Source organism: Furipterus horrens, unplaced genomic scaffold, assembly GCF_987537825.1.
Source record: "Furipterus horrens unplaced genomic scaffold, mFurHor1.1.pri manual_scaffold_4, whole genome shotgun sequence".
Taxonomy (NCBI): Eukaryota; Metazoa; Chordata; class Mammalia; order Chiroptera; family Furipteridae; genus Furipterus; species Furipterus horrens.
In genome coordinates this window covers 86,179,483-86,242,687 of record NW_028327174.1, presented here as the reverse complement: position 1 = coordinate 86,242,687, position 63,205 = coordinate 86,179,483, and the positions used below count along the sequence as shown (strand labels likewise).

At 42.8% G+C, this 63,205-nt stretch overlaps 1 protein-coding gene across 1 annotated transcript; it reads right to left on the bottom strand.

The window, feature by feature from the left end:
• Positions 1–4,825: 4,825 nt before the first annotated feature.
• On the bottom strand, positions 4,826–32,584 carry ATP12A (ATPase H+/K+ transporting non-gastric alpha2 subunit). Its single transcript, XM_090273709.1, has 23 exons — positions 32,471–32,584; positions 31,617–31,775; positions 28,803–28,862; positions 25,746–25,949; positions 24,861–24,974; positions 23,830–23,964; positions 23,583–23,700; positions 22,292–22,560; positions 20,908–21,106; positions 20,642–20,751; positions 18,477–18,611; positions 15,283–15,475; positions 13,199–13,374; positions 12,364–12,500; positions 10,150–10,300; positions 9,075–9,243; positions 8,831–8,985; positions 7,452–7,575; positions 7,147–7,292; positions 6,566–6,699; positions 6,330–6,431; positions 5,846–5,937; positions 4,826–5,763 (listed from the first exon to the last, which is right to left on the bottom strand). The coding sequence occupies exons 1-23, from the start codon at positions 32,495–32,497 to the stop codon at positions 5,735–5,737; spliced, it is 3,138 nt and encodes a 1,045-aa protein (XP_090129835.1). The 5' UTR covers positions 32,498–32,584; the 3' UTR covers positions 4,826–5,734.
• Positions 32,585–63,205: the final 30,621 nt, after the last annotated feature.

Sequence of the window (63,205 nt, the reverse complement as noted above, 5' to 3'; positions counted from 1 at the left end):
AATATATTTTTAGAGAGTGTACTCTCTTCAAGTAGGAGAGACTGAAATAAATAGCTTTGCATTTCATGAGTTTTTGTGAGAGATAGTATCACATAGTGGCTAAGAGCACAGACTTTGGAATCAGATGAATTGAGTCTAATTCTGGGCTCTGAGACTTGAAGCTAATTCTGTGTGCCTGGGCTATGTAGATTGCTCATGTAAAATACATCTTCTTTATCCACTGCAGCATCAATGAAGCAAAAGGGAGAACCAGAAGACAGGCCTGCAGATGCAGGGAGCTGGCTGGGTGAGCCAAGTGGGAGTTTAGCCAGTTTCATGTGTAGGCAACTGGAGCTGGCCAATGCCTAACTGTGACTAAGTGTGTGGCTTAAAGGAATGAATATTGGGTTTCTTTTCTTTTCATTGTAAAAGGAAAATTTTCAAAGAAAAGGTAAAATCATGACTCTCCTACATATGTAAAATGAACAAATGTTAAAGTATGTATTTAGCTCACAATTTAGGTGATGGAACTAGGCAGGTGTTAGATCCAGTTCAATGGATCAAAGCGGCATGCATTTATCTGGATTCCAGGAATATTAGGTTATTATGTAAAGGGAACAGGATTGACTTTTCTGGAGGAAGGAGGAGCAAACCTCACCAGGCAGATCGTTTGCTTATCTGTAGACAAGGACTTTTGTGGATTGCTGTTGGTTCTCAACAACCTTAAAGCTGGAAAGCACCCCTGAAGGGTGAGCTCTAGACGGTGTGTAGCTTTCCATGGAAATACAACTTCTCACCACACTGCCCTACAATTTTTTACAGTTGAGCCACTTAGTAGAAGAGAAGAAATCCACAATGCTGGGCTAGTTGCCTAACCTCTAAGCCTCGGTTTTTCTGTTTATAATAAAGGCTGAGGCTACTAACTGTTAGGGTTGTAAGTTTAACCTGAAAATAAAAGGCCAAAGGGAGAGGCAAAGAGGGTTTATTTGAGATTCAAAAGAACAGCTATTGGTGAAGTGCTGATTCAGATAGAAACCCAAACGGTGTTCTGATTACGGGTGAAGGCAAGGGTTTATATGAGCAAGGGAATAGAAGGAAGGAAATTCTATTGGCATTAATAAGTCAAGAGAGGAATTTCTACACATAAGCTAAATTGTTCGTTAGGTATACAATGTTGGTGCTAATTATAAATAATATCTTAAGTTTTTAGTCCTGTACTTAGAACGCCTGCTTTCCTGTTAGGTTTGCAAACACTGTTTGGAAGACAAATGTTGGTATAGGCGCAGCCCAAAGGTTATTCTGCCCAGTTTAAACATTTAAAAAATTTGTAGATTAAGACGTGTAAGGCAGTTCCTCTGGGGTGGCAACTCCGACTCCATTTTGAAATGGGTCCATTTGTGTTCTTTTTCACACAAGAATTAATGAGATGTTTTTACGAGGTTATCACACTGCCCAGGATATAATAGGTATTAAATATCAGCTATTGTTATTGTTCTGTTAAGAGACATTAAACTGCCCTGATTGGATTGACTCATTTTGTTGGGCATCATCCCACAAAGTAAAAGGTCACCAGTTTGATTCCTGGTCTGGGTATATGCCTGGGTTGCCAGTTCAGTTCCTGATTGGGGTGGGCACAGCCCTCATTTGGGGTGCATATGACAGGCAGATGATTGAGGTTTCCCTCCCTCTCTTTCTTCCTCCCTTCCCTTCTCTTTAAAAATAAATAAATACATTTTTTTAGAAAAGAGGCATTAGACTTCTAGTCAAGATGGAGGTGTAGGTAGACATGCTTTGCCTCTTCATGCAACCATAGAAAGAATTACAACCAGATCTCAAAACAAATAACATCCAGAACCATCAGAAAATCAAGCTGTATAAAAGTCTGACAACCAAAGATTTAAAGAAGCCACATTCATCTGATAGGTAGGAGGCGTGGAATCGCAGAGACAGGCAAAGAGATGCAGAGACATGGTATGGCATGGAGAGGTGGTGGCAGCAGTGGAACGGATAGTCCCACATTCCTCTATGGTGGATAAAAATCAAGACAGATACCTTGGGAGCCCCAGGCCAGACTGCACAACCCATGGTTCTAGCAATGGGAAGATAAATCCCCATAACTTCTGGCTGTAAAAACCAGTGGCGGTTGGGACAGCAGAAGAAACTGCTGGATTTTCATCACATAAAGGGCCTGCATGGACTTAGAGTGCATGCAAACCCACCCTTTCTGGGATTCACCACCAGGACAGCAGCTGGAAGGGTGTCAGTCACATATAGGAAGTGGGTGAAGTGACTGGAAATGGGGCAAGTGCCAGGCAAACCTCCAGAAGCCAGAGAGTGGTACTGTCCCCTCTTCAAGTCCTCCTCCCATACAGAGACCTAAATCAGTAAAGTGGCTTGGCCTACCCTGGTAACCACCTAAGGCTCTGCCCCCACACAATTTACAGGTGCTTTTTCTACAATAGGCCATGCTACTAAGTCAGGGAGTCAGAACAGCTCTACCTAATACACATAAACAAACACAAGCAGACTGCCAAATTGAGGAGAAAAAAGAAATATGGTCCAAATGAAAGAACAGAACAAACCCCCAGAAAAAGAACTAAATGAAATGGACATAGCCAAGCTACCAGATGCAGAGTTGAAAACACTGGTGATCAGGATGCTCAAAGTATTCATTGAGTACAGCAACAACATAAAGAAAGAAATGAAGCTCACAGTAAGTAAAATGAGGAAAAATCAACAGGGAACCAACAATGAAGGAAAGGAAGCTGGGGTTCAAATCAATGATTTGGAACATAAGGAAGAAATAAACATTCAACCATAACAGAAAGTAGAAACAAGAATTCAGAAAAGCGAGGATAGTATAAGCCTCTGGGACATCTCCACATGTGCCAACATCCAAATCACAGGGATGCCAGAAGGAGAAGAGTAAGAGCAAGAAATTGAAAACTTATTTGAAAAAAGTGATGGAAGAAAAGTTCCCTAATTTGGCAAAGGAAATATATATATACAAGTCTAGGAAGCACAGAGAGTCCCAAACAAGTTGGACCCAAAGAGGACCACGCTAAGACACATCATAAGTAAAATGCTGAAGTTTAAAGATAAAGAGAGTATCTTAAAAGCAGCTACAGAAAAGAAGAGAGTTACCTGCAAAGGAGTTCTCATAAGAATATCAGCTGATTTCTCAAAAGAAACTTTGCAGGCAAGAGGGACAGGCAAGAAGTATTCAAAGTAATGAAAAACAAGGACCTACAAGCTAGATTATTCTATCCAGCAAAACTGTCATTTAGAATGGAAGGGCAGATAAAGTGCTTCCCAGACAAGGTAAAGCTAAAGGAATTCATCACCACCAAGCCATTATTACAGGAAATGTTAAAGAGACTTACTTAAGAAAAAGAAGATCAAAACCATGAACATTAAAAAGCCAGCAAACTCACAACTGTCAACAACTGAGTCAAAAATAAAAACAAAAACAAAGAAAGAAAACAACCAGAACAGGAACAGAATCATAGGTATAGAGGGTTATCAACTGGGAGGGGAAAGAGGAAGAATGGGGGAAATTGTGCAGGGATTAAGAAGCATAATTGGTAAGAACAAAATAGGTAAGGAGCTATTAGAATAGTATAGGAAAGGCTGAAGCCAAAGAACTTAGCTGCACACCCCATGGACATGAACTAAGAGGGGAAGTCCTGGAGGAAGGGGGGTACCAGGTGGAGGCGGGCAAGGGGGAAAAATTGGGACAATTGTAATAGCATAATCAACAAAATATACTTTAAAAAAGAGGCATTAAATCCCACTAGTGGAATGATGGCAGAGTGAATGAATGTGGAGACCTGATAATCTTTGTAAATGCAGAGTCAGAGGAAGCAGCATGTATGCATTCCAATGAATATCATGCTGTTTTAAAAGTCCTTTCCTCAGTACCTTCTCTTTCCTTATCTTGATAATAATTGAGTTTATCAGGGAAGGGGGTGGTCTTTCCAGGGGCCTGATCTGAACACATCCTGGTTTGCGTCTCTGCAAGTAACCTCCCTCACAAATGCCTCCAATGAGACTGTTTATCCAGATAAAGGTACACACACACACACACACACACACACACACACATGTATGAGCCAAGTACTTCAGGCGCTGGCATTCGCTGCCTTGGCAAGACTGGAACATGAGGCTGTTCTGACACTACTTGAAAGGGTTTCCATTCAGTGGGACTACTGATAAGAGATTAGTTCCAGGATAACTGTGGCTAAAAACAGATTAAAAAACTCGAGGATGGCAACATTTTAACTTAAAGATATACATACAATATCATTGCACATTATAATCTATTTATATAAAGTTACCGTGCTGGCTCTCTGACTTCTTTCATGCTCCTAAATGTGACTCAGAGACTATGGTAGAGAACCGTGGCTCTAAGTTGCCCTTTTCCTGTCCAGAGATCTGACCTAGACACACCAGCAGAATGCCCTTGTCTAAATGAATAATGGAGGAGAGGTGATAGAATAGAAGCCACTGAATGGAAAAGAGGCTGTGTCCAGTTTGTGCTGGGTGTGCCATTGATGAGAAGGCTGTGAACATTCCCTTTCCTAGGGTACTGCTGATGAAAGCTGTATCTGCCCATAGAAATCCTGACTATAAAATGTGGGCCCATCAGAGACCCGGCATACAAGGCAGGGATGCTGGTGACGAAAGAGTTCAAAAGGAAAATCCTGTATTTTCAGACCTTCCATAGAAAAGTAAAATGACTGGAAGAAACAAACAAAAAAAATTGAAATCACATCTCATTTTTTATGACCTATGCTCTGCATTCCAGAAAAACTCGAATTAACAGGAAAACCACAATGAAACCTGGTTTTATAAAATACCTTTTACTTAAAAATGAGGACTCTTTGGGGTTGTCAACATGGATGTATGTGTCTCACATGAATAAATCTAATACATATTCTTATGAAATATAACAGACATATAATGAGTGCTGAAGGGTGCTTTGCAACTGTTTTACAAGAAATAAATATTACTTTTTAAACAACAACAGTTCTCTTCTGAGGCTAACTCCTGTGAAATGAAAATTCCTTTGGGTCAGGAGAGCAACTGGACTTGAAGCTCATTTAGCATCAGCTGGTGGTAGGGGTAGAGAGCAGCATGGGAGGAAGGGTGGGAGGGAGGGGTCACATGGTAGGAGGGAGAGCACCAAGGATGGTTGAGGTGGTGCAGCTAGGTGGCTGGGGACCTTTAAGAAGGACATCTCAGAGTCAAAACTGTGGTGTCCATGTTGCTGTGATGTAAACCTACCATCACTTGCAAATTTCCAGCTGCACTGGCCCCTTTTGAGAAAGGTAACTACGAAAATATAAAATATCTGGGAATTCACAGAAATCTTTGGGATGTAATTGCACTTTTTACAGGGTGTGGAATGGAGGTCCAAGCAATCCTATGAGAGCTTAGGGAGCAGGGAGACCACCACAGAGGTCTGGATTACCCAAGACTATCTCATGCAATTGAGCTTTACATACATATAAATACGTAGATTTTCCCTACACTATTATCTTAAAATTCACATCTTTTTAAATAAGGAGGTGTGTATAGAGATGAAAATCATATATAAACAGTCAAATCTGTGCTTTAAAGTATAAAACATCTGGCCATGTCTTTCCTGTGGTGTTCTGCCTTCTCCCATATGTGTTGATGATGTTTTTGCTGAGCCAGGAGATGAAGAGGAAGATGCCCATGTGCAGGCAGGAGGCCTGGGAAGTGGGTGGTTTTAATAATACATGTTCTTATCCCACCAGCCTGCAGAGGGAGAAAGTGAATTAGAAATGGATAGTCTGTTGAAGTGGATAGGCAGGGTCTCAAAGACCATCCTACAACTTACTTCCAGGGTAGAGTCTGATGAAGAGTTTCCGCACCTCATCATACACCCAAATGAGAATGGCATGGGGCACAGCCACAAACCAGTACTGAGGCCTGGAAACAGAAGGGGGAGGTGAGCCGGAACCCATCAAAGGAGGGTCAGTTTCCACCAAAGGAAGAGGACTCCCAGTTCATTTCTCTGCCTCACTGGAAAGAACAGATCCATGGGGTCGCACAATGTGAAACTGGAAAAGTTTCATATTTAACCTGGATTGTGACTACTAGAAGTAGCATCTGCCTTTGAGGTGACCTGCTAGATGAGGGTAGAGATGGGATGGTGAGGTGTGGGAAATCTATTTTCTCTTTGGGAAAACTCTAATACAGAACTGACTTGGTTTTATCTCTTTTGAAAGACTGGAGGTGAATCCCATTCCCTCCCCTCAAGTCCTGATGTTTATTTTTCAGAGCATGGCTGGCCCTTTCCTCCCTCTATGGAAGGAACTCACTGGAGCATGGTGAAATTCAGGGCTGTGATGCTTCCAAGGCCATAGGAGAGGATCAGAGCGATGACAATCTGGGAGGCAATCCCCAACCAGATGACTTTATTTCTACAAGAAACATTAAAGCATGAGGATTCTGAATTCCTGTGGCCCAGGACCACACACCCAGTGCCCATGACATCAATGCCTTGCATGCTATGCTGCTTCATCATCTGGAAAGCGAGGTGGGATGCAGGCAGTACCTGAAGAGGCCCTGTTGAAAGATGGAGTTCCTCCGGGTTTTCCTGATGATCAGATCTGCTATTTGCTGGACCATAATGCCAACAAAGAAAGCTGTATAGCCTGTCCATTCTAGATACTTCCTCTGGTAATGTGTCTGTCAGTGGACAGGGAAAGGAGAGAACATGAGACCCTACAGGGGAAACTTCAGGGAGATTTCCATGCCGTTCTGTGACACTCTACTCTCCCCACCTCACTGAAATTGAAAGATAGAGACAGGATCAACACAGATTTTCATTTGTTTGTTTCTTTAAACAAGTGAACAGGAGAAGATGCTAACTTAATTGATTTGGCCCATCGTTGGACTGGCTGGTCTTCCCTAAAACTGTGACCTCTATTCATTGCATTCAAGAGATGAGGCAGGTCCCAGCAAAGGCCACAACAATGTCACCCAGGGGCCCAGAAGCGCTGTTAACTTAGAAAACTGCCACCTTCTCTGTATCACTAAGGCCAACCAGGGAAGCTAAGTTCTGTGTCAGCCCAGACAGTGCAGTGACAGGAGGGGAGGAACAGGAGGACAGGGAAGGCGAAGGGGGCTCCTTACCCATTCTTGTCCATAGCTATCTTCCAAGTCGTTCACAGAGTCCTGCTCCCATTGCACCCGGAGGTTAATGAGGGTACTGGGTCGGAAGCCCTCCTGTGCATACACAGTGAAGTATACAAAGAAAGCTCCCAGGGACTGCATGAGGCCTAAGGAAATGAGAGTAGGGCATATGTTCCACAGTGACCTCAGAACTGCCCTGACCTCATTCTCCTCCTCTCACACCAATCCTACTCTACAGGGAAAAACACGGCTTCTGACTGTGACTGGGTGTTCCCCTGGGTAACAGACAGGACATGCTCTCATACCAATGTGGAGATAAGAGTATATGGCAAGCCGCTTGTTCACCAGTCGATCCTTCTTCTTGTGGCGAGGCTTCCTGTTCATAATGTCACTTTCAGCCTTCTCATAAGCCAAGGCAATGGAGGGAAGCTGGAGGGGAGAATCCATGAAGCGCATCCCTTAAACACTGTGCTACAACCACAGGATGACAGCAGGGGTATAGTCTGGGGCCTAGGTGTGTGTGGGGGGGTGGGGGGTGGAAGGTGGTGGTGGGTCTATCTAGGTCTATCCAGGATGAAGATAAGGAGGGATGCATTGTCTGTAGAGAATTTAAAAGTAGTTGTCTTTTAAGATCAATCTGCTTTCCATCATCACCATGTGTTGGCAGTTCTATACAATGTTAGTTATAAGTCACTTTGCCCCTCTGGGATGGGTTTCTCCTACCAACACCTCCCCTGTTGGCATGCCCCTGGATCACAGTTCACTCCCAGGTCCTCCATCCTGGAGCATCTATTAAGACAGATCACTATCCCCTGCCCCACCACAGACTTTCTGACCTACAAGGTCATGACTAGGTCCAGAAACTACATTTCTAACAGGTTCCCAGATGATGCCTGGACTACACTGGAAGAATCACTGCAGTGGATAAAACTGAGCAAATCTAAAGGGCCTGGACATCATCTGACTGTAACCTCTGGGGATTTCAATTCCCATCCATCGTAGAGCTATCTCCAGTTTCCCTGCAATGTGGAGGCTGTGTAAAGCAGGAAAGGGGCAAGGTGGCAATTTTCAGAGTTCAGACTGCTCCCAGCTGCTTTTCCTACTTTGCTGGTGTAAGCCAGAGACACATACATGATGTCACAAGGATTTTTTACACAGATGTGAACTAGCAGAGGGGAGGGTTTAGGTGGCAGCATTGTAGGTCAATGTGAAGCTTTATAACTGTGGCTTCTTATTGTGTTGAGTCAAAGGGCCTCCAGATCACAGATCCTTTACATAACAAGGAGGTGATGTGGGTTATTACTTCAGCAATTGGGCCCCCAGCAGCACAGGGGCTATCTTGGTGTCAACCACATCTCTCAAAAAAGAGAACTGAACCTGACATATGGCATATTTTTTTGAAGGGTGAAGAACTCATCTTTGAAAAGCTCTTTTAATGAAGTGAGGTGGTTTTAATTTCCAATCCTTTGACAGATCACTCTAGTCTTTTGCTTTGAAGAGCAGTTGGTGGACCAGCAGTATTGGTATCACAGAAAAGCTCATTAGAAAACCTGAGCTTCAGGCCCCGTCACAACAGTTTGACAAGCATTGATTTAGTCTATCTCTTTGCCTTTGAAGGCAATGACTCTGAAGTTCACATGAACTGGGGGTGTTATCAGACCCTATTCCCTGTAGTGCTACTTACAATATCCGTGCCCAAGTCGATGAACAAGATGGTGATGGTGCCTATGGGCAGGGGCACCCCAACAATGATGTAGATCAGAAAGGGACACAGCTCAGCGATGTTTTTGGTCAGGGTGTATGCAATGGTCTTCTTGAGGTTGTCAAAGATCAGGCGACCTAGGCAAAAATGTTTCTCTTTATAGGGCTGGCTTTTCCCCCAGGTAACCCCAGTTTTCAGGAAGATCACTTGGAGGAAGACTACGCACCTTCCTCCACCCCAGTGACTATGGATGCGAAATTGTCATCCAGCAAGACCATGTCGGCTGCATTTTTGGCAGCATCTGAACCTGCTATCCCCATGGCAATCCCAATATCTGCCTTCTTTAGAGCCGGAGAGTCGTTCACTCCATCCCCAGTCACAGCAACAACTGCATCCTATGTACAGGGACATGATGAAGAAAATGGGAGTGAGCAGGACAAAAGTCTGACAAGAACACTGTTTCTCTTTTGTCTTCAGGATGGAGGACAACTGGAGTGGATATAAAGGGCCCAGTTTGGGTTTTGAAAAAAAGATAAAGATGGGAAATCCCAGGTGCCAGACAATGAACTCCAAACAAGATGTGTTTAAATAATTAAAACCAATGCGTGTGGCAGGTGAAAGGGATACCATTGGCCCTCCATGTCCACACATTTCCCATCTGAAGGTTCAACCAATGATCAAAAATATTTGGGGCAATAAAACCCAGAAAGCTCCAAAAAGTGACACTTGAATCTGTAATATGCCAAGCACGATGTTGATGCCACAAAAATAAAGTGATGTGCTCAAATATAGCCTCTGTTCAAATGTAGGTTATGTGAAAATGTCAGTTACATATATGTAAACATAGGTTATAGGTAAACATAGGTTGTATGCAAATAAAACTCCATTTTATATAAGGAACTTGAGCATCTGCGGGTTTTGGTATTGGAAGGGGTGGGGATCCTGGAACTAATCCTCTAAGGATACTGAGGGATAACTGTATATTTTATATCTTGCATCTTTATATTTTTGTTCTCTATCTTACATTTTAAGTCTTTCTAATCCCACACCTACCATAGTTCCAGATGCTTCAATGTCAGAAAGCCTTTTGGAGAGCGTGCAACTCCATGTAGGAGGGTCACTAAGGATGTTAGAGGGTCAGCCCAAGAGGTGGCAATGTGAGGTGATGAGGATGGGCAAGGAACTGTCTCAAGAGATTGGAAAGGCACCAAGCCATGATCTCTGGTCTGAATCTCAGCCCTGCAGTTCCCTGCAGGATGGTGAGGAACTGGGAGGTTCTCTGGGCACTGCTGCCCACTCACCTGTCTCTGACAGCCTTCCACAATGATCAGCTTCTGCTGGGGGGACGTTCGGGCAAAGACGATTTCTGGGTAGCTGGTTAAGACCTCGTCCAGCTGGTCCATGCTCATGTCCTTTAGCTCCATGCCAGTTACCACTGCGGCTTTAGCATCCCTAGCAGGGCCAGAAGGAACTGGGTGAGCCCAAAGGTTCAATCTTTGGCTGAAAAACTATTCTGGGCAGAATGTGGGCTGAAGCCTCTTTGACTTTACTGGGAACTCAAGGTCATTGACACCCAATACTCAAGTAGGATGGCAGGAATTTTGAGTACTGGGGACTTTGGACTCTATTTCAAGACAGTAAACTGAGGCTAAAAAAGGAAGCTATTTTTTCCCCAATAGGAACAACCAATTAACCTTTTTCTGACAAGATTGGATGAGAAGTGGTACTTCCTGGGCAATATTTTAATTAATAGGTAAATGTAGGATAAACAAAACCCTGCCTGTTTATATATTGTGGGTCCTAGAATTCAGCTTATGCCAAAACATGGGTAACAATTCCTTGTTGTTGTTTATTTCAGATTTATAGAGTATCTACTATTCAATGAGCTATGTAGAAAAAAAGTTTTTGAGGTCTTCTTTGAGGAAAACTGTTTTCTGCTGACTAAAAAGAACTACTAATTATTCACATCTGATTATGTTATCCTCTGCTAAAATTCTTTAGAGGCTTTCCACTGTGCTTAGAGTAGACACCAGATGTAGCCCGCGAGGCCAGGTCCAGCCAGTGCTGTTGGACCACCCAGTTCTGAGCCCACATGTCCTTCACAGCTCAAAGGCCTTCACTGGTCTTGCTGCCTCACCTTCCCTTAACTAACACTCAACATTTCAGTCTTAAAGTCTCAGCTTAAACACTCTGTACAAAGCACTGTGTGTCTTTCTCTTTACATCTATAAACTTTTGAGCTTTTTTACGTCTGTTTTTTCCTGCTGGTGCTAAATATTGGAATTCTAGCACTTGACTCAAATCACAAGTCTTCCTAAGTTCTGGTAAGAAAATATAAAAGCAAGATAAGAAGGAATGGGTGGTTCCTTTTCCACCACAGCTGCAAAAATCCACTTTTTATATGAGCATGAGGCTAGCCGATAAAGTGGATAACTGAAAACATTCACAAAAGTATCCACCCTACTTTCCTGTTCAGTCTGTGACTTGTGTGAAAATGTATAATTCTACTATTAAAAATAATTAAACAAAAGTTCTAAACCTGTATTTCATAGATTAATGTTATTTCTACAAAGGAGAAGACACTTAGATTTCACATATGGTTGTGCCCAGAGGCTGTAACTCTGTTTGGTTGCTTTAATTAGTAATTCTTTGGCCTGATGATAACTTATTACCTGACAGCTCTGTACTCCTAAAAGGCATGAATATTTGATATACTAGAAGAGGTTCATGTGTCTTTCTTTGTTTCCCTCACATGTATGAAAGTAGAGTAAAGCCAACAGCATTTATTTTCACACAGAGACCTGGAGTCCTTCAATTATTTAAATTACTAACTAACTCTTCCCATATTGCCAACTCTCTGTTCCGTGTGCCTCCTTCATTGTACTCATCATAACATCATCAGTTTTAAGTTTTCTGCCACTCTGGTTAGATAGCAAGGAAGAAAACTCCCCCAGGGCGGGGATAGTGTCCAGTCTGTTACCGTAATCCCAGTGGCTAGCAAGGTGCCTTATATATAGCTGGCACTCAACAATTGATTGTGGAAAGGACACAAGGAAAAACCAAATCTTTCCTTAGGAAGCTTCCATTATATTTACTCTCCCCTCTGCACCCACCCTGCCCCACCAAAAAAAGAAATGTACAAAACCCAAAGGGTTTTAATAGTCCAGGTTATACAACTAGATCACTGGAAAATCATTTCATATCAACTCTTTGTTTCAGTTTTTCTCACTGTAAATTAGGCACTTAAGTTTTCAGATCTACTTTATTGGTTTTGCCGTTCCATTCAAGGGACACATAAAGGGTAATTTTTACATTTTGAATAGTGCCTGGCACATATTAGGTGTTCAATAAACTTATGAGTGAATGAATGGATATCATTTATAGAGAAAACCAGCCTAGCATCACCCTGAGAGTGTTTGGAAAAAAGGGGATTTGCTCCAAATTGCACAGCTCTTTTGAGCCAACAGGGTCCCACTGAACTTGAGTTTCTGCCACGTTGGTTCTGTGGTTACTTACTGTTTGTTAACTTGCTCTACAGGAATGTTAAGGCGTTTTGCAATGTCTTCCACGGTCTCACTGTTGGCTGAAATGATACCTACACTCTTGGCAATAGCTTTGGCTGTAATTGGATGATCACCTGTAACCATAATAACCTAGAACACAAACATAGAGAAAGGCATGGGGATGATGAACAACTGGCTGGCCAGAGTAGGGGCAGTTCAGTATCAACTACTCTGCCATGACCTGTTAAGAACATGGTTAGTGATGACTGTGGTCTGCCCCTACAGACAGTTCTTGATCTTTAGATCAAAAATACAACTATTATTTAAGGACACACTGATCCCATTGGATCTAACCTTGCTCCTAAGCTTCTTGCATTTCCTCCTTGGATTAGAGGATGCACTTTCCCTATAATGTTGCTGTATTTGTGAAACAGCTGAGACAGGCTCACATGGCTTCCACAGTCTTGATATTAACATGGTAATGGAATGAAGATTTTGGTTTCAATATCATGAAAGCAAATGGATTATGGAGGCTGAACCTCAAGATTTAGTAATAAAATCTTTTATTGCCTATTATAGTCTAGGACAAAATATGGCTACTTCATGGCATAGGGAGCTAGCTTTCTTCTCACTACAGTTATGATTGTGGTTTATTCCACGTAGACACAATTATATGCTTTTATTGCACAGTTACTGAAATCTTAGTATGATGAAAGTAGATTTTTAAAAAGGGAATTATGGTATTTACTTGAGGAGACTTAAATACTGATTATCTTTCCTGACAAACATTTGTAGGAAGGGATGCAACATCCATGGAGGACTTCTTAAGTCAGGAAGCTAATTCTCACCTTGATCCCTGCACTCCGGCATTTGGTGACTGCATCTGGGACAGTGGACCGAGGGGGATCAATCATTGACAAGAGCCCCACAAAACAAAGATTGGACATGGGGAAGTTCATGGCATCGACATCAAATGAATAGGTTTCTGGAAACTCATCTGCTGGCAGGTAGAGATGACAGAAACCTGGAATGGGCATGAATTTTGGAGTCAGTGAAACTAGGCTATGAAATGACATGAGAAAAGGAGGAATATTTTCATAATTCTCATTCCTTTACTCTTATACCAGTAGAGTCTACCAGAACTCATTCTTTTAGCTCCATAATGCATGTTGTTTTTAGCAAAAAAATGGTTCATCCAAAAATAAGTCATATGCCATTAGGTTTTCTGTTATGTTTTAGGTTTATGAAGACCAAGAGTGGATAGCCTTTACTTCTGAAGATGTCCCAGCTGAGAGTGGGGACAGAGACATAAAGAAAAAGGCATAATAGAGCATGGTGAGTGTTACTAAGGAGAGCTATACTCCAGACACATTGGGAGTCAGGAAAGACTTCACCAAGGAGGTGGTATGTGAGCTGACTCTTGAGAGAGGTGTTAGGGAGGACACGGGTGAGGTGGGGTGGGAAGACCATTTAGGCAGACAAAACAGCACATGTGACTGCACAAAGGGGTAAAGAATCTGGGGCACCAGGAGAATAGTATGGAGCTCAGTCTTTAATCAAGCTAAATGTGAGAGAAATGCCACTAGGAGTGGAGCAGAACCATTTGTTACTCAGATGGCGTCTGGTTTTCACAGGTTGAGGTGAAGGGATTCCTTTGTCTGGTGGGATTTCCAAGATTGTGTGACTTTCTTATCAGATTAATTCTCATCGTGGCCCACTGCATTCCATGTTTCAGTAAAGCACAGGCTCTAAGAAGTCAAATGTGAGGTTCCTAGAGAGACTCTAGTTAGATGAGTATCAGTCTTGCCCTGAAAAGACTACCTGGTACTGTGGGCTATTTGAGGCATGCTTAAAGCATTATCATCTCATTTATATATTTTACTTGTTTTAAAAACTCAGAAATCCTTTAGAAACACACATTCCACAGATTCCATCTCTACTGGCAAGAACTTGCAAGATGTCTAATGAGCCTTATCATCAACCATGAACTTGTTACCTTGAATTCACCATCCTGTAGTTCAGAGGTGCCACTCTGTCAACCCATGATTCTCATAGTAAGGCATACTCTCTGATATTACTGAAGTGACCACAATTTGGTTGTTGCCACAGTGGTTGTATTTCAACTGTTTCTTCTACCTCTAATGTCCCCTGTCACTGTTACTGGTAATATTTCCCCCTAATCACTAATTTAAAAACTTTTACATTTTTAAAAACTTACTTTTATCCTCTAATTAGGTGACAAGTCTTACCAATTCTGCCTCTAAGAAATCTCTGGAGTCTGTCCTGTTCTTCATGTCCCCACTGCCTGGGATCAAATTCCTGCCCTCTGTCACCTGAACAAGGTGACCCAGGCCTCTCTGCTCCCTGATGCTACCAAATGTGATCCTTTAGAAAACTCTGACTCTGATCAGTTTATTAGCTGCAAAGTCTCCAGTGGCTCTTCTCTGACAATAGAATGAAATCTAGTTCCTGACCCACATAAGGCACTCCATACCTTGACCCGCAGTCTATCTTACCAGTCCTACCTCCCATGATGATGTCATCTCCACCATCCTGCAACACTCCACACTGACCAGCTCTCTGACAATGCTCACAATGCCACTTCTTCTACCTTTGGGCCTTGGCCTATGTTGTTCCCTCCACCATGAATCCTATCCCTTACTTTCCTTCAAATATTGTCATTTAAGGCCCAGTTTAAATGTAACTCCTTCCATAGAATATTTCCAGATTTTCTTGACCTGGCAACAGCCCCACACTCCTTGCTACCATCATGTAGTATTCTCTATCTATCTACCATCCTTCTTCCTGTGAGTGCTATGGATACCATGGCTACTCTGCTGGATGGTCAGTTTGTCTCCTCTTATGCACTGACATGGCACAGAACCTTGCATTGAACAGGTTATATATAAGGTTTCTCCCACCAAGAGCTCACCCAGCACACGCTCCCCTAGACTTCCCAGCTCCATGTACGCAGTGTGGAAGGCCTCGGCTGTGCTCCTGTCCAGAGGCTGCTCCTGGCCATTGACCATGATGGTGCTGCACTTCTCTAAGACCTTCTCAGGGGCCCCTTTCATCACCATGAGGAAGCGCTTGTCATTAGGGTCGTCTGTCTCATGTATGGAGAGCTGCGAGGGAAGAAAGTGAGTATAAGTACAGCATGCTAGTGAATCATGACACTATCTCTTTTACAAAAGGCCTGAACTGTACAGACCTTTCAATTAGCAACATGACAGAATGAAAAGCAACCCTTTTTCTTGCTGGTCTACTTATCCTTGAAATGCAAGGAAGGAACTCTACAGGCAGGTTTTTTGCTTTTCACCTTCTGGCTAAGTGATAGGCAAGAGATCTGAACTCAGCCGTCTAGTCGCAGCCCAGCAGGGCACTCTGAGATTGAGTCCAAATTAAGTGGCTTCTTTAGGGGGGCCAGACGTGGCTGTCAGCTTGTGACATCTTCTGCCTTGAATAAGATTTGCAGGGGTGCCCATAAGGGGGGGGAGCGGGACTGTAAGCCACCTCATCTCACCTCCCATCTCTACCTCCCTATTGTGAGCAGCAGCCTCTTCGTTTTCACATTGATCCACTTTTACTCCCTGGATATGAGAGAAAATGGTAGAGATGTGAGGAAGTGGGCAGGCTCATGTACAGGCTTTAAGGAGGACAGTTAAGTAACAGGTATCACAATTCTTACACCAATATCCTTTGACCTAGTTATTCTACTTTTAGACTCATTCTAAAAAAATAATTGGGAAAAGTGTGAAAAAAAAGTATAGACAATAGTAAATGGCTAACTCTTACATAGCCCTTATTATATACCAGGTACTCTTCTAATCTCAAAAGGAATTTTAGGAAGCTGGAGTATTTGAGATAGAATGGATAAGTTTCAGAGATAAATCCTGTTATTCTGGGTCTATCACTTGATTCTAAACCAATAGTTCTTAGACTTTCAGATATCAGACATGGGTACAATAAAAAAATAGAGGGCAAACATAGATTTGCCAGCTCTTCCCCCCACCCCATGGCCAAATAAAGACATTAAAAAGCAGCTAACCAACCAAACCAAAGCAAAAGCAAACTAAACAGAAAACCTCTCATCTACTACCACTATCATTTTCTCAAAGATAGAGCATTTTAACATTTAAAAAGTAGGAACAACAAACACTTATATAGTACGTGCTATTCTATGTGCTCATGCAGTTACTCATGTAATTCTCAGAACTGCTCTAAAGCTGTAAGCACTCTTATCACCTTTTCCAAGGTAGGACACTCAGGTGCAGAAAGGTTAAATGATTCATGAAGGTCACACACTAGCAGGTTGCTGGAGTGGGGGTGGTGGGAATTCAGGCTGGCAGGTGTGAGACCCACCCTGATCATGAAGGATATAAAGCATACTTGTTTAGATGAAACAGATTCACCTTCACATAAAGCTTTAAAAAAATATTGTCCTAAAAATCTAATTTGCCATAAACTACTGAAAATCTCTTCATGGACCTGTCTCAGTTTGGGGAATTGCTACTCTATGGCCAATAAGACAAGGACTTTCCATTGTGTCTCCTTGAGTTGACTGAAACCGCACAACCTTCCAAGGTCATGACATCTAGTGCTCAAGTGTAGAGTTAAAATGGCACCAACAACATCCAAAGAGGTGCTTTGGCCTCATCATCAGAAACCTGTACAGGCCCTCTCTTATTTCTAGTCCTAACTCTGGTAGCCCATTTTCTACCTCCATTTTTTATACAGGAAACCTCACAGAACCTGCTTTTTCTCATTTCTCATATGCCAAAGGAAGTCTTTCCTGGAGTAGATGAAGGATTCCGAGTCTTGTTCCTGACTGTAAGGCCATTCAACCTTGTGTGAAAGAGCACAGACTCCCTGGGTCTGTGTAACTTCTGGCTCTGGCCCTCACCAGCAATGTGATAAAGCTCTGGACCTCACTCTCTACCTTTCAGAGCCGTGGTGAGAATGGAGTGATTTCATACATGTGGAAAGTAGCATGCAGGCTATAATTACTATTGTTATCTTAGGACTGTGACTCATTCTATTTTCACTAAGTTTTGAATGAGAGATCTGATATCCTGGCTTTAATGTTTGACATCACACAATTTTGCTGGTGGTCTATTTGGCTAACTGCAGTTCTTCATTGCTGCCTTATCCACAAAGATGTTTGCAACAACCAGTTCTTTTTCATCTAAACAAAATGGCAGGGTAATCACCAGAAACTGATATAAATGTGGCTATCCTATTTATACACCTTACTGTTAATGCAAAGACTAAACCACGATGGCTGTTGGCATTGGAGTCTACTGGAAAGCCCATCAGCAGCAGGACCTTGGGCTACACAGTTATTTGTCCAAACATGGGAGGATGGGGGTGTTTGGTTTTTGGCCACCCCTGAAATGAGAGGAGACAACCAGGTAAGCAGAGCCATTTTCTTTCTGAGAAATGAGTGTAAAGAAGACCTCCATGGGGTATAACTGGAAAGATACATGGCTGGTCATTGGAAACAGTCTTCACTGGTTTCTTAAAGGGCAATCCTTTGTTATATGGCCTGAGCAAGGCTGTTCTGCTTCTGACTTATGGCGTAGAAAAAGCATGTTCTCAGGGCCAAACAGATGTGTGAAAACTGGTTGTCACACTTTGATGCTGGTGTGAGCCTGGTGACACCAACACACACAGGGGCTTGTTTCCTTATCTATAAATTGGGATTAATTAGTCCTATTTCACATGCTTATTGTGAGGATCAATTAGACAATGTATGTGAATCATCTGACACGGGCTGAGGGACAGTTAGCTCTCTCCCCACCCCCACATTTCATTTACCCTTTGGGCTCTGGCTGTTGCCCCTCACTTGTGCAAGTCACCCCACAGGGGCATTTGTGAGTGTGAGTGAGGGTGTATGTGAGTGTGCCTAAAATAGAGATAGATTGTTCTAGTAGCAGCCAGGCCAACCAGATTCTTTTTGTCTACCTGCTTCAAGCCAGCAAGGGAAAACCTGTTCTGGGTTTACCAGATATCCAGGCCATCCACCTTGGAGGATTATTTTTGAAATCAAGTATCATTCAAAATTTGTACGTACAGGTAGAAATGCTGTTCTCATGATAACAGATTCACGTGTGAGGAACAACTCACCTGAAATTTGTTGGTCGAGTTAAAAGGAATTTCTGCTACTTTGTGATTTCTTTTTCTAATTTCCATCACATCGCCCAAAACCACCTCTGAGAATTTCAAAAGAGCAGTTTCTGAGGCATCTCCAACCACAACTTTCTGAGAATGAAAAGAGATCAAAGAAAACAATTCACAGCACATAAAAAATATTTGCAGAACATAATCTGGTTATTTTGGGATTATTTTCAGTGAACTGACATGTTGCCTGACTAAGCTTGCCATCTAGCCAGAGAGACAAAATGATGCCACACAATTGTGACTGAGTTAAGACCATGGTAAAAGTGTTAAAGTGAGCCCTGACCATGTGGGTCATTTGGTTGGAGTATCATCTCATGCACCAAAACACTGTGGGTTTGATCTCTACTAACTGATCGATGTTTCACATTGAAGTCTGTCTGTATGTCTCTGTCTGTATGACTGTCTGTCTCTCTTCCCCTTCCTTTCTCTCTAAAATCAATAAACATATTCTCATATGTTTATTTTTTTAAAAGTGTTAAAGTGAGTGATGCCACCTATTGCCATTAGCAAAGCTCTGTCAGAACTCTGACAGCTCATGAAAAAAGCAGTTAGGAACCGAGTCTTAAAAAGAGACAAGAAAACCTAGAAGCCAGAATGTCATAAATGGAGGCAAGACATGGAAGACTTCTAGCATAAGTGCTGGGAGGACAAATGGATGTGGAGGGCCCTGAAAGGCTGGCTGAGGTCTAGATTTGAGAAGTAGAAAAAAGAGAAACAAATGAAGTTAGGAAACATTTTTCATTTAATGCAGTTTTTAAAGGAAAATTAGTGCCATGCAAGAAAGACTTTGGTAGCCATAAACTAGAGTTGCATAGGCCAAGTATGAGGCCAGTACAGTTATTTAGATGCAAAGTATTGGTGATAATAGAAATGTATAATTATAGATTTTTTTGTTTGTTTTTTTAATTGATAATTTAATATTTTATTTTATTTTTTAAATATTTTTATATTTTTATTTTTATTACATTTTATAGATTATATTGTCACAATAGTTCCATTTTTTCCCCCTTTGCTCCCTCCCACCCAGCACCCCCCTCCCCCAGCAATCCCTCCCTTCCCCAGTCCATGTCCATGGTTCCTGCATGCAATCTCTCCAGTTTCTCCCTTTCCTATGTTACCATTATTTTAGAATTACTTCATTAATTGATTTTTTTATAACAATAAAAAAAGTAACATCCCCCCCACACCTCAGACTTTAGACCCTTTGTAATCTTATAGAGGCCACTGGCCTCTATAATTATAGATGTTTTGAAGCAAGAATAATAGCACTTGGTGAGGAGAAAGTAAAGATGACTTCTAAAAGTTCTGGCCCAGATGACAAGCAAAATGGCAATGTCACAGAAAAATAAAAAAAATTGGGACAAGTTTTGTTAAGAATCTAATAGTCAAAACTTCTAAGTGAAAACACAGCTAACTGGAGATCCATGGAGTCGGGGTGAGAAGTTAGAACTGGACCTAAGGATTTGAAAGACAGCAAAGTGATTGACCACAAAGAGAACTGATGAGCTGATAGAGAAAGAAAAACAAGCAAAAAAATAAGAAAGATAGTCAATGAAGAAAACAAAGGGCCAATAGAAAAGCCAGAGGGACATAAATTCAGCGACTCATTGGGAGGTAGAAGAAGGCAGAAAGAGAGGGCAACAGAAGGAGGAAGCGATGGAAGAGAAAAAAGGGTGCTAGATTATTGCATATTCCAATATTCCAGGACCCCTTAGAGTGTCTGCTGCCAAGAAGAATGTGTTCTAAGATCAGTCCTTCTATTTCCATCCAATTATATTTCAAAATTCAGTGAATCACATTTATGGAATAAAAACTTTGATTAAATCTGCTTATCTGATCAAGAAGTCAGGAAAATAACAAGGGCACATTCATTTTCTGAAATGAGACAAAATTTTCAAAGGATTGAGATCAATCTGAGACCTTTAGACCTCTCTGTGATGTTGCAAAGCTTGTTAGAATGAATGAAATCTTCTGCAGGTCTTGGGAGCAGACTTACTCTTACTAGTACAAGATTTCCTATGTTGGAGATACTAAATGTAGCACCAAGTCAGAACAGGGAAAGTGACTTCAAACTGGCTGTGGTTTAAGACCAAGTGGTGCAGATGCTTTACCTTCATGATGGGGATGTTTTCCTGTCCTGGTCTGAACTCAGCTCTGTTACACAATGTGATTATCTTTGATAAGGAGGCCCAGGTTCCAGAGCTTTGATCAAAAGTTTGCTCTGGAAAAAAGAAAGCACATGGGATGCTGTGGGTGCTGGGCACGCTCTCTACAAACTATTCACACAGTTTTGAGGCTGAGCACCAACCCTATCACATTTGGGTCGCCCTTCTGCTCAAGTCCACAGCTTTGGGCCAGCCTGCTCCAGAAGACTTACTCGAATGGTCTTCACTGGTGTCAGCCACAAAGATCTGATTATCGAACCACAGATGTGCCACAGTCATCCTGTTCTGAGTCAGAGTCCCTGTCTTGTCTGAGCAAATGATGGAGGTGGAACCCAGTGTCTCTACTGCTTCCAGGTTCTTCACCAGGCAGTTCTTCTTGGCCAACCGTTTTGCTGTCAGTGACAGAGTCACCTGGACAGAAGAGAGAAAAAATCCACTTGAATGCAGGAATAATAACATAAAAATAGCTAGAGCTGGACCAATTTCAGAACAGAGCTATCATTACAGAGGCAGTGGCTGATAAACCCTATGTGCCACCATCCTTCTTATTAAATATAGGATACTTATTTTGTCCCTTCCCCCCTTGAAGAAACTGATCCTGAGAAACCCACAGGTGGTAAAGCCAAGCAAGGTTGCTATGACCCATATTCATGTGTACTATAGAGGGAGCTTTGGCTGCCCAGCTTCTGTTGGACAACAGGGTAAATACATAAGATTTGTGCCAAAGAGCTTGTCCCAAAGGCTCATTTGTTGCTTTGGTGAATCAAGAAGCATTTGTATTTCATTTTAAGAGGTCCAGATTTTAAACATTCTTAGCTCTTTCTTTTAAACTCCCAGATCTCAAAGATTTCTTTGGGCTCAGTTTCTTCAAATGACTACCTTCTGGAGTCAGAACAGAACTGGAGTTCAGATACTTCTTCTGTCTATCTTTGCTGAGAACAACAGCAAGCCAATGATCTGAGGCCACCTTTTTAACTGGAACCATGGGTCCCTCTTCTCTGCCCTTCTTGGGGGAGGGGTTTGTTAAGGATGAACTGAATGAGCTCCACAAAGGAAGACCCAAAGCTGAACTTGGGAGAAGGTGCAGAAAAGGGCTGAATTTCTCTACAGAAAAAAGAGAATGAATTTGTGCATTTGTGTGCATCAGAGAGAAGAGAAATTAGTTAAACGATGTGCCTAAGTTCCTCAGTTGTAGAAAATGCCAAGGAAGTTGTGGAAATGTGGGGAAGTTATCAAGCTACTTGAAAATCTGTGAATGGTGATTGGGTCTGTTTTACCAAAATCTGTGAATGGTGGATCAGGTCTGTCTTACCTAGATCTTAAGGGGCAAAGTTACATGTGCAATTTGCAGATAGAGCTCCTAAATGAAAATATAGTTTTCAAGGACAGTGCATTCAAATATGAACAACCTCACAATTCCTTCTGTCCCTCTAAGAAACATTCAATTCAGAATGTCTCCTGATTGTCCCTGACAGGGAAGGAGGGTTGCTCTGAGCTGGAGGAGACCTGAAGTTTTCGGCAGGAGCTCCCCCAGCATAGCAGGGTGGTATGCTTTAACAGGGTCAGGGGACAGGCCATATAGCAGCATAGACTCACAGTAACAGTGGCCAGGAGGCCCTCAGGCACATTGGCCACAATGATACCAATGAGGAAGATGATGGAGTCCAGGACATGGTACTTCATGGACACCGCAATGATGAAGAAAAGGACGCCAATGGAGATGGCCACTCCTGCTACCATGTGAACAAAGTGCTCGATCTCGGTGGCAATGGGTGTCTTCTCATTCCCAAGTCCAGAAGCCAGTGAGGCGATCTGACCAATGATGGTGCGGTCACCCGTGTTGATGACAATACCAGTCGCTGTGCCTATAGGTGAAGTGGACATTTTATTCCAGGAGTCCTCACCTAGCAGAGGACCACAGCCTGCTCACTTGCCTCTCTTTGGTGGCTCACCTGATCAAGTGGCATATGACCATTACAAAGGCCAACATTAGTTCTCTAGGCCCTGCCATTTCAGGTTTTGTCTTGGACAAGCTTTGTATAAGACATGGAAATGTTACAGTGGAAAGAGCGGCCAGAGGGGAAATAAAGGCAGGGCCCTCACCATTGCAATCTAACAAAGAACTTAATACAAGAGACTAAAAGCAAAAGCACCCGTTGACCCAGTCGTCCTGAGCCCAGTTCAATAAAGTTGCCAAGCATTCCAAACAACAAGATAGTATAGGAGGTGGGGAGCCCTTGAAAGTCTGAGTGTATCATCTCCACTAGCTGGGAAAAGGAAAACATTGAGACTGTGTATTCATCCCAAGGTCTAAAAGGATAAATGGGAGGTCTACAATACCCAGAGAAAAAGCCCATGAAACAACTCTGGTTAATTGCCTGCCCCCTGTCAGGTATGCAAAATGAACACATAAGAGTCTGGAGCAAGATAAGGATTTGGGCTAACAGACTCCCATACATACCTATGTTTGGGTAGTCACGTCTCACCCTCTCCCCCAGCAGGGGAGCTAGCACCACCTTTTTCCGTCAATCAATATGTAACTCCTTCACCTCCATCACACCAACTATATAAGTCCTCAGAACAAAGGACTCATTCTCTTTTGGCCACCCAGCATCTGGTCACCTGGGTGCTGGCCACTGGGCCTCTGATCATCCTATCCTGCTTTTGCCATTCCTGCTCTAGCTGCCCTTGCTTTTGATTTCCCACTAGAACTTAGCACTAATAAACTTTGCTTGCACACTAGTAGGCTCACTGATCTGTAATTCTTTACTGCATCATCAAGAAGAACCAAGTTTCTGAGAGTTTCTCCCATAACAAAAAGAGATATGAACATGGAGCCTGAAGGGGCACAATGGTATGGGTGCTCCTGAGAGCTGGCCAGACTTACCTTCCAGACAGGTGGTGGAATAGAAGCCAATGTTCTTTGTCTCCAGGGGGTTGTTGTGGGTGAACTTGCAGGAGCGGGGCTGGGCCTCAGACTCACCAGTGAGAGAGGAGTTGTCAACCTAGAAGAAATTGTAAAAAAGTTCAATATGAGGTACCATGTTCTTTGCCCCAGTTATGCTGAGACCTGGAAGGACCACAGAATGCCAGCCAGTTAGCAGCCTGATCCTCAGGGTGCCTGTGACACTTACCTTGCACCCCTGGGCGAACAGCAGCCTGATGTCTGCAGGGATCTGGTCCCCTCCTTTAATCTCCACTATGTCCCCCACCACCAGCTGCTCTGCAGGAATGATCTTCTTCTCTGAATCTCGAATGACAAGTGCTTGCTGCAAAATAAAATGTGATAGACACTTCCGATCCTGGAATGATGCTGATGCTCTTGCAACTACTCCTTACCCAAACTCAGACAGCTGTCAGAATGACAAAAGATGAAGCAAAAGATTTTGACTTGGGATTAAAGACCCTAAGAACTATTTTTTTCTTGAGGAGGAGGACCTACTGATATCCTTGGACCCAGAAAATGTATTGTGGGCAAATATAGCAAAGGAACAGCCTGGGTCTGACTGAAAGGTTTGAGTACTCCTGATTGGGAAGTCAGGGAAGAATCCTGAAGGCTGAACCAAAGGGTTTAATAATCTTTCTCAGGTCAGGACAACCTTAATGGAGGTGGAGGCAGATCTTTCATCCATTAGCACAAAAGACCCCCAGAGTCTCTCTAGCTGGCAGTTCTGGGGCCCAGGGGACCATGTGGTTTTCCCACTGTGCTGATAGTGGTGCACAGTCTCCCTAGAGGACAACTACCAGGGTCCATTTGGGGCCATGGGAGCAGTATGCCCCTTGCCCTGAGAGCATTCTGGAGCAACATACAGTGAAGCTCAGCCATGGCAGCCAAAATGGTCACAGATACAAAATCATGGGTTGATGTCCTTGGCTACCAGACTACCTGAATGACTTTTGCCTGAACAGCTCGTCAACACCTCCAAGCAGTAGTGAAGGATGTTGTGCAATAACTAATGTTTCCATCCTACTATACTCTTGACTAAGCATTTTCCTATCTCAAACCCCTGAGGAAATGGGGGTTCAGAGAAATTAGGTCATTTTCCCAAGACTTCTCAGTGAGCAAAGGATGGTGCCGGGCCTGAGCAGGAACTCTGTGCCTCCAAGGTCCCACTCTCCTCACCTGAAGTCATGCAGAGATAGGAGAGAGGCAGCTGCCACTCACCTGTGGAATCATTTTACTGAAGCTGGCCATGATGTTGGTGCTCTTGGCCTCTTGGTAGTAAGCAAAGATCCCCGTTAAAATGACAACCAGGGCGAGCACAGTGCCCAAGTACACCTGGGTCAGGAGGAAAGGTATTGGTCAGAGAAAGCAGCTTCAAAAAAAGCTAGAGAGATGGCAGTTGTGTCCTGGTGTAATTTACAGGCCACAAAATGTACCCATTTGAAGACTATAATTCAATGATTTTTAAAATATTTACACGGTTGTTTATTAAAGTTGCAACAATCACCACAGTCTAGTTTTAGAGCATTTCCATCATCTCAGTAAGACCCCTTGTACCCCCTGGCAGTCTCTCCACTCCCGCTCCCAGCCCTAGCAACCTCTGATCTGCTTTGTTTCCAGGTTGTGCCTGTTCTGGGCATTTCATACCAACGGAACCACGGTATGTGGTTCTTTGCATCTGGCTACTTTTTCTCAGCCTCATGTTGGCCAGTGCAGTTTTGTGGTTTTGCTGCTCAGTTGTAAGCAGTCACATGTGCTCCCCATATTAAAGGGAGAGGATTAGATTTCAGGAGACAGAGCCCCAAAATACTTCACATGCATATACTTTTTTTTTTTTTTTACTTAGGAACTTACAATGTTTCTCTTTCTTGCTCTCTCTTTTTAAAAATTCATGCTTATACTGCCTCTGAGACATCAGGAAGTCATATATAATTTCTCTTTTACAGCTGGAAAAATAATTGATTTTCCCAAACCTATGCAGTGATTGGTCAGTGGGAGACCCCTGATTCCACCCAGGGCTCTGCCCATGAAAAGCCCTCATTTTATAAGTCTGTTCTTCCCTGTTAGTAATTCAGCAAAACCACACGGGAGACCCCAGTGTCTTACATTGTCTAGGGATGAAGACTTATCATTAGAGTACTGGATCCCATATGCAATCCAGCACAGGATGGCTCCCATCCACAGAAGGATGGAGAAACCTCCCACCATCTGCTTCAGAAACTTGATAATCTCTGGTGTTTCCTTGGGAGGGGAGAGGGCATTGGGCCCATCTTGAGCCAGGAGTTCAGCAGCTTGAGTGCTGGAAAGACCCTGAGAAAGTTGAACAAAAACCAATAGAATTAAGAAGTACAAACTGACAGTTACAAAATAGTCAGGGGATGTAAAGTACAGCATAGGGAACATAGTCAATGATATTGTAATTATATGGTGCCAGGTGGGTACTAGATTTATTGGGGAGAATCACTTTTTAAATTATATAAATGTCTAATCACTATGCTATGTACCTGAAACTAATATAATATTGAATGTCAACTATAATTGAAAAATAAAATAAAATAAAAACAATAAAAAACAAACAACCAAACAAAAAACACCATATAGAATTAGACACTTCTCCTGCCTCGGGTTGGACGTCATACTTCTGTAGGTTTTGGGAAGGAGTTACCATGGCCAGGGAGGGCTGGGAAAAGTGGGTGATGCCTCATTCCCACCACCTTTTTAAAATGAATATTTAATGCTTCATGTCAGCCAGGCAGTGTTCTCCATATGTTTACTCACCTTATTTTTCAAAATAACCCTCTGAAAAAGAAACTATTATTATCCTCATCTTATAGACATGGAACTTGAGGCATATCAGAGCTGCTATATTTTGTCTGCTATGGTGGTTCCGTTTCTTAGAGATTTAACCAGAGGTAGCAACAAACTGGCTAAGGAGGATTTGAAATACATAAACTCGTCGTCGGCAGCCGTCCATCTCGAGAGACGATGGTGTAGCTTCTTAAGAGTCTATCTGCACCGCCGAGAATGGCTGTGCAGGCCAACTTGGGAGTGACACGGTATCTGTCTCCTCCCGTGTTGAATCGACATCTTGTAATGACGCTGGAGTGTCCTCTCCAGTGAAGCTGAAGCTACAGAGCCTGGGCAGGGTGATATGGAGGGTCTGCTGTTGCCCATGCAGCAGACCCCCCCTCTCTTCGCAGCTGAAGGGTCCAAGGGAAAGACGGAGTCAATACAGCTTGGCTTCAGGTGCGCCGCAGGAGTTGCCGGTGTTGACTACAACGTCAAACCGCCTTAGGGACTCCGGCTCCGGATTTTCTGTCGGGGTTTACTCCCTTAGCCTTTCCCCTGAAGAGGTATGCCGCAAGGCAGCGGAGGTTTTTTGGAGTCAGAGTTTTCCTTCTCTGAAAATACATAAACTAATCACCAAGATTAAGGGTAATGTAGTAACATCCAGAAAATACTCTCTCTTCTGGAACTCTGATGTGGCACATGGCTGATTTTTCATCTTTAAGTCTGATGCTTTTCTGCTTTTCTAGATATTGGCCCTCAGTTCTAAGTTCTTGTTCATCTTAAGTTACAAGTCCTACCAACCTGAGGCCCACATGGCCAGTCACTTATTGCCGGAAGCCCTCCATCCACATGTGCATGGAGACCGCCCTTGAAATCCTGAACTATCATCCATAGGGTTTTCCCCGGAAAACAACCTTTTATAAAGAAAGTCTTTTACATACCTTCTCTTCCTAATTACGTTGTAAGGCAGTTAAAGTAAGGACCCTGTCCTTATTCATTTGTGTTCTGTACTGGGTCTACTGCTTTTTCTGTAGCAAGGACTCGCACAGTTGTTGAATAATTGGATTTGGAGTCACCAACTGGATATCACCACCACCACCACCACCACCACCACCACCACCCATTTGTAATTCCTTCTCCAGAACCTCAGACTCACCAACACCCCTCCCTTCCACTGCCTTCTCTAATCTCAATCCCACCCCTACTAGGGCCCAGCCCACTGCTTGACTCTGCCCACACTTCTTCCTCAGCTGGATTAGGAATTTGTTCAAAAACCAGTGGCTCCTTAATCTGCCCATTCCTTTCCACTTTACTGCTTCCGCCCTAGTTCACATGCTCACCTCACAGTTCTGCATTCTTCTAGATCCTCCATTTCCCACTTAGAAATGAAATGGATACCTATATATCGCTCTATATTTGTTTTCTCCAAGAATTGCCTTTTGAAAACCGATCTTATCAAACTATTTCCTTATTTAGAAATTATGCTCCTTATACAACAGATACAGTCCTATTCCTTAGCTTACTATAAAAGTGCTGGAGAGTTCCACCAAAATTACCATCAACGCCCACCCTGTCCATTCCATGCACTCCGTCCTTCCTGCCCCCCACCCCCGGGGTACTCTGGCAACTTAAATCTAAGCCATCGCCTTATGTCCCACTGGTCAGACTCCATTGCTCAGCATGCCCTGTAGACCTCTCAGTTGCCCTCTCAGTGAAACTGAGTGGATGATATGGTACTTTTCTATGCTTACTCCATAAGACCAGGAGTGCCTGCTCCTCTTTGCTCCTCTCACTGCTGGTCCAGTGCATCATACACAGTGGGTATTTTTGTTGACTTGAACATATACAGCCAAAATTAAAGCTTTTGAAATTTGAGTTGAGTTTAATTTCACAGAGGAAGCAATATCTCTGTGGTGGGAGAGTTGGAAGCTGCTTAATTCCACTACTCTTTCTCAGAGGAGGAGGGAGAAGAGGACAAGTAGGGTCTAAGGCTGTCACTCTGGACCCTGGCTTCTTAACACTGGTTTTCCCCATTCTTTGATAAGACCATCATACTTCCTGGACACAGGGATTAAACAAATTCTGACAATGACAATGAGCAAGCATCTGATCTTTTGGGAGAGACCATAGCTTTCTGTAGTCACAGGCAGGAGAAATGTATAGTCAGCATACAGCTCAGCTTAGGATCTTGACCAGGGCCTTGGTTCAGCCTGCCAGCTCCTGACATTAGCCACCCTCTGTCACCTACCAGGGCATTGTCAATATTGGTGCTATAAGCCACTCATTTTAAAGGTGCCATCTATCTTCCCATGCACCCTTTGCCTTTATAGTCACATGGCTGCTCCTCACGATGTGAGTTACCTCATGACTTACCGTAATGATATTTGTATGGTATTTATTTTCCAATTCCTCATTACTGAGTTTGTGGTCATCCTGAAGTCCATAAAAAGAAAAACAGAGTGAATTGGGTTATTCCAAAGACTCAAGCTTGGCAAGCCCTGTGGGAGCTGGGAGTAACACAGGTGATGGGAGAGGGGTCAGGAAGTATGCAAGTAAGAGACAGAGGCCTAGGTGCCAAGTGACCATTGGAAAGAGGGAATGGAGGGTCCTGCTACAGAAGAGGCTTGCATGATTCAGGGGACTTTCTGGCCACCCTGGAAAAGTTCAGAATTGATTTGTCATTTACCACATAGTTTTTATGAATGAAGCAATGCATCCTACCTCAGTCTGAGCTACAGCACATGCAAGTCCGAACCTACCCAGTGTAAAGCTGTTAACTCAGATGTGAATGTGGGATCAGTGGAGGGTAATAAGCAATATCAAGCAACCCCATTCCACATGTCATGACAACTCAGGATCCATCCATGACTTTCCTTATTCAAGTATTTGAGACTCAGGTAGGTCACTGGTTACAGGCATCCTGTACTTTAAAAACCTGCTATATACTACCTGTACTCACTAATTTTGCCACAGGGTCATTAGACTCAAGCAGTGATTCTCAACCTTGGCATCATTGACATTGTGCGCTGATAACTCTGTTATAAGGACTTGCACCCACCAGCACCTCCCTCAGACCCAGAACAAAGTCTTTATGCTCTGACTGTCCAGAACAAAGATTTATACTGTGACTGGGACCAGAGCCACATCTTCTCTTAACCATATGCAAAAAGCGTCATGATAAGAGATTAGACTCCATGATTAAATTTTTTTTTTTTTTTTTTTTGCCTCTTCCTTAGCCAGAATCTGCTTTGCTCATTCTTTCATTAATTGAAGATGACATTGCCAGGGATTCAAAGAATTAAGACACATTGCCCTGACTGGTGAGGCTCAGTGGATTGAGTGCCAACCCCTAGTTGGGGGCATGTGATAGGCAACCAACTGTTTCTCTCACACAACCATGTTTCTCTCCCTCTCTCTCTCCCTCCCTTCCCTTCTCTCTAAAAATAAATAAATAAAGGTTTTTTAAAAAAGAATTAAAGACACAGTTCTGTGCACTGTGTGCTAAGTCTGGGCAGGTATGAGGAACAGGGAACAGTTGAGTAGAGCCACTGTTTGCATGGATGGATATGGGTTTCAACAGATTGCACAGGAAGGCTGAGCACCTGTCCTTCTCCCCTTGGCCTCGTCTTTAAGGATGATGATGCAGAAAGCCAAGGAAGGGATGGGGGCTGGAGTACCCTCTGCTGGTCAGAATTGGAATAGCACAGGACAGCACCCTCGGTTAGGCTTGGGTTTATTCAGAAGCCAGGCTGCTTTTGGCTCTCATTAAGGTTTTGATTTAATGAAGAAGTCAGGGTGCAAGAGCATCCAAGTGCATTGTCCAAATTACAGAATTATTGGGAAGTAGGGGAATATTTATTAATCTCTTGGGAATTATGTTTCAGTATTACACATCTACACAAAATGCTCAAGAAAAGAGATTCTCATTTCTAATAAACAGGCAAATGACAATGGATATGTTTTCATGTTATAGGTAGCAATTTCAAGGAAGACTAGATACATTTTCAATCCTGAATGCTAGAAACACATAGGCATTAAGAATGATATCTATTGTCTGATGCTATTCGAATTCTTCCTCCTGCTGTATTTCATTGAACCATCTTTACAAGTCTAAGTGATAGACATCCTTTTTCATTCTCATTTTTCAAAATAGGAAGCAGCTTCAGTCAAAGTGGGATTTGAGTTCAGTTCAGTCCAACTTCAGGTCTGTGTTCTTAAATGTCTATCAAGATATATACAGACAAATGCTTAGTATGCCGCTCCAAGTTTCACCAGCTCTCCAGAAGAAACAGGAAGCCCTGATGTGTAGCATCTGATCCTTTCACACTGTAACCAAATTTCTAAGTACTAACGGAATGTCAAGATGTCGGTCAGCTTGCCAAATTCCTGAATATTTAACTACTGGCCTTCTAGCCACCAGGAGCCTGTACCACTGCAGTCTGCTCAGTCATAGGGCTTTAAAGTCTGCAATGAAATGAACTTGAGTGTAGAACCTTCCCCTTTGGTGTTCCTGAGACAAAGTGTCATATTTCAGTTCTGAGGCAGCCCTTTTCTGTGGCCAAAGTCATTCCTCAATTGTAATAATATTGCACTTTAATTACAAAATACTCTTATTCTTTTCTTTTCCTTCTCACAGATCTATGCAAACTCTTTATTTCCCGTTTTACCTAAAGAAAATGGAGCTTCAATTAAGCTAGGTATTTTTCCCAGTTACAGTTAAAAGTAGAACTTTAATGGGGTGTAAGGTCATCTGGCTTCAAGCCCATCAGTCTTATCACCTTCTCATAGGGCATATATACCAGAAACCTAGTAAATCTCAAATAGTTTCACTTTATCAGCTAGAAACTGGCAAATAGTTACTCATATCTCAGTGAAGTAGCTGAAAGGAGAGTAGTCTGGGCCAAGCCTGTGGGGACTGGAATCCCAAACCCCTCCCTGAGTCCCACCTGGGAATGCTTGCAACCATACTGCAGGAATCCTAGACAGATAGTATCATACCTTTCTCTTTCTCCCTTTAAAAACAAACAAATAAACAAACCCCTAAGGAAACAATCTTATAGGGAAATTCAAACAATTGAGACTGCTTTTTCTTTTAGAAAAGGAAGGTTATAGGATCAAGCTCCCTGGAAGCTTCCCAAGGGGAAGCTCTCAGAAGGCCCCTTTGGCTTCAAGGCCTAATCCACTCACCAGATCAACCTCTTTCCTCAGTTCCTCTTTGTGGTGATTTTTTCTGAGTTCCAAGCAGTTGTCCCATAGGCCCCTGTACTTCTTCTTGTCATCTCCCTTGTCTGTTTGCTCCATGTCTTTAGCTCCACTGAGTTCCACAGAATAAACCTGGGGTGTTTTCTGAAGAAGCAGATGTGCAGTGTTAGCCCCAGATGGGTTTGCTGAACTCCCCTGAGAGTCAGGGACTGCCTTCCCCACTGTCATCCCCTCCCCTGAGAAAAGGAAGGAGCAGGACTGTGGGGAGGTTCCTCCACCTTCAAATAGCAGTTCCCTATCCCTCTCTTCTCTCTCCTTCCCTCTCATCCTGTGTGGAGGGCAGGCTGGGGTAACCCCTCCTGGATCAGGGGAAAGATGGGATGTGATTTCCCCACCTAGAAATAACACCCCTCCAAGGAGTGGTGGCATCTCCCTATGTCCCCATTTCTTGGTAGAGGATGCTCATTGTTCCATTTTGGGGGTGGAGTGTGCCCACTGTCCTCTGTTGCTTGGGTGGAGGGTACCCACTGCTCTCCCATTTCTTGGGTTGCAGTGTGCCTGCCCATTGAGCTTGTGTACCTCCCAGGAAGGGTACACATTACACACCATTGTGCATCTGTGTAAGCCCAGCCCGGTGCCACCCTCGGAATAAGGGCTGCCCTGGGACCCTGGTCCCTCCCTGCATCTGGGTCTGGGTCATCTTGCGGGAGGCCCCAGCTTAGACTGAGGGCTTGGGGTGGCGGGGGTGGAGGATGGCTTGGAGGCTGGAGAGCGCGGGATGCAGGCTGTCCTCAACATCCCCGCACCTCCCGACCGGCCAGGGGTCTGGCTGCACCCACCTGGACCATGACGTGGCGGGAGGGCATGGGTTTCCGGGCGGCGGCTGGCGCGAGTAGAGGAGGGCGAGTTGGCCGTGGAGCGGACCTGAGCACACCTGGGCTGCCGAGCGCAGCAGCTGGCCAGGGAGGCGACTGCTCCTTAAATGCCACGAACCCCGCCCCCGCCTGTCCCGCGCCCTGGCTTTGGAGATCCACGCCTGTCGTCGCCTGATAGTGCAACTTGCTTACCAATAAAGGAACTGATACAAATACACCACCAATACAGCAGGCACATGGCCGTTCTGGCGAAACCTGCGCTCTAAGGTGCCTTTTAGGAAATGGAAGGCTACTCATGAACCTTAGGCACAGATACATCTCCAAGGGAATTTGGGGACAACCGAGAGCCTCTAGGGAACAGCTGGAGTACTTTGCAGGATCCAGGTAGGAATATGGAATCAGAAACAATTTGAAAGGGAGCCAGCAGAGAAGAAACGTGGGGAATTCAGCGCTAACCTGAGGGGCTGTGGGGTCTGAGGACTCAGACCTGAGTCGTCAGGCACATAACTGAAGTCATAGGCTGGGTGTCTCCACCCACCCCGGCGGCGATCAAGTGCTCCAGTTCCCAGGTACCACACACAGTTCTAGCCCCCTAGCCTTCCTACTTTCTTCCCTCCCTTTCTTTCTTTCCAGAATGACAGAATTTAAAGCCTAACTACCCCTACCACCCACCCACCCACCCACCCCAACCCCAAATAGCAGAGCAATACCAATGAGTCACTCCTTTTCTTAACTAAATCTAAACTAAATTGGAAGGGACAGGGTGACTCTGGGGGTAACACCTGGTTACGTACAGATACACATCACAGGTTCTTTAGAGTGACGGGGGTGGGGTGGAGGATTAAAATCTTGTTCAAACTCAAGCAGCAGTGGACTTTTGGGAAGCTCTTTGGTGTGTCCTTCCTCTCTTCTTCTCCCCTGCAAAATGTTCTTCAGGGAAATATTTGAAGATAAGGGGAAGGGTATAGAAGATTTGCATGAAACCGATGTTGCCACTGTTTGCTGGGAGTCTGGGAGAAGGGGTTTTGCAGGCATGAGGGGCTGCCGCTCACCTTTGCCTGTTGCAGTCCCTGCGCTGTATTTTTGGAGAGGTGTGGAACAAACAAGCAAGATGCAGGGAGAGATGCCCCAGACCCCAAGTTGAGTGCAAACTTCAAGAGCAAAGCCCCATTCGTACTGACTTGATGGGAGCGGGGGCAGCTCATACAGTGGTGGTGGCATAGATTAAACACTAGAAAATTGTAACACATTTCCTTAGAGAAGATTGCTATTTATTCTTGTTGGTGTCAAGTTTGGAAAAGTGTTAGTTATGACCAAACTGGCCAAAATAGAATATTATCAGGTTCTCTAGCACCTCTTAAGGACTTGCAATGTGCCAGTCTCAGCCACTGCTACTGTGGCCCACACAGCAGCCTCTGATGTTATCAGGTGTCCTGGAGTGCAACCTCTACCAAAAAAGACAAACAGGGCCACTCTTCCCACACCTACCCTGACTCCAGAGTTATTGCTTCATTGTCACCAGTCATTCTGCCCAGAATCTAGGCATCCCATTGCTCCTTGAGGAGAATGGCCTCCTGGTGTTTGGAGTAGTCCTCACCTGGTAGAACTCTGAACTGGGTTTCCCCTGAAATATACAGACTCACCTCTTTTTGGCTCCAGGGGCTATAACCAGGCATTTCTGGGCCATGGACACCAAGTTCCACCTAATTCTAATGCTCTCTCTTGAGCTGCCCATAAAACCCAAGGTACAGCCTGGGACACCTCTTCAGTCCTCATATTCTAGTAGTGACTTCTGTGTGAAGCTGGGTTTTCCTTCTTTCAAAAGAACCCTATGCATGCCAAGAGACTCTTCTAGAACTGTTCTGATGAACAAATGTTACATATTTGGAACAAGCTGTCATATTCCTAGCTCATTTTAATACACTTAAAATTAATACACTTAATGAAATTGAAAATATACCAGACACAGGAGGTGGTGGGGAGAAATAGTACTAAAATTGTGCCATTCTCTGACCTCAAGGAAGTTACACTTGATCCGTTGGAGGGGAAAATGAGTGAATAAACAATAATGACCCAAGACAGAAAAGAATTTAACACTAAATGGTATAGTCTCTAAGTGCTTTGAGCTGGAAGGAAAGATGGGAGAGATGGCAAGACTTTTATTCCTTAGAATTATTCAGATTTTTCTATTCCTTTGCATCCTTCCTTCTGCTAGGAATGGTAGGAGAGAAGCAGAAAGAGGGGTTGAGTCAGGGCCTTGTGTCTATTGCTCTTTGTGCCTTGAAAGGTCCCCTGATGCAGAGTTCTGGGTAAAGGGATATCCACCAGCTGGCTCATAGACGAGAATGTGAGGATTCAAGTACAGAAAAGGAAGAGAGTCCAGGTGACAATGGGAAGAGGAAGGTCTTCTTCCAGCCTCACATCTGGCTAGCTGGTGCCTCTGCCCACTGTTCTTTTCCTCACCCAGATTCCTCTCCCACACAAACAGGCAGTCCCCACACACCTGTGTCCACTTGTCATGCCTGCCTATGACTACGCCTGGAGTTGGAGTCAGAATGAAAAAAACAAAAACAAATCTTTAGCCAGGCACATTTCTGCATTGGTTCCTCATTGCCTCATGTAGAAGAAGCCTGGAGGCTCAGGTAAGAACATCCTGCATAGAGGACAACCTGCTTTCAGACATAGCACATGTGCTGTGTTGAAGACTCTTAATGACCATGGCCAGAGTAGCCAGTGCTGCTCTCAGAACAGGTAAAGGCCCACAGGAGGCTTGCTGGGCCATGGAGGCAAGTGCAGGCCTGTTTTCTCCTCGTGTGGATACAGCTCCCCAAAATTATACCTCACCACAGAGCTCATTTTTTTGTCACTCATTTTGGATAATAATATTGTTTTTTAAAAAATTACTATTTATCTTTTAATAAGTGATTGGAAAAAATTGCATTCTGAAGTGTTTTATTTATTTTATTTTTTATTTTAATTTTTAAATAATTTTTTATTTTAACCTTGGACAGATTTTTCCCACTTGAATGATCTTCACCTTTAGATACATAAGTAACATATATGAAATATAACCTATATGACATGAAGGATATTATTCACACAAATATGCTCAGTTAACTTTGTAGGAATTTTTCCCTTCTGGTGAGCAAGGTGACACTCTCTTGGTCATAAACTCCCACATTCTTTAGTCAGGAAGCCCAAAGCAGAGATTTCAATATTTACCCCTGAAATTAGTATTGAAAACTTGTGTATGTGTGTAGCACCCCATACCAGGTCTTTCCTCTGGAGGAGCTCTCAACCCAGTTAAGGAGATCAGCTATGTCACCTAGTTAGAATGTTAACATAAGACATGTCAAAGGCCACACATCGTCTAGTACTGGGTGAGGGCAGATGCCAGGGTTCCAGAGGTGCCAAAAGAGGTGGAAGCTCTGTGCAATGCAGTGATGGGTGCTTCTTGAAGTGGGTCAAGTGCACATGGAGTTTGAAGGATGGGTAACATGCAACAAGTAGAGAGGAGGAGAGAAAGGAAGGTACTGCTCCTGCAAAGATGTGGCATGTAGAAATGACAATGGTGGTGTTTCAGGGAGAGCAAGAGGCCTGGTAGCCAGAGAAGACAGGCTCTCTCAGGGATGGGCAGGAGGCCCAGCTGTCAGGGTGGGACTGTGCAGACATTGGAGCCTTAGCATAGGTCTTGGGAGCTCTTGAGAATGACAGTAACATAATGAAAACAACATTTTGGGGAAGATGAGAGGTTCTCTAGAAAAACCGGAGAACCCTCCAGACTCTGTGAAGTTGCTGGCTTGCAGCTGTCCCAACATGAGACTTGAACCCAGTTCCCTGTCAATGAGCAGCTTGTCAAGGAGGCGGCTTGCTGCTTTTGTCATTTAAACTTTAGCACCCCAATGCCAGTTTCTAAGCAACTGTAAGTTCAGATATCATTGATTTGTTCTATCAAGCACCTTTAAAAGGAAACCAGGGGAAGGGAAAATGATAGTTACTAGACTTAGATAGTCACAATCTAAGTGAGAGAAGTTTACAGGATTCTCCCCTCTCCATGCCCCAATATATATATTTATATTGTGTTTCCAGGGTGAACTGAGCTGTTCTAAGAGCTATGTAGGGGAGGGGAGTTATAGAATGGAAGAATATTCTTAAGAGACAAGGTCTGTATCATCCACAAAGATTAGTTTCAATCTCATAATAGTGGTGGAGTGTGGTCATTCTTTACAATGACCTGAGTTAATAAAGGAAGTAAAGTGACCTTTTTCCAGTAATGTTAATGGAATTGTGTTGATCTCCCTCAGTTTTCATGACGGATGTGTCCCTTGTGAGATCCCAAGTTCAGTTTGGTGTGCATGAGAAGAATGACCTCGTCCTGACAGGGTCAGTGTTCCACATAAGCCAGGAGCAGAAAACAATCACTTCGTTATCTTGGTCAGCACTCTCTTTCTCTCACACATACTTTTAATAATTGTCTGAGGTAACCCAACATTTTAAGTCAGCATGCAGAAAGGTGGTCTAAATCTATGAACATATCCATCCTAGGTCAGTGCTTTAAAATAACACAAATTCACTCTGGAAGCAAATGGGGGTAAGGGGAAAGGAACACAGTCTGAGTTCCTGGTCTCTATAACACCAGAGCAACTTGGCTCTTGCTGGTCCAGAAAGGTACACAAGACTGGATTATGCCATAGCCCAGGTCAAGAGTTCAAAACACTGCTAGAGACTTGAGGAAATAAAAAGCAAGGAAAGGAAACAAGAAATGCTTTCAAGGGACAATTGAGAGAAAATGGCAGCTGTTTGGCTGCAAATACTACTGGGGAGTTTCCCTGAGTGGTGAGTGTGGGTCCTCAAGTTCTGCCTGTGGTCCTGCCATGCAGGTTCAGCACTGCTCCCAGAAGGCATCAGGGAGCTGGGGAAGAAATGGGAGGGCAGGAGAAAATGCTTCATATATTTATAGGGGATCTTATTGTGGCTGCCAAAGTATGCCCTTAGGAAATAAAGACACCAGCTGCTGAAGCACAGGATGTCTTAACCAACCTGCCTCTAGCAGCTGGGAATCAGGGTCTTGGTGGAGCTGGTTGCTGTGTCTCAGGTCTAATGGCTCAACTGCCACCAGCTTCCAGCCACTACCCCATTTGAGTAATATTCATCTAAGAATCTTCTCACACTCTGGACTGGCCTTTTTCATCACCTCAGTCTCTCTTTCCTCCCTGTGAGGGCTGCACAGGGCTCCCATTACAGTTGCATTTTTTCAGCTAAACAATGAACAATTTTTTAGTGTGTTTCAAATATTGCATAGGACTTACTTATACTTGTTAGAATATACTGGGACTTGGAGGACCTGAGCCACCACCTATGCTGAAACAAAGAGGGTCTGTATCACTAGCCATGCACCCGATCACAAAGTTCCCTATTATCAGAGCAACGGAGGCCTAGCTGCTGACATCCTACTGAGAACTAGTTACACGTGTAAGGGACAAAGAAACTAGTGACTCTCAAACCAATAGGAAATAAATAATGGCAAAGGACAAATGTAATTGAATTTTGAATTAGAGGATCAGTCTCCAAGTCAACAGTAAAGCAAGGGAAAATGTTAGCATACAAGTCAGAAAATGACATTCCACAGCTCATCATGAAATGCCTCTGAAATCAAAAGAGAGCTAGAGATAGGTTTATCATCAAACCCAAACATAGGGACTAAGGGACTCTTCAAAGGAGAGCTAGAGATAGGTTTATCACCATACCCAAACACAGGTGGACTCTTCAAAGGAAAGCTAACACAGGGCAAGGGGGAGCTGGAAACATACCCCTCGCTAAATTACCCTTACCCTTAGTTAATCGCATTAGATTGTAACTCCTGAGTATCCAGTAATGGAGAAAATTGGCAAGTGGGGGTGGGGTGGGGCTACTTGAGTTAATAGAAAACCATTTTGCTTTTTCTGCTTTGGTGCACATGCCCCTGGCTGGCTGTGCCCAGCTCTGCAGACTTATGAATAAACAATGCCTCTCCTACTGCTCAAGTCCTGTGTCCCAGTGCTTTTGTTGTTGAGTGTTTCTCACACAGCCCCATTGCCCCTTCCCCTTTCTCTTAATCATTTCCCAGAAACAAGGATCATTAGTCTCCTGATAGCCATCCCTAGTCAGAGGACAGTGTTCTGTCACAAACAACTATACCCTGGACTCTTGAGCCTACCAGCAGGGTGACCCATCCCCCTGAAGGTCTGCTACAAACCCTTAAAAATCCCTCTATCCCTTCCCTTGGGAATTCAGTCCACTTAGACTCAGCCCACCTGTTTGAACATCCTTCAATAAAGAACTGGTCCACCCAATTCCTCCCTTCTTCCGGGCACAAATCTAATAATACTAAAAAAAGTATTCCTTATTTAGCTGAAATGAAAATTTAACAAGATATTTTTGTTTTCTAATTCTGGCAATGTCACTCCCTCTAGGCATATTGGAGAAATTGACTAAGCTCCACTGATCTTCTCATTACTAAGCCAAACATAAAAATAAAAACATGTTCAGATTTTCTCTTTTTGCTATACCAGTCTCTCCCAAGAGCCATGTGAGGTGGGTTTGCCTTAATATGGTCAACCTGAATGAGTGTGGGAGGGCTTTTTTAAAAAATCAAATAGCTCTTCAGGGGCTTCCAGTCAAGATGGAGGCCTAGTCACACACGCGCATCTCCCTCCACAACTAAGAAGAAATACAACTACCTCAAAACTAGAGACAACCAAAAGTTCCAGAAAATCAAGCTGCATGGAAATCAATAAACAAAGATATAAAGAAGAAATACTCATCAACATAGGTAGAAGGGGTGGAGCCGGGGCAGAGAGGACGCAGTGTGGTGGTGGCAGCAGCTGCAGCATCAGGCCAGCAGAAAGTGCAGTCACACATTTTTAAAAATGGGGCAGGACACCTGGAGAGTGTTCCCAGCTCCTGACTGGGTTTCACAGCTCACAGTCCCAGCACCAGAGAAAATCAAGCTTCATTGCTTCTGACTGTGCAAACCAGTGGGGGTTGGGGCAGAGGAAGAAGCTGCCAGTCTTTCAGCAGAATCTGTTTGTTTAAAGGACCCTCATGGTCCTAGAACATCCACAGATCCACCCACTCTTGGAACAATGGCCAGGGCAACAGCTAGAGAGGTGCCAGTCCCATACGGAAGTGGTAGAAGTGCCTGGAAAAGGGGCAAGTGCTGAGTAAGTGGCATTGTTCCCTCTCTGACCCCTCCCCCACATACAGTGCCACAACATGGTGAAATGAGTCACCCTGTACTTATGATACCTAAGGCTCCGCCCCTTACAACATCACAGGAGTGACATCTCTACCTAAGACACAGAGGCAAACAAACACAGGAACCTGTCAAGATGTGGAGACAGAGAACTATGGCCCAAAAAGGGGAGTGGATCAAGGTTCCAGTGGGAGAACTAAATGACAAGGAGATAGCCAACCTAAGAGACTCAGAATTCAAAACACTGGTGATAAAAATTCTCACAGGCTTGACAGATATGCTTGAGTATGGCAAATGCAAAGGGGAAGAAGTGAAGGCTATGCTAAATGAAACAAAGGAAAATCCACACAAAACCAAAGGTGAAGAGAAGGAAACTAGGGTTCAAATCAATGATTTGGAAATAAGGAAGAAAAAAACAGTCAACCAGTACAGAATGAGGAAATAGGAATCAAAAATAATGAGGAGAGGCTTAGGAACCTCTGGGACAACTTTAAATGTGCCAACATCCAAATCATAGGGGCGCCAGAAGGAGAAGAGGAAGAGCAAGAAATTGAAAGCTTATGTGAAGAAATAATAAAGGAATACTTCCCAAATTTGGTGAAGGAAATAGACATACAAGTCCAGGAAGCACAGAGAGTCCCAAACAAGCTAGACCCAAAGAGGACCACACCAAGACACATCATAATTAAAATTCCAAAGGTGAAAGATAAGGAGAGAATCTTAAAAGCAGCAAGAGAAAAGTGGAGAGTTACCTAAAAAGGGGTGCCTATAAGACTGTCAGCTGATTTCTCAAAAGACACTTTGCAGGCAAGAAAAAACTGGCAAGAAGTATTCAATGTGATGAAAAGCAAGGACCTACAACCAAGATTACTCTATCCAGCAAAGCTATCATTTAGAATGGAAGGGCAGATGATGTGCTTCCCAGACACCGTAAAGCTAAAAGAGTTCATTATCACAAAGACATTATTGTATGAAATGTTAAAGGGACTTACTTAAGAAAAAGAAGATCAAAACTATGAACACTAAAATGATAACAAACTCACAACTATCAACAACTGAATCTAAAAAATAAAAACAAAATCCAACTAAGCAAACCAGAATAGGAATGGAATCATAGGTATAGGGATTATTTGGAGTGTTATCAGCTGGGAGAGGGAAGGGGAAGAAATGGTGCAGGGATTAAGAAGCATAACTGGTTGGTACAAAAATAGACATGGGGAAGTTAAGAATAATATAGGAAAGGGTGAAGCCGAAGAACTTATATGCATGACCCATGGACATGAATTAAGGGCAGGTGGGATTGCTGGAGGGAAGGGTGGTACTAGCCAGAGAGGAGCAAAGGGAAAAAAAAATGGGACTACTGTAACAACATAATCAATAAGGTATACTTTAAAAAAAAAAAAAAAAAGCTCTTCAGCCAGAAAATTGTTGCCATTGTGCAGAGGTCAAATTCTTGGATTTGAGAAGAGCATGTGGGACTACAATGCTGTCTCAAGATCATTTTTCAGTTTTATAGGGAACCAGCAGAGGGGGCACATTCTACAATGACACTGGGCTCAGATACCAGGGTGACATCATCACAGTTAAGGCCACCTGGAATCACTCAGGCACCAAGGATTTATAGATTGGCCCTGGGCTTTGCAATTGTGTGCTGAAGAGTTCATTTCTGCTGGAGCAAAGGACAACTTGGGTAAAAGACAAACCCCAAGCAAACCAACCAGAAAAAAACAAACAAACAAACCCACCAGTAAGAGAAAAGAAACAACAGAAAAACTCCAATACCAATTAGCACAAAGAAAGAGTGAAGGACTATGTTATAAGAAAAGGCGAATTGTGAATGATTGCCTGCTTCTAGCTCTGGATGGGATTGAGAAATGTCAAGGTCAGTCTTTTTAGACGTGCTTCTTTCATAAGGTGTTTCATAGGTTTAAGGTATTCAGTCTTGGCCTTACAGTCCCCTGGTTGCCTCCTGTCACTAGTCTCCTCCTCACCAAGGCAATATGCTCTTTGATGCCAGATCTTATACTTTCTTTGTTTCACTCAAAGACATGACAACAGTGACTGGCACATAGTAGGTGCCTCTGTGTCTCGATTCTCTTGGAGAAGTGTAAGAACATTTCTAAAATATTTTAAAAGGGTGTTCCACTGTCTTCCATGATCACCCTTGATTTTAGTGATTGACTCTCTCATAAGAAAGTTTTCCTTATAAATTACTGAAAATATTTCATTTTGCAGCTGGAGTTTATTTTTAGATGTGAGGAAGTTCTGTTGAAATATAAAGAAAAACATGCTTTAAATATCTTGTGAAAGCTAAAACATAAACATAGATGTTCCTTTTCAGCTTGCGAGACTTAATTTTAGTGCTCAATAGTTTTAGTAATTAATAATTTCTTAAAAAGTAATGCTGAATGGAGACTCCGTTGACCTGAGTTCTAGTCCTGGCTTTCTTGTTTGCTGATCATTATTTGCTGGGGCAAGACATATAACATCATCATCAGTGGTTCCCAAACCTGACTGATCACAGAATCTCTTGGGAGTTTTAAAAAACTAGCTGGCCTTGGCTGGTGTGGCTCTGTGAACAAAAGGGTTGCTGGTTTGATTCCCAGTCAGGGCACATGCCTGTGTTGCAGGCCAGGTTCCAAGCTAGGGGGTGCATGAGAGGCAACCATACATTGATGTTTCTCTCCCTCTCTTTCTTTCTCCCTCTCTCTCTAAAAATAAATAAAATCTTTAAAAAAAATTAGCTGGACCCCACATGCAAATAAGTCTGGACTAAGTCCTGGAACTTTATTTTTATAAAACCCAGCAGGTGGTTCTTATGACCTGTGGGCTTGAGAACTACTGAACCATGTTAGTGGTCCGCACCTTGCTGTATCGATGCCTGGATCAATGCAGAGGAACTCCAGTGAAAGGTGTGAGCTGAGATTGAACTGCATTCAGTGGTTCAAACCTGCAGCCAATGTCAAGGGCCCTGGAGTAGATGCTAAAAAGCATCTTAAAAGTTCTGATATTGAACATCATTCAGGCTCCAGCTGGAAACCCTGTCATGCCTGCATGGTGTTCCTTTGCCCTTGTGTACACACACACACACACACATGCACACATACACACACACACAAAGACACATCAAGATTTATAAAGATTTGACTTCTGATCCAGATGGAGGTGTAGATAAATACCACCTCCTTGTACAACCACAGCAAAAATTACAACTAAACTACAAAACAACTACCACCCAGAACTGTCAGAAAATCAAGCTGTATAGAAGTCAGACAACCAAGGAATTAAAGAAGTCACATTCATTCAGACAGGTAGACAGGTGGAGATGTGGACATACAAAATATACTGGTCCCACAACCATGTGTGGTGGAAAAAATTGGGAGTATTATCTTGGGAGGAAGGGAACCCAACCCCACACCAGATCATCCCACCCAGGGTTCCAGTGCCAGAAAGGTAAGTCCCCATAACTTCTGTATGTAAAAACCAATAGGGGTTGGGATGACAGAAGAAACTGCTGGATTCTTAGGTGTCTCCTCTTAAAGGGTCCAAAATGGACTTAGGACTTAGGACTTACTCAGACTCACTTCCCATGGGCTCCAGCACTGGGGCAACAACTTGAAGAGTATCAGTGGCATATGGGAGAAACTGTAGTGTCTGACATCAGGGTGAATGCTGGGAGATAGCTTCCTCTCAGAAAAAAATTCCAGATGCCAGGCAGCAGCCATTTATTCCTTTTCCAAGCTCTCCCCTACACAGAGTCACAAAGTGGTGGCACCATATGTAAGACTTCATCAACCTGGTTCACATGGGTTGCCCCGCTCTGGCAGTTACCTAAGGTTCTACCCCATCCAACTTACTTTGTGCTTTTCTACATTAGGCCATGCTATTAAGACAGGGGGTCAAAGCAACTTTACCTAATACATAGAAACAAACACAGGGAGACTGCCAAAATGAGGAGACAAAGAAATATGGCTCAAATGAAAGAACAGAACAAAACGCAAGAAAAAGAACTAAACAAAATCGAGATAAGCAATCAATCAGATGGAGAGTTCAAACACTGGTTATTAGGATGCTCAAGGAATTTATTGGGTGCTTCAACAAAATAAAAAGACCCAGGCAGAAATTAAGGTAAATAAAGAAAAATTTATAGGGAGTCAACAGTGGAGTGGATGAAGCAGAGAATCAAATCAATGATTTGGAACGTAAGGAAGAAATAAACATTCAATCAGAACAGCAAAAAGAAAAAAGAATTAAGAAAAACTGAGAATAGGCTGAGGAACCTCTGGGACAATTTCAAATATACCAACACTCAAATCATAAGGGTGCCAGAAGGAGATGAAAAAGAGCAAGAAATTGAAAACCTATTTGAAAAAAGAATGAAAGAAAACTTCCCTAATTTGGTGAAGCTGATAGACAATTCCAGAAAAAAACAGAGTCTCAAACAAGATGGACACAAAGAGGACCACATCAAGACACATCATCATTAAAATGCCAAAGATTAAAGATAAAGAGAAAATCTTAAAAGCAGCAAGAGAAAAGCAGACAGTTACATACAAAGGAGTTCCCATAAGACTATCATCTGATTTCTCAAAAGAAATTTCAGGCTAGAAGGGATTGGCAAAATATATTCAAAGTGATGAAAAAGTAAGTACCTACAAGCTAGGTTTACTCTATCCAGCAAAGCTATAATTTAGAATGGAAGGGCAGATAAAGCGCTTCCCACACAAGGTAAAGCTAAAGGAATTCATCATCACCAAGCCATTATTAACAGGAAATGTTAAAGGGACTTAGTTAAGAAAAAGAAGAAATTCAAAAGTATGAACAATAAAATGGCAATAAATTCACAACAGTTGAATCTAATAAACAAACTAAGCAAGCAAGCAGAATCATAGATATGGAGATCATTTGGAGAGTTACCAGTAGGGAGGGGGAAGAGGAAGAATGGAGGAAAAGGTGCAGGGATTAAGAAGTACAAATTGGTAGGAACAAAATAGGCAGGGGGATGTTAAGAACAGTAGAGGAAATGGAGTAGTCAAAGAACTTATATGCATGATGCATGGACATAAACTAAATGGGGGTTGGGGAAGGATTGCCAGAGGAAATGGGGGGCAGTGCTGGGTAGAGGGAGCCAAATGGAGAGAAGTTGGGACAATTGTAATAGCATAATCAATAAAATATATTTATTTATTTTTATAGGCTAGGCCTCTTTTTTTTTTTAATTTTATTTTTTGTTATTCAATTAAAGTTGTCCCATTTTTCACCCATTGCTACCCCCACCCAGCCGACCCCTTCTCCCGCAATCATATCCCTCCCTGTTGTCCATGTCCATGAATCCTCCATACACGTTCCTTGACTAAACCCTTCGCTCACTTATCCCCCTTTTTACCCTCCACCTCCCCTCTGTTGACTGTTATTCTGCTTCTTCTCCTATTTAGTTCGTTTGTTTATGTTGTTCTTTAGTTTCCTATATTAGGTGATATCATATGGTATTTTTCTTTCTTTGCCTGGCTTATTTCACTAAGCATAATTCTCTCTAGTTCCATCCATGTTGTCGCAAATGGCAGGAGTTCCTTCTTTCTCTCTGCTGCATAGTATTCCATTGAGTAAATGTACCACAGTTTTGTGATCCACACATCTACAGGTGGGCACTTAGACTGTTTCCAGCACTTAGCCTGTTTCCAGCACTTAGCTATTGTAAACAGTGCTGCTATGAACATAGGGGTGCATAAGTTCTTTTGAATTAGGGTTTTATGGTTTTCAGGTATAATCCTAGTAGTGGAGTCGCTGGTTCAAAAGGCAGTTCCATTTTTAATCTTTTGAGGTAATTCCATACTGTTCTCCATAGTGGCTGCACCGGTCTGCATTCCCACTAACAGTGCAGCAGGGTTCCCGTTTCTCCACATCCTCGCCAGCACTTGTTGTTTGTTGATTTGTTGATGATGGCCATTCTGACTGGTGTGAAGTGGTATCTCATTGTGGTTTTTATTTGCATCTCTGATGGCTAGTGATGTTGAGCATTTTTTCATGTATCTATGAACCTTCCGTATGTCCTCTTCGGAGAAGTGTTTGTTCAGATCCTTTGCCCATTTTTTAATTGGGTTATCTGGTTTCTTGATGTTGAGTCGTATAAGCTCTTTATATATTTTGGAGATCAGACCCCTTTCAGAGATATCATTGGCAAGTATGTTTTCCCATATGGTTGGTTTCCTTTTCATCTTGCTGATGTTTTCTTTTGCTGAGCAGAAACTCTTTAGTTTGATGCAGTCCCATTTGTTTATTTTTTCCTTTATGTCTCTTGCCTTAGGAGATGTATCCATGAAAATATTACTACGTGGGATATCTGAAAATTTCCTGCCTATGTTTTTCTCTAGGACTTTTATGGTGTCACGGCTCACATTTAAGTCTTTGATTCATCCTGAGTTTATTCTCGTGTGTGGTGTAAGTTGGTGGTCTAGTTTCATTTTTTTTTGCACGTCCTCATCCAGTTCTCGCAGCACCATTTGTTGAAGAGGCTCTTCTCATTCTATTTTATGTTCCTTTCTCCTTTATCAAATATTAGTTGACCACAGATTCCTGAATTTGTTTCTGGGCTCTCTATTTTGTTCCATTGATCTATATGTCTGTTCTTATGCCACTACCTGACTGTTTTGATCACAGTGGCTTTGTAGTATTATTTGATGTCTGGTATTGTGATTCCTCCTGCTGCATTCCTCTGTCTCAAGATTGTTTTTGCTATTTGAGGTTTTTTTTGTTTGTTTGTTCCATATGAATTTTTGCAGTATTTGTTCTAGGTCTGTGAAATATGTCATTGGTATTTTAATAGGGATTGCATTGAATCTGTAAATTGCTTTGGGTAGTATGGCCATTTTGATGATGTTGATTCTTCCCATCCAAGAACATGGTATTTGCTTCCATTTATTTGTTTCTTCTTTAATTTCTTTCTTCAATGTTATGTAATTTTCAGAGTACAGGTCTTTTATCTCTTTGGTTAAGTTTACTCCTAGGTACTTTATTTTTCTTGTTGTTATAGTAAAGGGTATTTTTTTTGTTGTCTCCATCTCTGCTATTTTATTGTTGGTATACAGAAATGCCTTAGATTTCTGTATATTTATTTGGTACCCTGCAATTTTGCCAAATTCACTTATTATATCGAGCAGTCTTTTAGTGGAGTTTATAGGATTTTCTAGGTATACTATCATGTCATCTGCATATAATGAAAGTTTCACTTCCTCTTTCCCAATTTGGATGCCTTTTATTTCTTTTTCTTGTCTGATTGCTGTGGCTAGGACTTTCAACACTATGTTGAAAAGGAGTGGAGAGAGTGGACAACCTTGTCTAGTTCCTGAGTTCAGGGGGAATGCTTTCAGTTTTTGTCCATTGAGTATGATGTTGGCCTCAGGCTTCTCATATATAGCCTTAATTATGTTAAGGTATGCTCCCTCTATTCCCATTTTGCTGAGTGTTTTCATCATAAATGGGTGTTATACTTTAGAACTTTTCACCCCAAAGAAGCAAAATATACATTCTTTTCAAGTGCACATGGGACATTTTCAAAGATAGACCACATGATAGGTCACAAAACAAGCCTCAACAAATTCAAGAATATTTAAATCATATCAAGCATCTTTTCAGATCACAATGCCTTGAAACTAGAAATCAACCTCAGAGAAAAAAAATCAAAGTCACCCAAACTCATGGAGATTGAATAACATGCTATTAAATAATGAATGGGTTAACAATGACATCAAAGAAGAAATCAAGAAATTTCTAGAAAATAATGATAATGAGCACACAACAACCCAAAACCTGTGGGACACAGCAAAAGCAGTCCTGAGAAGGAAGTTCATAGCAATACAGGCATATCTGAAAAGGATAGAAGAATCTCAAATAAAAAACCTAACCATAATGCTACAAGAACTAGAACAACAACAACAAACAAAGCCTAGGGCAAGAAGAAGGAAGGAAATCATCAAGATCAGAGCAGAACTAAATGACATAGAGACTAAACAAACAATGCAAAAGATCAACAAAACTAGGAGCTGATTCTTCGAAAAAATCAACAAAATCGACAAACCTCTAGCCAGTCTAATCAAGAAAAAAAGAGAGAAGACCCAAATAAATAAAATCAGAAATGAAAGAGGAGAAATCAAGACTGATACCTCAGAAATACAAATGATAGTTAGAAATTACTTCAGACAACTGTATGACAAGAAATTTGACAATCTAGAACAAATGGACTAATTTCTAGAAACATACAACCTCCCAAAACTGAATCAAGAAGAAGTGGAAAGTCTCAACAAACCAATAACAAAAAAGGAAATTGAAACAGTGATCCAAAATCTCCCTGCACACAAAAGCCCTGGACCGGATGGTTTCACAGGTGAATTCTACAAAACATTCAGGGAAGAACTAACTCCTATCCTCCTCAAACTATTCCAAAAAATCCAAGAAGAGGGGAAAATCCCAAACTCTTTCTATGAAGCCAGCATTATCCTAATCCCCAAACCAGGTCAAGACACCACAAAGAAAGAAAACTACAGGCCAATATCACTGATGAACATCGATGCTAAAATCCTCAATAAAATATTGGCAAACAGGATCCAGCAATACATCAAAAAGATCATACATCATGATCAAGTGGGCTTCATCCCAGGGATGCAAGGATGGTTTAATATTCGCAAATCAATAAATATAATACATCACCTAAACAGAATGAAAGACAAAAATCACATGATCATATCAATAGATGCAGAAGAGTTGTGTTTAATGAGGAAAAATATGTTTTTTGAGAGTGGGGATGATAGATTAATAATAGTAGCAAGTAGTGTCGAGACTATGCAAGACAGTAGGTAATATTTACATTGTATGTTAATAATAATAAAAGAAAAAGGGGGAAGACTGCAGAATATAGTAAGAAAGTGGAATTGTATAGTATTAGATTTATATAGTAATTACATGCTATATATTTAGTGTGAAAGCGATGTTAGTTCAGCCTTTGTGTGCTGTCTTTTTTTTCTGGATCCACAGCTGGTCTATTGAAATGGGCCAGAGGTTCCTGATCCTGGTGGCAGCGGTGTGCGCCTGCATGCGGTGTTGGTTGCATGCCTGGGTAACACCCGTGTGCCCGTGGTGGCCAGGCATTTGCCGGGGTGTTCGTGCGCACACACAGTGGCCTGGCGCTAGCCCCAAGCCCACCAAGCCGTGCCCTGGGAGTTGGTCTCTTGCCCCTTGGGGCGGGGCCCCAGACACTTGTGCATGGTGGAAGTGGGCATCTGTGAGTCGCCACCAGCCGCAGCCACCCGCTGTTCCTGCACCCACCTGGGCAGGCACTAGTAGAGCTTGCGCAAGTGGGCTGGGCGCTGCTGGTGCTTATTGGGGTGGGCCAGGGGTGTCTGCGCACGGTCTCCTGCGTGCCCAGCAGGCCAACCCTGTGCCCATTGGTGCACTGATCTTATGCCTGTTGGGGTGGGTCCAAGCGGCACCATAATGCGCGGCCAGCAACCTGGTTGAGCGCCTGGGCCAGTGGAAGAGGGCACCTTCCTGTGCGTGCCCACATGACCCAAGGGGAGGGTTGGGGAGTGGGCGAGCGCACTTCTGCGCCTGCACTCCTGAAGAATGTCCTATCATCCCCAACCTTTCCTACCCTCTCCGCAGCACACAAGAGAAAAATGTGAAGGAAAAACATGTTCTTACATACACAGCAGTACGCTGTTTCTTGTCTCTCAGAACCAGATGCCACCTGGCCACTCCTGGCTCTGCCAGTGGTCAGAGACCTCCTCTCCTCCTGATTCCTTTCTAGGGAAGCCTGTGGTCACTGAAAAGTCTTTGGGTATTTCCAGCCGCAGCTGAGGAAGCCAACCTAGTCAGAAATCCCATCTCGTCCCTTTTTCCTCCACTATCCTCACCAAACAGGTTGTTCCCAGATGGTCTTCTCTGATGCAGCAGTGCCAAGGCTCAACTCCTGCCAGTGTCCAGAGACTCACTGAGATGTTCTGTCTGCAATCATTCCAAACTGCAGATGGGTCTCAGGAGCCAGAAAGCACAGCCTCCCCTCACTCCTCCACCATCTTTGAACCCCTATAATGTTGATTTGATGGTAACAAGTTCCTTTAGTTTTTTCTTGTCTGGGAAGCTCTTTATTTCTTCTTCAATTTTAAATGATAGCTTTGCTGGATAGAGTAATATTGGTTGAAGGTCCTTGCTTTTTAACACTTTGAATATTTCTTGCCAATCCCTTCTAGCCTGCAAAATTTATTTTGAGAAATCAGTTTATAGTCTTGTGGGAACTCTTTTGTAGGTAACTCTTTTTTTCTCTTGCTGCTCTTAAGATTCTTTCTTTATCTTTAACCTTTGCCATTTTAATTATGATGTGTCTTAATGTGGGTCTCTTTGGGTTCATCTTAAGTGGGACTCTGTGCTTCCTGAACTTGTGTGACTTTTTCCTCAACCAAGTTAGGGAAATTTTCAGCCATTATTTCTTCAAACATTTTCTCTATCACTAGCTCACTCTCTTCTCCTTCTGGTACTCCTATGTTGTGGATGTTGTTGCATTTCACTTGTCCCAGAGTTCCCTTAGACTTTCCTCATTCTTTAGAATTAATGCTCTTTTCTTTTTGATGCTTTGCTTGAGTGCTTACTGTTATCTTGTCCTCTAATTCATTGATTTGATCATCTGCTTCATTTAACTTGCTGTTGATTCCTTCTAGTGTATTCTCCATTTCATCCTGGCTGGTTTGGCTCAGTGGATTGAGCGTCGGCCTGCGAGCTAAGTGTCGCTGGTTCGATCTTCCAGTCAGGGCACATCAGAGAAGGAAAACTCTGATTCCAAAAAACCTCCGCTGCCTTGCGGCATACCTCTTCAGGGGAAAGGCTAAGGGAGTAAACCCCGACAGAAAATCCGGAGCCGGAGTCCCTAAGGCGGTTTGACGTTGTAGTCAACACCGGCAACTCCTGCGGCGCACCTGAAGCCAAGCTGTATTGACTCCGTCTTTCTCTTGGACCCTTCAGCTGCGAAGAGAGGGGGGGGGGTCTGCTGCATGGGCAACAGCAGACCCTCCATATCACCCTGCCCAGGCTCTGTAGCTTCAGCTTCACTGGAGAGGACACTCCAGCGTCATTGCAAGATGTCGATTCAACACGGGAGGAGACAGATACAGTGTCACTCCCGAGTTGGACTGCACAGCCATTCTCGGCGGTGCAGATAGACTCTTAAGAAGCTACACCATCGTCTCTCGAGACGGACGGCTGCCGACGATGATTCTCCATTTCAGATATTGTATTCTCCATTTCTGACTGGTTTCACTCTATGATTTCAATGTCCTTTTTAATGCTTTCTATCTCTTTAAGTTCTCATTGAGATCATCCATTCTTCCTCTAAGGTCCTTGAACATCCTTATAACCATTGTTTTGAACTCTGCACTTGGTATTTTGATTTATTCTATTTCATTTAATTCTTTTCCTGGGAATTTCTCTTGTTCTTTCATTTGGGTCTTATTTCTTTGTCTCCCCATTTTTTCTCTGTGTATTAGGTAGATCTTCTATGCCTCCCAAACTTGTTATAATGGCTTTATGAGGTAGATGTGTTGTAGGGGTCAGGAGCACAATTTTCTAGATCACATGAGCTCTGTGCTCCAGGAATGTTTCTTGTGAGCTATGTGTACCCTCTGGGTATACTTGAGTCTTTTTTTCTTTAAAAAAGTATCTGATACAATTTTGTTAAATGAGGTATAATTTACTTAGTTCAATGAGTTTTGACAATTGTATACACCCAAGACCAGATAAAGAAAGTTCCTTTGTGCTCAGTTGCAGTCAACCCCACCCTGACTTGGTACTCATTTTTCTGCACATTGGTTCAGTCTCTTCCTATCTAGGACCTCATGGGAATGGAATCATACTGCATGTACTCTTATGTCTGAATTATTTCCTTCAACATAATGTTTCTGAGAATCATCCATATTGTTGTACATATCAGTAGTCCTTGCTTCTAGTTGCTATATATCTGAACAAATCACAGTCTGTTTATCCTTCATCTGCTGATGGACATTTGGGTTTGTTCCAGTTTGGGGCTATTATAGATAAAGCTGCTACAAATATTTGTGTGCAAAGCATCGTGATTACATCTGTTTTAATTTCTCTTGAGAAAATATCTAGGAGTGAAAATGTAGGATCACAAGGTAAGTATGCATTTAACTTCATAAGAAAGTGCCATATAGTTTTCCAAATACTGTAGTTGTATTCTTTTACAGTCCCACCATCTATGGTGGTGTGGTACCACATATCCTCCAAATTCAGGGCTCTCAGTTTTTTTTTTAAAGTATATTTTATTTATTATGTTGTTACAGTAGTCCCAATTTTTTTCTTTCTTTTTAAAAATACTTTATTTATTTATTTTTAGAGAGAGGGAAAGAGAGGGTGAGAAACATCAATGTGTGACTGCCTCCAACTGGGGACCTGGCCCACAATCCAGGCATGTACCCTGACCGGCAATCAAACTGGCGACCTTTTGGTTCACAGGACAGCACTCAATCCACTGAGCCACACCAGCCAGGGCCCAATTTTTTTTTCCTTTGCTCCCCTCCGACCAGTACACCCCTTCCCTTCAGCAATCCCACTCCCTTTAGTTCATGTCTGTGGGTTATGCATATAAGTTATTTGGCTTCACCCTTTCCTATATTATCCTTAACTTCCCCATGTCTATTTTTGTACCAACCAGTTATGCTTCTTAATCCCTGCACCATTTCCCCATTTCTCCCTCTTCCCCCTCCCAGCTGATAACACTCCAAATGATTCCCATACTTGTGATTCTGCTCCTATTCTGGTTTGCTTAGTTGGATTTTGTTTTTATTTTTTAGATCCAGTTGTTGATAGTTGTGATTTTGTTGTCATTTTAGTGTTCATAATTTTGATCTTATTTTTCTTAAATAAGTCCCTTTAACATTTCATATAATTATGGCCTGGTGATGATGAACTCCTTTAGCTTTACCTTGTCTGGGAAGCACTTTATCTGTCCTTCCATTCTAAATGATAGCTTTGCTAGATAGAGTAATCTTGGTTGCGAGTCCTTGCTTTTCATCACATCGAATATTTTTGCCAGTCCCTTCTTGCCTGCAAAGTGTCTTTTGAGAAATCAGCTGATTGTCATATAGGCACCCCTTTGTAGGTAACTCTCCACTTCTCTCTTGCTGCTTATAAGATTCTCTCTTTATCTTGAACCTCTGGCATTTTAATTATGATGTGTCTTGGTGTGGTCCTCTTTAGGTCTAGCTTGTTTGGGACTCTCTGTGCTTCCTGGACTTGTACGTCTATTTCCTTCACCAGATTTATAAAATTTTTCTATATTATTTTTTCAAATAAGTTTTCAATTTATTGCTCTTTCTCTTCTCCTTCTAGCACCCCGATGATTCAGATGTTCGCACGTGTAAAGTTTTCACAGAGGTTCCTAAGCCTCACATTATTTTTTTCAATTCTTTCTGCCATATTCTGTACTGGTTGACTGTTTTTTTCTTCCCTGTGTTCAAAATCATTGATTTGAACCCTGGCTTCCTTTCTTTCACCATTGGTTTTATGTGGATTTTTCTTCATTTTATTTAACATAGCCTTCACTTCTTTCCTTATGCATTTGCTGTACTTAAGCATATCTGTCAAGACTGTGAACACCTTTATCACCAGTGTTTTGAACTGTATGTCTGTTAGGTTGACTACCTCCTCATCGCTTATTTCTCCCACTGGAAACTTGATCCGTTCCCTCTTTTGGGCCATACTTCTCTGTCTCCTCATTTTGACAGACTCCTGTGTTTGTTTGCCTCTGTGTCTTAGGTAGAGCTGTCATACCTGTTATGTTGTAAGGGGCGGAGCCTTAGGTATTCGTCAGTACGGGTGACCTGTGTCACCCACGTTGTGGCGCTGTATGTGGGGGAGGGGTCTGAGAGGTAACAATGCCACTTGCTCAGCACTCTCCCCTTTTCCAGGCACTTTTCCCACTTCAGGATGGGGTTGGCACCTCTCTAGTTGTTGTCCTGGCCATCGTTCTGAGTGGATGGGTCTGCAGATGTTCTAGGACTGTGGGGACCCTTTAAACAAGTGGACCCTACTGAGACACCGGCAGTTTCTTCCTGCATCCCAACCCCCACTGGTTTGCACAGTCAGAAGCAACAAGGCTTTATCTTTCCTGGAGCTGGAACCGTGAGCTGTGCTGTCTGGTCTGGTGCTTGGAGCACTCCCCAGGTGTCCCTCCCTACTTTTTAAAACATGTGACTGTGCTTTCAGCTATCCTGATGCTGCCACCGCTGCTGCCACCACCACTTCAGGTCCTCTCCCCTGGCTCCACCCCTCCTACCTGTCTGGATGAGTATTTCTTTATTATATCTTTGTTTGTTGGACTTCCATACAGCTTGATTTTCTGAAACTTCTGGTTGTCTCTAGTTTTGAGGTAGTTGTATTCCTTTCTAGTTGTGGAGGGAGATGCAGCGTGTATATCTAGGCCTCCATCTTGGTCGTAAATCTTTATACCTGAGTATTGAATGCTGTTGGTCCTCTCATGGGTGAAGTTAAGTCTTCAGGATGACTGACTCTATGGGTAAATCTCAATCACTATGTATGTGACACTGTGTAGGTGCTGCACCCAGAGGCAGATTTAACGACAGGTGTACTGGGTGTGCACCTTGGGACTGGACTTCTGAAGAGCCCCGCAAAACCCCAACTTTACATTTTTTTCTAATGATACCAAGTTTGGTTTCATTACTACACTGCATAAAATATGGTTAACATGTATTTTTATTTTCCCTGTATCCTTTTTTTTTTTAAGGGGCCCAATATTTTTTTCTGTACCCAGGGCCTCAACAGACCTTAATCTGCCTCTGGCTGCCCCCTGAGGCTGAGTTGTTTCTAGTAGAGTTTGGTGCCTGCTGGAATTCCCCTTTGGGTGTGCTACTTGTGTGGTTAGTTGAGTCAAGTTCTGGTGTGGTCTGAAACCCAGCACTGGTTGTGCTAATTTTGAATCCATTTGGATGGGGTTCAGGTACAGGTTGATACCAAACACTGTGTGTTACCTGCTTGCACTACCTGTCTGGAGCTACCATGCTGTTTACCATTTGTGACTGCATCTACTGGACCTAGGTGTGCATAGGAGTAGCCAACCTGTGTATAAGTGTGAGCTTCTTCCATTTTAGAGCTCAGGGAAGCTGTGTAAAAGACCTAAGGATCCCTGAGATCTGCCTGTACCTGTCAGCTACTCTGCCTGGTCTTCCTCCAGAACTTTCCAAAGAAAGACTGTAAGATGAGCCCAGGCTAGCCATGATCCACAGCCCCTTCCACAGGTTGCAAGCTCATAGGGCAGAGACACTGGAGTAGGGAGGACAAGGCTAGTTATTATCCTACTTGGGGATCACACAGTCAGGCACTCAATGAAGGGAGAGTGGCCCCTGCTCCAAAACCAAACCACTCAAGTCTCTGCCAGAGTCTCCAACTTTAGTTCCCCCTATGGAGGGTAAATGCAGGTTCAGGTTGTATGCAGCCCTCCATCCCCTCTGTAAGATTAAGGTCAGCCACCTCGGGCTCAGGTGAAGAGATCAGGAGTCTCCCGTTAGGGGTGATGTCAGCCCAGTTTGCAGGAGGGGGCGAAGCATTTTGTCTTTGTCCCAGACAATAGCCTCTGTGGGTCTCACACTTTGAATGTCCCAGCTCTGAGCTGTTCTTCCTTCCCCTTATGGAACTGAGCCCAGCAGGGCATGGTATCCAGGACTTGGCAGGGCTGATCCGAACAATCTCCCATTGAGGGTGGTGCCTGCAAGTCTTTAGGAGGGGGAAAGGGACTTCTTCACTTTCCCAGGGGAGCATGGGCTGAACTTATGTCCAGAAGTAAGTCTGCTGTTCACTTTAAGAAGGAAGAATGCCAGGGTAAAGGACCAGGCAAGGGGATCCCAGGACTTGAACATCAGAGGCAATATCCTCTGTCAGCTGGTGACTGGTGCCGATATGGGGCCATGGGGTGGTACTCAGGACTGGTGGTAAGCATATGTAGCAGCACAAAAGGGGTGCCAATCAACTCCATGAGGCAGAACCAGTGTGGCATGTCTGCAGTGAGTCCCACTGAACAACAGCCCTGGGGATCCAGCTGTCCACTCTCTACTTCCCAGACCTCTGGTAGCCAAAGGCATGAATTTGCAAAAAAGCAGACTGGAGTGTTTGCTACTTACCTATTCAGTTCCAAATCACTGAGGATTGACCCTAAAAGTTCACAAAAGTCACTTTATTAGAACTCACTAGTTTAGGCACAGGGAGAGTCCATCTTGACAAACAACCCACAGAGGTATGCTTCCTAGAACCTACCCTTGGGAACACCCACCCTCACCCCAGATACACATGTCAGCACAAGCCACAGAGGCATTTATCAGGAACCCCTCCCCCTCCTCTCACTGTCAGGCCTCTTTCAGCATCTCACCTCAAGATGACAGTCACATTCACATTGCTTCCTCATTCTACCCCACTTCAGGGCTCAGGAGGTGAGACATTTGCATATTATTGCAGAATAATTATTTACCAAAAGTGTTTTTCCTTCACAGTTCTCACCCACTTAAAGTCACAGTGGAAAAGACTTGTGTGTTACTTACTCTACTCTCCAGTTTTATAAAAAGAACTTCAAACCCACAGACTGGTCAATGAGTATAAAACTATTCATATCAGCCTATCTTGATATCTGAGTTGACTCAGGTTGCTGTGCAATGCTCCCTGCAGAGTAGAAAATTGTGTAGAAATCCTGTACCCACCTGCCTAGCTTTTGAATCAGTTTAATAACTGTGCAATTATCCTTTGTTGAGGGAACAAAATAGAACCAGTGGATTTCCCCTTAGGGGCTGCCATGCTTCCTGGCTCTTAGGCTCAACTTAAGCAATAGCAATATCCACTCTTCTGCACTTCCTTCCTGCATGTTCCTATGCTGCCAGATCCACATTTCTCCTCAGCTCAATTCTGTAGACCCATGCAGAGCTCAGGTGTGTGAGGGAAATGCCAAAGAGATTGTCCACTATACAGAAAGGGTGAAATATCGCATGCATGCTCTTCATCTCACTGCTTTCTATTTTGCTGTATATTAATTCTTTCTAGCCCTGAACAATAGAGATTCAGAAATTAGAACGATATTTACCATGCTTTATGAAGAGGTGGTATGGAGTGTAGGTTCTCAGTCACTTGCCCAGTTGACGTCCTCACCTGTAGAATGGGGCCAACATACCTCCCAGTATCTATTGGCACAGGCTGTGATATGTAGTAAGCACTTGTCAAGGTGGCTATAATTGTGTCTTTTATAGAATAGAAGCCTCTATTAAACATACTCTAATATGAGTTGTATAAAAGGCATTATTAGTAATATAGAGATTTGTGGGTCAAAATGGCGATAGTTTCTTTTATATATGAGAGTGATCTGAATAATTTGTTAATTGATTTTAGAGAGAACTACTTTGTTTTACTGCAATCCTTGTGATATAAATGGAAACATACGCATGTGCAGCCATTTAAACATGATTCAAGAACAAGGATAATGGCACATTTATAGTCTTGTTTTTTTACATTAGGATCAAAGTTAGAGATGCTTTGAAATATATACTTATTACTTTTGTTAAATGAGCAAAAGTTGATATTGAAATGGAACATATAAAATCAAAACCTAGAGTGAGGAGAATATTTCTTTGGTTCACTTTGTTGAATTCCTGATTTTCATTACAGTGTTTCCACAATAATAAAAAGGGGGCATATGATATTTGAAAATGTCAGAAGGGCTATTCAAGCCATTACCAACGATCTGTTCTAGTGGTCTTTTAAAGAGGATTAGAAAAACATGCACCAGTTGAGTGATTATGTAACAATCACATCCAAGATCCTTTTCAGCTCTAAAATATGCCTATATTCCTCTGAGATAATAACTAAGACAAATTTAAGTATAACTTTTCTAATAGCTTATTCCAGAATCTTTATTACTTTTCAGTGCAAACCACATCTTTTTTTTTTCTTTTTTAAAAAGAAGATTTTATTTATTTATTTTTAGAGAGAGGGGAAAGGAGGGAGAAAGAGAAGGAGGGAAAGATCAGTGTGTGGTTGCCTCTCGTACACCCCCAACTGGGGACCTGGCCTGCAACCCAGGCATGTGCCCTGACTGGGAATCGAACCTGAGACCTTTTGGTTTGCAGGCTGGTGCTCAATCTACTGAGCCACACCAGCCAGGGTGCAAACCACTTCTTAACCAACTGGCAAATTTTGTGGGGAGGAGGTGAAAAAATATTGGTAATGTGTGGATAAATTTCAATGTGAGAATCACCCCTGTGTTCATGGCCCAAACAGGACAAATGACAACTATGACAAATAGTTGTGCTGACATGTTCTTTCTGTGGGAAATCATGCTGGTTGATTTGGATGACGAAAACTGTTAGCGAAAACAGCTACTATACTTTCTCCAATGTGAAATGGGGTGCAAAGTAAGGGTGGGGCAATCATCCAGTCTTTCTTGACGGAAAGGTAGGAATAAAGACCATTAATAATCCAAATACACTGTAGTGCCCTGGCTGGTGTGGCTCAGTGAACTGAGCGCCAGCCTGAGAACTGAAAGGTCATCGGTTTGATTCCCAGTCAGGACACATGCATGGGTTGCAGGCCAGGTTCCTAGTTGGGGGTGTGTGAGAGGCAACCACGCATTAATGTATCTCTCCCTCTCTTCCCTTTTCTCTAAAAATAAATAAAAATTAAATCTTAAAAAAATAATCCAAATAGAAACATGTGAGTATGGTACAGAGGAAAGTCACTTCCCCAGTAATAAGATTTGGCAAATGACAATTAAAATTCACTATTAATTGTCATTAAACCATGCTTCTTTTCCCTAGTCTGTCCCTCCCTGATACATCACATTATTCTTTCCTTACACCAGCCTCAGCAGCTCTCTGGACTCAGAAAAGCTGAACACTTTTCTCTAACATCTTCCCTCCACCAGGCCTCACCTTCCCACCTACCTTTTCTACTTTTCTTTTTTCATCTCATCTGCCTTCAGAAAGCTTCTCTTGACTTAAATTCCCAACTCACTGCCAGTTCTGCTACTCTCTGAGTATGTCCCCTGGAAGAAAGGAAGAAAATTCATCTGTAGTGCATGACAAAGAAGACATATCTGATTCACAACATGGTCGATGACAATTTTAAAGCATGCCAGTTGCCATTTAAAAGAGGTTTCCTCTTTTCTTCACCTTTTAGTCCATGAAAAATTTTGGTTTTCTATTGATTCATACTATTTGAGACTTCAGCTCCTTGAATCTGAAGATGTGAACAAAAGATCTGCTCACATCTCTCTGAACGTGGCTCCTTGCCTCTTCTCTCCTGAAACACCTTTTAGCATGGTGGATTTTCTGCTGATTTCCATGTCTCTGACTCTTGGACACATGTTTAATTTCTTCATTTATCTCAGATGCAACTTTCAATCCTACCAAATCTCTCTTGAGTTGTGTATATTCTGTTATTTCACTTTTTGTATGTGACATTTTGTGTGAAATTTCCAATTTAAATACTATGTATTTTTTATTTTTGAAAGTTTATTTGGTGATCCCTCCGCCCTTTATTTTTAAATAGGAGCTTTTTTAGAAATTTGATTCATTCTTTTGTATTTTTACAGAGTTCAGCATACTTTTCCATTCTCTTTCATAGGGTCAATTTATCCTCTCAGATACATACAGCCTGAATTTTGCCACTCATCCTGATCACTGTGTTTTGTCAGTTCGATTACAAGTTTGTGTTTAGTAGAGCTTACTTCATTCATGAGAATCTCCTGTGGCTTCACTGTGCAAGGCCTTACAGACCCGTTTTGCAGCCAATTTTATGATGATATCCTGGCTTAGGGTACTAGTACTGTTAGGCAGGATAAATAATAAACCAAGGCAGGGAGGGGGAAGGAGACATGTCTCACCCATTAACTCAGCAGTTCTGAACCATTAAGATTGCCAGATGCTCCAGAAATCACAAGAAAATCCATGATAGCACAGGAGGATGGGGGCCCTTGAAATTCTGTATGAATTGTTTCCACTCTCTGGGAAAGAAAGGCTTTGAAACTGTGTGTTAATCCCAAAGCCTAGGGAGGGGAGAAGGAGGGGAAGCCTAGAAGCTGGCTGCAAGCATAAAATACCTAAAATTCCAATAATCAGTGAAATCAGACTAGCTGGGTACCCATTTGCAGCTTTGTGCTCAAGTGTATTTCATAAATAAACTTACTACCTCATTTTCACTATACATGTTGTCTCTTGTCTGAATTCTTCTCTTGTGAGTAAGGCAAAATCAAGGAGGGGGAATTCCCTAACTCAGGTCTCCCCAGTAACACAAGGGTGACAAAAACTCAAGCTCCACCTTGATGAAGAGAAGGCTCGGAGTTCTGAATTCTCAGGGGAACTTTTCCCTAGTGCCTAAAGCAGACCAACCTCCTTTCAACAGCCTGTGCCACTGGGTGAGGTTTTCCTAACTCACTGGGTTATGTGCAGAGGGGTTTGGGAACTAAGTACTGCATTTAGACTCGTTCTCCTTTTCAATTACTCTCCTTGTAAGAATTCAAAGTCTTGTTTCCAGATTAAGGGGATTGGGACTACCCTTGTCCCAGGGTGTTGCTCAAACATAGTGCCAGTGTTTGGCTTTCTCTAGTTTATGGCACTTGGCAATTACCCTTTGCCTCTCTGGCCCATGCTTCCTTTGGTTTTAAGCTTAGCTTTACTATTTTAACAATCCTAAGGATTTTAGGCAATTTAAATCAGCCCTATTGCCAGAAAGAAAAATAATCACTGATAGAATTGAATAAGCTGTCAGTAGGCGTGTGTTTCTGCTCATCAGTGGTGGTTGGACTAACAGGATGTGCTGTTGGTGTTAATGACTACTACGTCAGTGTCACCTTTGCTGTATACACTGGCATATCTGTACATATGCTTTAGGAAGTGTGAGGATGCCCTCCCCTCAGTTGCTCCATGCCCACAGTTCAGAACACAAGCTTCCACATTCTCCACATCTAGGTTTCAGTCACAGCTCCATCACCCATCTTGCTGTGAGAACATGGGCTGATTGTCTTCCAAACTTTAGTCTTCCAACATATAGGACCAGGACAGTAACACCTGACTTACCTGAGCACAATAAGGATTAAATGAGATTCTGCACAGAAAGTGCTTAGACTCCAGTGCCAAGGAATATTGTACCTGCCACCAAATACTGTAAATGGTAAGTATTCTTGCCATTGTGTAACCAAGCAAACCAGGGCCAATCACCTTGATGCATGATCCAACAGTTAGTGTTGAAGGAAACAAGTTTTTACTTACAGGATTCCAAACTCAGGGAGGGGGCCTGGGAACACTCCTGCACAGTGCCCTGATCTCCCATGAAACCCAGCACTTCCCTTGCTCCCCACCAGACTATAAGCCAAAAACACACCCAGAAGTTCTCCATATCCCTATCTGTTCTTAAGCCGGATGCACAAATAGTTCTCCATCCCCTCTGGATGGTACACTAGTGGGTTTTAGAGTCACCATCCTCTTCCAGCAGCTCTCTCCTTCAGGATCTGAGGTATGTTGTCCTCAGCCTCCATGTAGTAGCCCAGGAAAACATGTGCTGTGTTGCACTGGATCATGGTGGAGTCCTGGGAGTCATGTGTCCCAAGAGAGTGGCTTTTCTGTAAGTTCTTCAGAGAAGCAAACCTCTACATTTCTGGTCACAGTTCAGCATTCCAGACATCTTCCATGCATCCATGCTTGGTTCAGCAAGTTCCTGCACAGCTCCATCAGCTCTCTCCTTACACCCTTTCCTCAGCCCACATGGCTGCATTCCTTGCTATAGACCACACCATGGAATTCCCTTCTACTGCACACAGTGTTATCCTGATACAAAGTACATAATTGCTTGATGCTTCTTCTCTCAAACCTTATGGCCAAATCCCCCTACTTCATGACTCCTTCCTCAAGGTTCTCCTTTCCCTCTTTCCGCCTGCCCTTCATTTTTATTTTATTTTATTCTTAAGTGTATTTTATTGATTATGCTATTATAGTTGTCTCAATTTTTTCCCCTTTGTCCCCCTATGCATGGTACTTTCTTAATCTCCAGCAATCCTTGCCTCCCTTAGTTCATGTCCATGAGTCATGTATATAGGTTCTTTGGCTTCTCAATTTACTTTACTATTCTTAACATCTCCCTGACTATTTTGTACCTACCAGTTATCCTTCTTGATCCCTCCACTTTTTCTCCCATTCTCTCCTTCCCCCTCCCCACTGATAACCCTCCATATGATCTCCATATCTATGGTTCTGTTCCAATTCTAGTTGTTTGCTTGATTCATTTGTTGATAGTTGTTTGTTGTCATTTTAGTGTTCATCGTTTTGATCTTCTTTTTTTAAAATAAACCCCTTTAACATTTCACATAATAAGGGCTTGGTGATGATGAACCCCTTTAGCTTTACCTTGTCTGGGAAGCACTTTACTTACCTTTCCACTCTAAATGATAGCTTTGCTGGATAGAGTATCTAGCTTGTAGGTTCTTGCTTTTCATCATTTTGAATACTTCTTGCCAGCTCCTTGTCTGCAAAGTTTCTTTTGAAAAATCAACTGACAGTCTTATGGGAACTCCTTTGTAGGTAACACTCTTCTTTTCACTTGCTGCTTTTAAGATTCTCTCTTTATCTTTAACATTTAGCATTTTAATGATGATGTGTCTTGGTGTGGTCCTCTTTGGGTCTAGCTTGTTTGGGACTCTCTGTGCTTCCCGGACTTGTATGTCTATTTTCTTTGCCAAATTTGGGAAGTTATCCTTCATTATTTTTTCAAATAAGTTTTCAATTTCTTGATCTTCTTCTTCTCTTCTTGGCATCCCTGAGGCGGAGGTGCCTCACACACCCTAGGCTTGGTTGGAAGCTGCTCTGTCCAGCAGAGTCTTCATGACCATGGCAGAACAAATTCTTACCTAGGACACTTTATTATGTCCGATGAACAAACTTTTACCCAGGACACTTTATTATGTCTGGGAGAAGGAAAGTGGCTGCCTCTCTAGTGGAGAACAACAGCTAAAACTTTATCCCTCATGCCTTTTATTGAGGAGGATACATAGAAGAGATACAAGGTCAAAATTCATAAATTGTCAATAGCTTTTAGGCATTTGACAGTAACAGATTACATGTACCAATACAAGGGTTATAGTGACCGGTCTGTGTCGGGGTCTATAAAACATCTTGACCAGGTGCAAGGTTTCATACACTCCTTGTTAGAGATTGTTTATGTTACATTAATGATAAAGAAAGCAGAGCAAGTTCTAAAGCACAATGAGCATAATAAGCATTCTTTAATCCAATTCCTATGGCAACCCTCTGAGTGGTCTTCAATTATGTTCCACACACAGCCTTACATTGAGACTTAAAGACAAGCACAGCCGGAATGCCAGCGACAGTCATGCTCAGGTCAGGGCTATAATTCCCTAAACCATG

Bases quoted from the DNA above. Each gene is read 5' to 3' on its own strand.
- ATP12A (XM_090273709.1), bottom strand. From the start codon at position 32,497: ATGCCCTCCCGCCACGTCATGGTCCAG. The intron at 23,701-23,829 runs GTAAGTGTCACA...AATTTCTTCTAG, and splicing joins TGTTCGCCCAGGGGTGCAAG to GTTGACAACTCCTCTCTCAC. The intron at 5,764-5,845 runs GTAAGTTGTAGG...CTCCCTCTGCAG, and splicing joins CATCAGACTCTACCCTGGAA to GCTGGTGGGATAAGAACATG.